Raw genomic sequence first — 72,089 nt, 5'->3', positions numbered from 1 at the left:
ATGGTTTCAGGGTCATTGTTAGGTGCATTTTTGGTAGTGGTGGAAGGTGTTTTGCACGGACTAGAGTGCTGAGATAAGGAGGAAGGTAATTCATCAGAGTTATTTAGGTTATTCCCATCACCCTCCCTAGGAACTGGGACAGTGTTAGCCGGCTTTGGAGAGACAGTAATAGGTAAGGAAAGGATAGGTTGTAAAGAAATATCGGTTTGAAAAGGTTGAAATTCCTTGTAACTAATAGGCTGTAAAGAAATATCGGTTTGAACAGGCTGAAATTCCTTGTAACTCTCCCCCTGAATTTCTGTTCCTGAAAAATAAGGTTGGTTTTCAAAAAATGTAACATCAAAGGAGACATAGGTCTTTTTTGTGGAAGGTGAGTAACACTTGTAACCCTTCTGACTCGAAGAATAGCCCAAGAACACACACTTTATGGACCTAGGATCTAATTTCCCTCTGTTGTGGATATGAACAAAGGCTGTACACCCAAACACCCGAGGAGAAAGACTTGAGTTTAAATGTTTAAAATGGGGATACAGCTGAAACAGAACCTTAGTAGGAATTTTGAAATCTAAGGTCTTGCTTGGCATTCTATTGATGAGGTAAGTGGCTGTAAGAAGAGCTTCCCCCCAAAGATACTTAGGAGTATTAGCAGCAAACATAAGAGACCTAGTAATCTCTAGAAGATGTCTATTTTTCCTTTCTGCTATCCCGTTTTGTTGAGGCGTGTTGACACAAGAAGTAAGGTGAACAATGCCTTTTTCCTTAAAGAAATACCCAAGGGTTTTATTCAAATACTCACTCCCATTGTCACTCCTTAGAATTTTGATTTTTGTGTCAAATTGGGTTTCAACTTTTTGATAAAAACTTTTAAAGAGAGACTCAACCTCAGATTTTTCTCTCATTAAGAAACCCATGTTGTCCTAGAGTAATCATCTATAAAAGACACAAACCACTTATACCCAGAAATACTTTTGACAGGAGAAGGGCCCCAAATGTCACTATGGATGATGGAAAAAGGTGTTGTTGGTTCAAATTTGGCTGGAATATATGGTTTTCTGGTGTGTTTGGCCATTTGACAAATTTCACAGGAAAACAAAGACGTATCTTTATTAATGAATAAGTTCGGTAACATTTTGGAAAGATATAAAAAATTAGGATGACCTAATCTAGAGTGCCATAACATAATTTTATTGGTATTGAGATCAGAAGATAAAATTGGTTTCCTAAGAGCACTAGATAAGGCATGATTATGAGATGCTTTACCTCCAAGGGTGTACAATCCTTTGCCCAGCCTAGCACTGCCAATCACCCTCTTCGAGCCCTGTGCCTGAAAAATGCAACCACCAGTACCAAACACAACATTACAACCAAAATCTTTAATTAATTTGCTGACTGACAACAGATTGCATGCAAGTCTAGGAACATAGAGGACATTATGAAGTAGTAGATTTTTGTTTAATGTAACAGAACCACTCCCTTTGACTGTAGTGAGAGAACCATCTGCTATTTTGATAGAAGCTGGTAAGCTGCTTTCACTATAAGATATCAATATTTCCTGTCATATGATCTGATGCACCCGAGTCTATTATCCATTGTACCGAGGAAGCATATGGATTATTTCCATCAGTAGTAGTATAAGTCACATTTGTAGGCTTGGCTGTCATACTGCTCAAAATCTGCTGCAGTTCCTCTATTTGTTTCTTGCTAAAACTGCTTGAGGAATCATCTTGAGAGGCAATATGAGGCTCCTTTTGAAACCTGGATCGTGTGTGCTGCCAATCGGCTGGTTTTCCGTGCAGCTTCCAACATTGATCTATCATATGGCTTGGCTTCTTAAAATGTTCACACCAAAGGCGATTTTTCCTCAGTTGCTTTGAAAATTTGAAAACTGAAATCTGAAAATCAGATTGAGAGGGGCTGGTCTGGGAAGTGATTTCGGATGCTGAGGGATCCGGATTAGCCATGAAAAAAAATAGAGTTGAATAGGAATTGATTTAAAGAGAAGCGGAAATCGGATTGATCGCTCTAATAACCTAATACCATGTAGTAAACAAACTGTAGAAAATAGACAAGTCTGTTATTTTTATTCTTGTGTACATTCAGTAGAACATATTACATATTTATATACAAATTATGCCTCTAAACTAGGAAACTCTAAGAAAGAAAACTAATCCTAGGAGATGTAATCCCTTGAAATAAGGGATTGAAAAAACAGAAAATAATTACATAATCTCTTAACTTAAGGGATTGACAACTCATTTCTATAATTCCTACATTTTGCTCATGCTTAAAGTCTGGTAGTGTATTTTCTAGGATGCTTATATTCGTAAAAATAGTATCCTTGCTTTCAAATATCAGTAATACCTGAATCGTTTCCGTGACAATTTATGAGAAGCAGGTCAGACATACGTGGCTTCTAGAAAACCCATGAAGGGGCATGGCGGAGAGATGATTCAATTGGGCCTTCCAATTGCTGATGCACCTCTAGATGATGAAACGACCTCCTGGACTTGCAAAGGCATGTTTCATGCCTTCTCCTTGATTCCTCTCCCAACCCACTCAACTCATAAATGCGGTTTTATTTTTAGTTTTTCAAGGAAAATATTTTAATCTCTTTCTACGTTGATTGACATTTAGTAGATCGGAGAATAGAAGCCATTCCTTCCTTGCTGCAAGATGCTATTGAACGTTTGGTTGACTTGCAAGTTATTACTTCAAAGCCAGACTCTTGCATCATTGAGGTTGGTAAAAGATGGTGCTGCTGGTTGTTTTGTATACAATGTGCTAATCTTTGAGCCAAATGTCACGGTCTTTCTCTTCCAGGGGGATCATTCACCGCCTTGTATGTGTCCACCTTGGTTCGAAACCCGACTTTCATGTTGTTCTTGACTGAGTGCGACATTACTTTTGGAAGGGTTATTGGAATCAATCATCCGGGGGACTTCAAAGGCTCTCTAAACCTTTCTCTTGCTCCTGGGTAAATGTTTTACTGTGCTCTGAAAATGGTGATTGTTTAGAATTGAATGATATCCATCTTTGATTCTTTTCTGCGTTACTTCAGAAAATTTAGCTATTAAGTTTGTCCTAAAATGGTAATAATGCGTTGGGTAAATGTTTTACTGTGCTCTGAAGTTGAGTTGTTCAACTCTTCATAAGTATCCGTACTGGACACACATTCAGACATGAGTATGGGCATAAGATCCTGTAAAGATCCTTTAAAGACAAATACATTGAAAAACCTTCTAAAATTTGAACTTATTTGTGTTAGACAAATACCTATATCTGACACACTCACTCAAGTCCGAGTATCATAGGATTGCCTTCTTTTGTAGCACTTATTTGTTGAGTTCAATTGGATTGTCTTCACGTTTCATACTACTGCTTGTGAATTTCATAACTTCGGTGCAGATCGCTCCTCATGATGGAAGGAAAGTCACTTGATTTCGCCAAACATGCACTTCCTTCTGTCCGAAAGCAGCGCGTGCTTGTTGCATTTACCAATTATCAACCGAAGAAATCCATGGCTGACAACCAGAGACCTCCTTCACCTTCAGTTTGTCAGTCTTCACAATGGGGTACACCATCTAGTCGATCGCCCAACCATTTTCGCCATTCCTCCAGCCCCAAGCATTATGCAGCAATGCCAACAACTGGTGTACTGCCAATGACAGGAATTCAGCCACAAATTCCTCCGCCAAATGTTGTCCAACCATTATTTGTGCCTGCACCAGTTACCCCTGCTATTCCATTTCCTGCTCCAGTTCCCATCCCGCCTGGTTCGACTGGGTGGTCTGCTGCTGCTGCTCAAAGGCACTTTCCACCTCATCTATTCATTCCTGGAACCGGAGTTTTCCTACCTCCACCTGGCTCGCATTCTCCGCCTCAACAGTTGTCGGTTATTGCTACCGAGCTCAACGTTCCACTGGAGACAACTTACCCTCCTGGAAACAATAATGGTTCGGGGAAACCCATTAATCATGCAACTTCACCCAGAGAAAAGGAGGATAGAAAATCTTCAAATCAAGACTGCAATGGAAGCTTAATGAAACCAGCAATGGAAGGGCTGTGATGAAGGAAGAACACCAATGTAATGACAACAGTGTTGAGCAAACCTGCTGCCGCAGTTGAGAGACAGAGACAGAGAGATGGGTTTCTTGAAGGAAAGGTGGTAGGCTGCAAACTGCAATGAGTTAAGCAAATGTAAAGATCGGCAACTTCGGAAACATTTTTTGACATTTCATACCAGCAAGGGAGGAAAGAACTTCTCAGTTCTCTCTGTAATCCTTCTATGTTATTTTTATTGGTTTTCTTTCGTCATTTTATCACCTGAACTCTTAAGAGTTGTTGGGAAACTCTATTTCTTAATTTTGTTCTTAGTATCTAGTTCACAGGGTCTCTCATCCAGATTTGTGTTTTGTAGGGTGTGTAATTTTGGATATCAGATATTATTTGATCTGAAACTTCGGATAAAAAAATCAGATATTTGAATATTTGAATTGGATATTCAAATATCTGAATCTAAAAATAAAACTTTATTTAATAAAAAAAATCAAATTTAATTACCTCTACTATTATATTTATATATTAAAATATTTAAGAATGGGGTCAAACCTGGTGGAGAAAGAAAATGATATACATTAAACATAGGAACGGTGCAACCTAGTGCTGAAAATAATGACAGCATAACTGAATCGTTAGCATTGATTGAAAATAAACAAATAAAAAAATTAAAATTTTATCCGAAAAGATAATACGTGCACGAAAACATTCTTTAGAAAATTATTTATCTTTGGAAAAATAACAATAAACGCGGTAAAGTAATAATTGTTGAAAAAAATTATTATTTTTTTTATTTCAGTTTCTTTAGAAAACATTTTGCAGGAAAAATTCTTACGGATTTTGTCCAAAAAGATAATATGCACATGGTACGTATCGAAAACACGTAATTTTCACGACCACGAATTGAATCAAACCGAGTTATACCAATCGACGGCGATGCGCATGTGCAAGGGAGTTATCTTGCCACATTAAATATGAGAAGGAAAGGATAGTCATTTAAATACTTTCCCAAAGGTATATCCCTTCCCAATGTGAGATATGTCTTTTAGATTTCAATAGCATTACTAACATTCTCTTATTAATGCGTAAGAAATATCTTTTTCTTTAAATAATTTAAAAACATGTGAAGAGCAATAGTGAGATTAGTCGTTTAAACACTAGTGGACGTACCTTGAACTAGTGCATAGTGACAATGAGTAATTCTTTTCTTAACTAAGTGAACAACTTTTGAACTTGTTAAGATAGGGGTAAACTTATGACACTTGACTAACTCATTTATCCATCAATGTTCGCGATAAATCAATAATATATATATGTAGCCCACCTATCCTTAGGATTCTAATAAGTGTACTTGAAATATGTTCCAATGGTTTTATTGAAAGTGACTAATCCTTTTTACTTATGTAGCTTATTTTATCATGTTTATCTCAACATAAACCATCTGAATGCGAGCTATGAAATAATTAAGAGTTTTTATAACAACTCTACCTTAAAAATAAATAAGGTGAATTTCTTAAAGTTTATTTAAATAAACCACCCAAACTCTAGGATAAGAAATCATTAAGAATAAATACTCATCCTCTTTAATCAGTGAATTCAACAAGTCCTTCTCAAACTGGATCTCCCAAACTCTTGGGATTGAATTCATTAAGAGTTTCAGAAAACTAATATTCTCTAGCGGTAAGTTCATTTAGTTCTTCGCGATAGGATCATCCTCTCATCACTAGGTTATGAACTTATCAAGAGTATATATTCAATAAAAAAAATAGGTAAATTCACCAAGTCTTTCTCACTAAGACCACCCAAATCCTGAGCTATGAATTTATTAAGAGCAAAGATAACTCAACCTTGTGCATGTACATGTTTCGTCATAAGGATAGGTGATTATATACATTATGAGTCTTTTCATGGTTTCGTTTACACATTGAAATTAGATAACTAAGTTGGGTGTCCATTATGTATTCCTCAACCAACATACTTTAGGCCTACCCCTTCGACTAATCTTAAACAAATTTCTGGCTTAACCCTTTGGTTAATGGATTAACAAGGTTCATCTCTGACTTCACATACTCTAAAGAGAGTACTTCATTCCTTATTAAGTATCTTATTGATTCATGTCTTATACGAATGTGTCTCTTATTACCATTGTAAGCTTGGTTATATGCCACACATATTGTAGCTTGTGAATTACACAATAAGGACAACGGAAGAATCTATTTTCCCCGTAAAAGAATTTCTGCTAACAAATTCCTAAGCCATTCTACTTCATTGCCCAACTAGGTAGAGAACAATAAATTATGACTTTATCGTAGAACAAGTAATGCACGTTTGCTTAGCAAATTACCACGAGATTGCTGCTCCACCTAGTGTGAAGACATAACCACTCGTCGAGCTTACTTTGTAATACCTTGAATCCCAGGTTTGTAGTTTCAGGTTAACTCGAGTGAGTTTAAATAGGTCCATTAGCATTGTAGGAAATCATGTACCAAATGGGCTTTGGATTGGGCTTGGTTTGAGCCCAATAAGATATAAAAAAAGGCATTTTAATTTTGTAACAAGTGATAAAGGATTAAAAGAGTGAATAATCCCTCATTTGAAACAAATGCTAAAAATCTTTAATTTTGGGTGATGTAATCGGCAATGAGAATCACCAAAATAGGTTATTCAACTCCCCCACCTTTTCCCACACTTCTTTGTTTCTTACTCTCTTCTCTATCTTCTTCCTCACTAAGATACCTTAAAAAGGTTGAAGCTTTGTGACTTCTTAAGCCTTACCCAACAACATCAAAGTAAGAACCTTAATCTCCTCCTTCGAAGATTTATTTCAAGTTTTCATTTGCAAGTTTTGGTTAGGGTAACCAAATATGGGTTTTGTGGGGGTTTAATAGAATCTTAGCTGTCCAACCCATTTTTGAAGGATTTCAGTATAAGGAAACTATTTTTAATACCCTTATAATCTCTTAAACATATTAGTAATCCATATGTTTGATTCTTGTCTAGTGAGAGAAGTTGGAGAAAGCTACAAGTGCAAGCAAAAGGAAAAACTAACTCTTGGTTGAGCTTGGGTGTTTCTAGCAACCTAGAAACTCAAGGTAAACTTCTAACTTAACTCTACTACAATGTAGATCACTATGTGTGTTTGTTAGCTTGTATGAGTCATGAAGCATGTTCATGGTAGATTTTAGTATTCAATGTTTTCAGCTTGTTTATGGACCCATTATGACCCCTCTTAATGTACATAAAACTTTAATTATATTTGGGAATCTCAATAGGGCTTTTGGGTGAGTTGGTGAGTCATTTTCGTGCCCAAACAAGACATTTTTTTGTTCAAGTATCAATACTAGAAGAACAATACCAATATTGTTCATTAGTCAGCATCAAATAAGAGTGTTTTGGGAAGGTAAGTTTTGATACTCATCCAAAGAGTATCAATAATCTAGGTCGAGTTTCATACTCACTGGGTAGTATCGATACTAGGAACACTTAGCAGATTCTAATGGGCAATTTTGGTATCGATACACATCGAAGTATTGATACTAGGGATAGAGTATCGATACTTCAGTAGGGGTATCGATACTAAGGCATTTTTTAAAACATCGAAGTAAAATTTGGTATCGGTACTTAAGATAGTATTGATACCATAGTCTAGAAGCATCAATACTCAAGTAAGAGTATCAATACTACCCCTTCCATTTCAGTTCTCAATAGTCAGTCGATATCGATACCTAGAGGTTAATATTCATACTTAAGGGTCAGTACTGATACTAAAGGGCTTAGTATCGGTAAGAAACCCAAGGGTTTTAAGGGATAGATTTGAGGGAATCAATACTACCAGAACACCATGAAATAAAACTACAAGTGAGAATAGAAATAAATGCATAACAGTTAGAAACAATAATAGATATGATCACATAAAACTAGCCTTGTTTGATACTAAAGACATAATCATGACACCCGAGTTACTTTAGCATATAACAATCGTACAGTTTGGATATATCCCACCTAGTGCCAAGGCACTTCAATTGCCATCTGAGCACAAATATCTCAAGACTCGATGGATTAAGTTGGTCGGCTATATGTTTTTGATGCAATTCTATATCTCACCCTCGATACTACCTATGAAGGCTAGAGGGGTGTGTGCTCTCAGATGCAGAACCCTCAACCACACTATAAAGCCTACTTCAGCATTGCATGTTAGCACTTTTTATGTCTTCATACCTATGCCAATAGGATGCGCATTTAGTGAATGCATGTAGTACAATACAATTATTAGTGTGGTACTGAGCTCATAAGCTCAACGTTTGAAATGTGTTTTTAGGTGCAGGTTCTTAGGAGACTGTCCGGGGAGCGTTATCGTCATCAGATATTTAGATCAGTCGAGGCTTTCACAGTACGTTTTGATTTGTATTAGAGGGCATGTACTATTATATACCTATTTTTGTATTCAGTCGTAACTCTATTTTGCATTAAATTCAGTATTGTTATTATTTTGGATATTTAGGAGTTCCTCCGTATTTGTAAACTTAGATTTATCTCATTTTATTTTATATTACTATAGATGACTTTTTATATAATGGTTTATAATTGTTTTTAAAAGAAGAATTTTTGGTTAGCCACTTTGGTGGTCCGGTGTGACATTGTAATCCATCAATATTCGAGTTGGACTGGATTATAGTGTTACATTTACTGGAATCAAAATGTCAGATTTAGTTGTTCATAAGACCTGTCGGTTAGAGTCAGTCATCGTCTATATGTGTACATGCCTCTAGAGAATCAAGAGTACTATAATGAATAGAATGATGATAATAACCTCAGTTTCTTTCTAATTTTAGAAAACCCATGGTAGTCAATCCAACATATAGCCAGAATAATAGAGATGAGAGACACACCTGGTTAGTAGTTGATACTGGTGACGAGTTAATCCCAGATACAGATTAATATGATGTACTAACAGATACTCATGTAACGCCCTGAATCCTAGGTTAGTAGTTTCGGGTTAATCTGAATGGGCCTTATAATAAATTCCTTAGCATTGTAGGAAGCTATGACCCAAGTTTGAGTGGATTTGGGCTTGGTTGAGCCAAACATGAATAAAAAGAGGTGTTTTTAATTGGCGACTAAAACTTGAAGGACCAAAAGAGAGATTTACACATTTCTATTTAGAAAGGGAAAATCCCATTTGTGAGGGTTGATCTCACATCTAGGCTGTAACACCTACAACTTGTATAATTATACCTATACATATTATAGATGTCACTTGAAGTTCTCAAAATACTTTCCAATTCAAAATTGATTTAAAATTTATTTTCAATAAAAAGATAATTGATAATATAAAAATATCATATCACATCAAAACTATCACATACTCTTTAAAACATATATTAGTATGTATTTATGTTATCCATACTGAAATTAGAGTAAAACATTTTAGTTTAGTTATTACAAACCATTTCCAAAATAGTTTAACAGATGAACTAAGACATTTATAGTATATGTAACACCCCCAGACCCGTACCTGACCCGAATACGAGTTTGAGGTGTCACATTGACTTTTCAAACTTTGACTCTTAACAAAATTCAAAGAAAATTTAAAATTTTCATTAAAGAAAAAGCGGTTTATTTATATAAATTGACCACAGTAACCAAAATCGATCAGAGCATATTTAACTCAATCAATTAGTGCATGCCAACTATATTCAAAATAACCAAACACATTTAAATCATCTATTTTCTGATCTGAAATTTTGTAAGGGAGATGTTGACCTGTCTTGCTCTTCTTCGCTTCTCTTCTCGCTTCTGTAACCTACGTGTGAAACACTCACATGCTAAGTCTATGACTTAGTGAGGCATAAACAAACTGACTATAGCATATCATAACTAATTTCTATTATGCACATTTCATGTAATGCATCCAAACATAATATATATATATATATATATATATATATATATATATATATATATATATATATATATCATTTCCTTTTTACCTATTATTATTATTACTCCTGTTTAATATATATTATACTGATTGCATTTTGTATATCATATACATACATATTGTTGAAATACCCATATCATCATATAATTCTGGTAACATATTTCCTAACACAAAACATATAAAGCGTATGTAATAAAATTTCTCATTATCTTTTTAATAGTCTTATTTTCGTTCTTTATCTTTTAGTCATATGTTCTTGTACCTATTCTTCTTAACCAAGCTATATACACATCACCATCATATCACATATATCATTTCACCATAAAGATTACAAACAAAGCACATAATATCATACAAGGCTCTTTTATATCATATTCTTTATTAGCCCATATACACATGTGAGAACTATAGATATGTGAGTCTATAGAGGTTGTGCACTAATGCTGTCACCACAGCTCGTATAAATGCACCGAAGTGCCACATAGAATTGCACCTAAATGCCGCGTAGAAATGCACCGAAGTGCATATAAGATGTCCCTAAGGACCACGTAGAAAATTCCTTTAGATCCATATACATATTCCAAGGACCATGTATATGTCTCAAAAGACCTCATAGATGTTCCAAAGGATACATATATGTCCCGAAGGACCGCGTAGACCCTCGACTCTTGGCATGCCAACTATACCCCTAGCTCTCATGACACATATCATGGGCATTATCTTTTATATCCTTTTTCATATTCATGTAAACATATCACATATTCATATAAACTTGTAGCTTCATTCACATATACATTTAATCACGTAGTTTATGTAAATTCTCATATCATTTCGTATTCATGTATCACATGGCATATAACACTTCTCCTGTGTTCCTATAAAAATATCATATCCTATGACTTATATCTTTTCGTATAATTTATGCTTTAATCTCTTATATTCACCTGATTCAATATCATTTAACTTGTTTCACTTTCTCATATCACATATACTTTCTCTTTCATTTATCTAATGTCTTGTATCATATCTTGTAATCGTGTAAACATGTCTCTTTAATGTAATTTACATAGTAATGCCCTATATTTATATCATATAATGATTTAACCTAAGTCATCCTTTATAAAGATTATAATACATGTTCAAATAGTCTCATTCTATCCTATAAATAATTTCTATTTATCTTATCTCATTTCCCCTTTCACTTACATAATTCATCTATATATACTAATTTAATATATTTAATTAGTTCAATTTCCCATTACTTCATACATATAGTCTTTCATAAAGCTTTGTAGCTCTTCACTTTATAATTCATAAACCATAGTTTCCTTTAACTATATAAATCTTCCCTATATAACTTATGTATCCTTATTTATGCATATGCCCTCGAATTTATATTATCCTCATAGAGTCTTCTAACCTTTCTCGTGTAATCACCTATACCATATAATATGACTTATACTTGATTATCTTATGCTCACTCGTTCATTTCACTCCTTATATCTCTATCATATAATTTATTTCTTGTTCTTCCATTATTACATTTTAGTGTTTTACACAAATCCTATAGCATATACAAATCACATCAATATCTTTAGTTATGCATACATACAATTAATGTAAAATATATAATCACATATAACACATATAATAATAACAACCACATAATCTTATTAATGACTTCATGCATATTATTCTAGGAAATAGACTCATCACAAGTCCTATTTCCATTAAACAATACATGTCACTATTATGCACACACCTGGCCTCACTAGTCAATTCCAATCTCTTATCTTTCCCCTTAATCGATCTTACTTGTCAATGATTCCGGAACTTGTTTAGGATCTGAATCTACATAATTATACATTTTAAGGAAATTATCAGATACCTACACCTTGTAATCTAATACTAACAACTTAAACGAACTTAATAAACTAATATTCACTTTTTCCTTCAGGGGTGTACCGATGCACTAGGTGCATTGGTACCACAAATAGCTTCAAAATATTGATGCATCGATGCACCCCTTACTGCATCGATGCACCTTCAAAATTTGTCTTGGTAAATCGGTGCACACTCATAGTGCATCTATACATTCCTGGCATTCGATGTTTCTTCTTTAAAGAGTGCATCGGTACACTTTGAATGTGTACCGATACACCTTTCCCATAAATTACTCTTTAGGCACGATAATTCACTCTTTCATCTTCAAAACTTCATGGTTCATCCTCTTTTATAATCCTAACTTACATATACATGCTTAGATTCATTTTTATTCATTTATCTTGTCTTTAACCTTAATATCTTCTCCTCTTGATTAACTTCAAAAATCATACCAAATTTTCAACATGTTTTAAAACTCATTCTATCACTTCACATCTCTTAATTCAACCCTTGACAAGTCAAATTCAACTTTAAAATCTATTAACTCCTTATATTTCAAAAATTCACTTAAAAACTCATTTTTCTTAATTTCTCATAACTTGTTAATCTTTGAGTTTTAAGCCTCCTAAAGCTTTTCTTAATCTTTCTTAATATCCCAAGAATCAAAACAAGCTTTAAAACGAAAGAATTAACCAACTGAAGAACCACTTACCTTATACCAGGCTTCACGGTGGAGAGGAGGAAGAAGAAGACTGAAGAATGCTCTAGAGAAATTATCTCCTTCCCACGTGCTTATTTCCTTTTATAAAGGGAAATAAAAATCTTTCCTAAAAAATAACCATAATACCCTTATTACTTTCAAACTTTGTTATTAAATCCAACATCAATACTTTTCATCTAAATCCCTAAACTTTCAATCTTTTCTGAGATTGATCACTAAATTACCAAAAATTCTATTTTGGTCATTAACCCGAATTTTGGGATTTTACAGTATATGCCACTAACTAAGTCAAAATCACATCATAGGATGTCTTACTGATATGGAAATATACTCCTTGATGCTTGATATTGCTCCAAACTCTTTATTCTACTACTGGCTTTTTACCTACGCATGAAAATCATCACACGTTAAGTATATACTTAGTGAGGCAATTTAAAACAATAAACAGTGCAATACAAATCATGCATGAAACTTAATATCATTTTCAAAAGCTAAAATCAAAACAACATAATATAATAAAAATCATTTTTATCATCAACTATTGCTCACAATTCTCAATCTATGAGGAACCCGGTATAGGAGTCAAATATTGCACAAAAGTGATGAGGTCGAGCATCGCTCACCTAATAATCCAATGTAGTGTTGAGGTCGGGTTTTACCCACCTAACTTGTACTATGTATCTTTATTTACACTATAATACTACTTAATTTTGTAGCACCTAGACTCTATGGCATGTCATTAATACCACTAAACCTCAATAGCATACATAGGCATATAGTCATGAATTAAATCATCCATGGAAACGTATAACCATGTAATAAACATTAGGGCAGTTTATACCCGAAATAACATCCATGTCAAAATCTCATGCTGATAAAACAATGACGACTTGTCGCAAATCTTCCTTATGATGTATATAAAATTTATGTACATGATGTATAAAACATCTATGTACCATGTCATGCATGTATTGCACTCACCTCTACACTTTATAAATCCCAAAATATTTGCCTCACTACGGTCCACAATAACTCTTTTATACTTGATTTGCTTCAATCACGGTCTGTACAAAATTACAAATTCATAACAATACTTATGTTAGTATTGTACTAACATAACACATCCCCAAACAAAATCTATAATATACTTGAAACTCATTTTCTACCAAAATACTTAACACTTAATAATTCCTTTTTAAACTTCCAAAATGTCATATTTCACATCTAAACACTCATTTCACTCCCAAACTAGTAATTTCCAGTATAGTATATCAATTATTAAACAATTATAAAACCATTCACAATTTTTCCAAAAATACCAAATTGGTCCCCTAACTTTTCCAAAATTACATAATGGTCCCTAAATTTTTCTAAGGCTTGTAGAATACTTCTTACATCATTTCCAGCCATTATATAATTTTCCATCCCTTATATAATTTTTCCATAATTTCCTCACTCAATAACCTCATGGTCGAATACTTTAAACTTAAAAACTAAGTTTTCATGATTTTGCTCAATTTTGATTCAATTCAAGCATGAAATCAACTTCCAATCAACCTTACAACATCTCTACAATTAAATCCCTAATCAAATCTCATCAAAACACCAAGTTCTTCAATTTCTTCATTTGACTGAAATTTATAGAATCATATCTAGGAAGTTTAAACATGTTTTAATCATAATTCATGTTTGGAAATGAATCTACAACCTCAAAAACATCAATATTCATCATCAATTTCTTGAACCTTAACATTAATATAAACCCTAAGATTTGGGATCTTTGAAATTAAGCAATTTAAGCAAGCATAATTGGTAACAAAAGATAGAGTTTTTCGACTAGATCACTTTCCTATTTCATGGCATAATTTGAAATCCAAAGGAAATGGCTTAAAAATGGGAAATAAATATTTTCCCTTACCTTGGTATAGCTCACGGCAATGGAGAGAAAAATGAACAACTTTGGCATTAAATTTAGATATTTTCATGCTATGTCTATCTTAAATTTCACTTTAATGAATTTTAAATTATTAAACTAGAAAATTACAAATTCACCCTTAATAAAACTTCATAATTACCATTAAACCAAGACACCTAACCTTATCATCTTCCAAAATAAGACACCTCAACCTTATCATATCCCATATGTCACAGATGAACAAATAAAATCTTAGTTTACCGATTTGCCCTTGTCTTTTTCTAAAAATCACAATCTTACCACTTTAAATCCAACGATCCAAATTAAACATGTAATTAAACCCTTAAATCTAAATATTTATATTATTTTCCAACATTTAGTAATGTGAAAATAATATTTTTCGGTCTAAGGTATCATCCTTTAGATTTTCCTTAATTTTCTATTCGATCCGATTTACTGAATTTTCCCTCAACTTCCTTATTCTATAATATTTATTACACGTCTCGGATTAAAATTCTGATTCCCACTAAAACGTTATTCTTGAGATAAACTATTTATTTACGACACCCAAAATGTAAACTTTTAAAAATTACCATTTTGGTCCCTGAATTTTCCAAAGTTTATACTTTGGTTACCAAACTTTCAAAATTTCCATTTTGGTCACTATTTAAATTTTGGGGTATTTCAACTGTCCCCCTAAATAAAATTCATCCCCAAATTTTAATACGTACCTGATATGAAAAGGTGTGGATACTACTTCTTCATATACTCATCTCTTTCCCAAATATCGTCCTCGACTTTATGATTTTGCCAAAGTACTTTGACTAGAAGAATCGTCTTTCTAGGCAATTCTTTGATTTCCCGAGCCAAAATCCATACTGGTTCTTCTTCATAAGTCAAATCTGGTCGGATCTCAATTTCCTCCGATGCAATAACATGTGAAGGATCTGATCGATACTTCCTAAGCATCGATACATAAAAAATATTGTGTACTTTGTCCAACTCCGGAGGTAATGCTAACTGGTAAACCACTGGTCCAACACGCTTTAAGATCTCATAAGGTCCAATGAATCTTGGACTTAGTTTTCCTTTGCGTCCAACACACAAATCTTTTCCCAATGTGATACTTTAAGAAAAACTTTATCACCTTCCTTAAATTCAATATCTTTTCGCTTCAAGTCTGCATAAGACTTCCGCCGATCAGATGACATCTTGAGATTATCTTGAATTATCTTTACTTTATCTTCAACCTCTTTCAACAAATCTGGGCCAACAAGATTTCGATCTTTTAACTCGAACCAATTCAATGGTGTTCGACATTTTCTCCCATATAAAGCTTCATACGGAGCCATCTTGATACTCGTTTGATAGTTGTTGTTGTAGGCAAATTCTGCCAAAGGCAAATACTTTTCCCATGACCCCTTGAACTCAATCACACATGCTCTCAGCATATCTTCCAATATTTGAATAGTACGCTCTGATTGACCATCCGACTGTGGATGAAATGCCGTACTGAAATTCAATCGAGTACCCAAAGTTTTATGCAAAGAATTCAAAAATCTTGAAGTGAACCTTGGATCCTTGTCTGATATGATTGATACTGGCACTCCATGTAGCCGAACTATCTCCTTGATATACAACTTTGTATATTTATCCAAAGCGTAATCCTTTCACACCAGAATGAAATGTGTTAATTTAGTTAACCGATCAACTATCACCCAAATGAAATCCTTCTTATTTGATGTCAAAGGTAACCCTGTAATAAAATCCATAGTGACTCTCTCCCACTTCCACTCTAGAATATAAATCAGTTGTAATAATCCCAAAGGCACTTGATGTTCATCTTTCACTTGTTGACACGTCAGACAAGTAGCAACAAACTCAGAAATGGCTCTTTTTATACCAGACCACCAAAATCGACTCTTTACATCCTGATAGATCTTGCTCCCGCCTGGATGCATAGTCAGTGGCTAAAATGTGCCTTAGAAAGAATATCTTTCTTTAACTTATCATCTTGTGGAACGTAGATTCTTCCTCGGTAATACAGACAACCATCAGACTTGACTTTAAAATATTTAGTCTCTCCATCAGTGAAATCTTTTCTAATCATCTACCATATTTCTTTTGTAGCTCTATTATCCGATCCAAAAGCATCGATTTTATTTTTAATTCAGCCAAAAGTGTGCCATTTTCTTTCAATAATAGTCACACATCCATAGCTCGCAAAGCTACAAAAGTTTTCCGACTAACTGTATCTCTTACAACATTTGCTTTCCCTAGATGATAATCAATGATCAGATCATAATCCTTTAAAAGCTCTATCAATCTTCTTTGTCTCAAGTTTAGCTCTTTTTGAGTCATCAAATACTTCAAACTCTTATGATCTGTGTAGATGCGACATCGTTCACCATACAAATAATGATGCCAAATCTTTAGAGCAAATACTACCGCTGCTAACTCAAGATCATGAGTGGGATAATTCTTCTCGTGCGTCTTTAATTGTCGAGAATGATAGGCTACCACCTTACCTTCTTGCATAAGTACACAACCCAAACCATTATGAGATGCATCACTATACACCACATACTCTTTTCCAGATTTCGGTTGTACCAGTACTGGAGCTTCCGTTAAAATCTTCTTTAGAGCTTCAAAACTCTCTTGACATTTTTCAATCCAAGCAAATGAAACATCCTTTCTCAATAGTTTGGTCAAAGGAGAAGCAATCATCGAAAAGTTTTTCACAAACCTTCTATAATAACCAGCAAGTCCCAAAAAACTTTGGACCTCTGTAGCATTCTTTGGATCCACTCTTATGCCTTATGCTGAGACAACATGATCAAGAAAAGCAACTTCTGACAGTCAAAACTCACACTTTGACAGTTTGGCATATAACTTTTTATCCTTTAGTAACTTGAGCACAGTACGAAGATGAGCATCATGTTCTATCTTTGTCTACGAGTATACCAGAATGTCATCAATAAAGACCACCAAAAACTGATCCAAAAAAGGTTGAAATACTCGATTCATCAAATCCATGAATACTGCCAGAATATTTGTCAAACCAAACGGCATTACTATGAACTCGTAGTGTCCATACTGTGTTCTGAAAGCTGTCTTTGGAATATCTTCCTCTTTAATCTTTAATTGGTGATATACCGATCAAAGATCAATCTTAGAGAAAATTGTTGCTCCGTTAAGCTAATCAAACAATTCATCAATCTTCAGAAGAGGATACTTGTTCTTGATAGTCACCTTGTTCAACTATCTATAATCTATGCACAAACGCATTGATCCATCTTTCTTTTTCAAGAACAACATCGGTGCACCCCAAGGTGAAATACTTGGTCTTATGAATCCTCTATCTAACAACTCTTGCAATTGTGCCTTTAATTCCCTTAGTTCTGTAGGGTCCATTCGATAAGGAGCCATCGAAATAGGCGTTGTACCTAGAAATACATCAATCCCAAACTCCACCTCTCTATCTGGAGGTAATCCAGGTAGCTCATCCGGAAACACCTCTAGATACTCTCGTACAGTTAGAATGTCTTCCAATTTAACTTCAGTATCTTTTGTATCCACCAAATTTGCTAAAACTGTTGGACACCCTTGTTACAACAATTTCATAACAGTAAAAGCAAAAATTGCATTGGATAAGGGATTTACCCTTTGTCCAAAAAAATATTATCTCTGAACCCATTGTATCTTTTAAAAACAATCTCTTCAAACGTCAATCTACCCAACCATAATAAGAGGATAGCCAATCCATACCTAAGATTATCCCGAATTCCTTAAAAGGCAACTCTAACAAGTTTGCAGGAAATTCTACGCCTTGTATCTTTATCGGACATTTATTACAAATCCGACTAATTTTCGCACTATGGCCCAATGGATTGATTGCCACAATATCACTAGAAACAGGTTCTAAAGAGATACTTCTATCTCTAACCAGTTTTGCAATAATATACGAGTAAGTAGAACCGGGATCAATCAATACAAAAATAGGTTTATCAAAGAGATAAAAGGTACCTGATATAATCTCAGGAGCATCTCTGTCATCATTAGTCTTGATGTGATAAACTCTTGTTGTAGTTCTGCCTTCAAGATTAGATGCCACCCCAAACGTTCCTGGTTTGCTACCCTTTTTACTTCCACCTTGTTGCGGTGGTGTTACTGACTGATATGGATAAAGTTATGGACATTTATTTCTATAATGTCCAACTTGTTTACAATGATAACATTTCCCTTCCATGAGTCGATATTGACCGTAATGATTCTTTCCACAAAACTCACATTCTAGTTTTGGAAAAAATCCCGAACCTTTAGTATCTGCTGAAGCTGCATAGGTCTGCTTGGACTTCCCTCCAGCAAATCCTTTTCTGCCCATAGTTGCTGAAGAAACATAACTTTTCTGCTGTTGACCCTTGTTGCATTTCGAAAATGGTGCAGAGTAGGAATTTTCAAACCTTTTATTTGTCTGTTCTTTCTTTGTTTCTAGATCATCAAAGTCAACTTTTTCCATAGCTTTAGCCTTGTTGAATGCTTCTTGAAAAGAAGTAAAATAATGAGAAACCAAAATTCTCTTATACTGAGAATCCAATCCAGAAACAAATCTATCGATTCTAGATTTCTCAGTCAGAATAAACTCCGAAGCAAATCAACTCAACTTGTGAAACTCACATTCATACTCATAAACTGTTCTATCTAACTGCTTCAAGTTCAGAAAACTGTTGCATCATCTCATTGATAAACATGTCCTCAATATACTTTTCCTTGAATTCCCTTAAAAAGAATTCCCATGTGATCTACTCAGTGGAAACTCATGCAACAACTGTATTCTACCACACACTGGCTTACTCCATCACTGGAGACACAACCCCCTTCCAACTTTCCTTGATCATCACAAGGAATCCGACTCAACATATTCTTGACATCATTTAACCAGAAGTTAGCAGCCATCAGATCTGTATCTGAATCACCCCGAAATTCAGGTGCTCTCATCTTCCTCAATTCTTTTGGAATCGACACTGGGGTTCAACGATTAATAATATTGTCCAAATCTTGTAAGAACAACCCTCTATTTTAAACAGGCATATCCTGTTGATTCAGATTAGTCGGCTCTATATTTGGCTGAGCATTAGGTGGATTCTGGTTCACCTCATTACTCCCACTCTGTGCAGAAGTAACATGCTCGCCTGCCCTACTCAATTCATGATGATCTGACATCTGAACACCATCAAAATCATCTTACATTAGTAAAGAGTAACTTTAATCACTAATGAGCATCATCAAAGTATGTATATAACCATCAGTAAACTTTTGACATCCTGGTGGCATGTATACATTCTTAATAAAATTTTCGACTCATTTCATGTCCAGAAACGGCTAAACCGAAAGCTCTGATACCAATAAATGTCACACCTAAAACCCATATAATTATATCTATACATATTATAGATGTCACTTGAATTTCTCAAAATATTTTCCAATTCAAAACTGATTTAAAATTTATTTTCTATAAAAAGATAATTGATAATATAAAAATATCATATCACATCAAAACTATTACATATAATTTAAAACATATATTAGTATGTATTTATGCTATCCATACTGAAAATAGAGTAAAACATTTTAGTTTAGTTATTAGAAATCATTTCCAAAATAGTTCAACAGAGCAACTAAGACATTTATAGTACATGCCACTAACTAAGTCAAAATCACATCATAGAATGTCTTACTGATATGGAAATATACTCCTCGATGCTTGATATTGCTCCGAACTCTTTATTCTACTACTGGCTTTTTACCTACGTATGAAAATCATCACACGCTAAATATATACTTAGTGAGGCAATTTAAAACAATAAACAATGCAATACAAATCATGCCTGAAATTTAATATCATTTTCAAATGCTAAAATCAAAACAACATAATATAATAAAAATCATTTTTATCATCAACTATTGCCCACAATTCTTAATCTATGAGGAACTCGGTATAGGAGTCAAATATTGCACAAAAGTGTTGAGGTCGAGCATCTCTTACTTAATAATGCACCGTAGTGCTGAGGTCGGGTTTTACCCACCTGAGTTGTACTATGTATCTTTATTTACACTATAGTACTACTTAATTCTACAGCAGCTAGACTCTATGGCATGCCATTAATACCACTGAACCTAAATAACATACTTGGACCTATAGTCATGAATTAAATCATCCATGGAAACATATAACCATGTAATACACATTAGGGCAGTTCATACCCGAAATAACATCCATGTCAAAATCTCATGCTGATAAAACAAGGTCGACTTGTCGCAAGTCTTCCTTATGATATATAAAACATCTATGCACATAATGTATAAAACATCTATGTACCATGTCATGCATGTATTGCACTCACCTCGACACTTTATAAATCCCAAAATATTTGCCTCACTACAGTCCACAATAACTCTTTTATACTTGATTTGCTTCAATCACGATCTGTACAAAATTACAAATTCATAACAATACTTATTTTAGTATTGTACTAACATAACACACCCCCAAACAAAATCCATAATATACTTGAAACTCATTTTCTACCAAAATACTTGACACTTAATAATTCCTTTTTAAACTTCCAAAATGTCATATTTCACATCTAAACACTCATTTCACCCCCAAAACAGTAATTTCCAGCATAGTATATCAATTATTAAACAATTATATAACCATTCACAACTTTTCCAAAATTATTGAATTAGTCTCCCAACTTTTCAAAAATTACATAATGGTTCCCAAATTTTTATAAGTCTTGTAGAATACTTCCTACATCATTTCCGGCCCTTATATAATTTTTTCATAATTTTCCTCACTCAATAACCTCATGGCCAAATACTTTAAACTTAAAAACTAAGTTTTCATGATTTTGCTCAATTTTGATTCAATTCAAGCATGAAATCAAGTTCCAATCAACCATACAACATCTCTGCAATTAAAGACCTAATTAAATCTCATCAAAACACCAAGTTCTTTAATTTCTTCATTTGATCGAAATTTATAGAATCATATCTAGGAAGTTTGAACATGTTTTAATCATAAATCATGATTGGAAATGAATCTACAACCTCAAAAACATCAATATTCATCATCAATTTCTTGAACCTTGACATGAAATAAACCCTAAGATTTGGGATCTTTGAAATTAAGCAAGTTTAGCAAGCATAATTGGTACCAAAAGATAGCATTTTTTGACTAGATCACTTTCTTATTTCACGGTATAACTTGAAATCCAAAAGAATTGGCTTAAAAATGGGAAATAAATATTTTTCCCTTACCTTGGTATAGCTCACGGCAATGGAGAGAAATTTGAACAACTTTGGCATGAAATTTAGATATTTTTCATGCTAAGTCTATCTTAAATTTCACTTTAATGAATTTTAAATTCATTAAAATAGGAAATTACCAATTACCCTTAATGAAACTTTATAATTACCATTAAACCAAGACACCTAACCTTATCATCTTCCAAAATAAGACACCTCAACCTTATCATATCCCATAAGTCAGAGAAGAACAAATAAAATCTTAGTTTACCGATTTGCCCTTGTTTTGTTTCCAAAAATCTCAATTTTTCAACTTTAAATCCAATGGTACAAATTAAACATGGAATTAAACCCTTAAATCTAAAGATTAATATTATTTTCCAACATTTACTAATGTGAAAATAATATTTTTCACTCTAAGGTATCATCCTTTATATTTTCCTTAATTTTCTATTCGATCGGATTTACTGAATTTTCTCTCAACTTCCTTGTTCTATAACTTTTATTACACATCTCGGATTAAAATTCTAAATCCCACTAAAACGTTGTTCTTGAGATAAAATATTTATTTAAGAGGCCTAAAATGTAAACTTTTAAAAATTACCATTTTGGTCCATAAATTTTTCCAAAGTTTATACTTTGGTCATTAAACTTTCAAAATTTCCATTTTGGTCACTATTTAAATTTTAGGGTATTCCATAGGTACTTTTATCCTTTAACTCATCATCATATCTCTTATTCTTTTCCCAAAGCCTTCATCTTCTTCCTTAGTAAGCTAGACAAAAGTGATAACTTGGTGGCCTTGTAATCCTATTTTCTCATTTTAATGGTAAAAATCATGACCTCCATCTCCAAAGCTTCAATTTAAGCCTTCAATCTCCTCATTTCACCTTAGTAGCCAAATATGGGTTTTGTGGGGGGGTTAAGAGAACATTAGCCATTTAGCTAATTTTTTTAAGGATTTCAGTCTTAGGAAGTGGTTTTGATACCATTCTAAGCTCCCAAACACATTAATAATACATGTGTTTAATTCTTGTCTAGTGAAATATACTATAAAAGCTCCAAGTGCAAAGAAAAGAATAAGCTCACCATTGGTTGAGTTGAAGGAGCTCTTAGAAGCTTAGGACTCAAGGTAACTCACTTCTAACTCAACTCTACCATATGTAGGTCACTAGGTGAGTTTGTTAGATTCCATGAGTCATGAAGCATGTTCATGGTATATTTAAGTGTTTGGGTATTTTCATCATTTTACGAACTTATTATGACCCTTATTATCAGACATAACACTCTAATAACATTTAATAAATTTAGTAGTACATTTGGGAGTGTTGGATAGGTTTTTTCATCGCCAAAAAAGGGTATTCTGGGCATGCGTATCAGTACTAGAAGTAGTGCCAATATTTGACCATAGTTAGTTCCATTAAAGTATAGAGGCTTGGCGATCGATTGGGAGTCCTCCATATAGAATGAGCCGTAAGTGGAAGTCATCTTTTTGGTTAAATAAAAAATAGATATAGCACTTCTAAAATCTTTACAAGGTTGTTAAACCGTTGATTGTGACCCGTTCTGATACCAATTATTGACTTTTACGATCAATTAAAAACCGCCAACAGGGGTGAATTTGCCTTTAAAAATAATTGGTGTGAAAGCAATAAAAGATAAGAATTAGACGCAAGATCTATAGTGGTTCGACTTTTTCAATCAAAGTTTACATCCACTACCTTAGCTCCACTCTAAGGATTTCAACAAATTCACTAATTTGTTATGTCACAACCTAATGAATGAATGAATAAATAAAATAAATTATAAATTAATTCAGTTGAATTAGAGGCTAAATTGCAAGTTTTGGAAGCTCACAACCAGTTTTGAAAGTTTTAGAAGTTCAGGGGCTAAAACTAAAATTTGTCCCTTTTTGGTCAGTAGAAAAAAATCTGTAAATGTGAGGTCGAAGGGTCTCAAACCCCTAACCCGCTAACCATCCATGCCCTAGTCATTTAAGGTATGGTACTATTTATTATATATTTAAATAAATAAATATATATATATATATTGGTTAACAATCAGGTTATTAGAACCAAAAATCCCTAATTTTTCTAACCCCGAACCCTAGCCCCGCTTGCCTTCTTTTTTCACCCCGATTCTCCACCGTCTGACCATCGTTTAACCAGCCACCACCATCATTATGTTCACCGTCGACCAGAGATCAAAACCCCTCTTATTCCTCACCAAGATTGGTCGTTGATCGTTGAGATTTAAGCCTAATAAGTTTGTCAAAAACTTTCCCCACTGTTCGAATTTCCTTCGATTTCGACCGATCCAACGACCGCCTCGCCTCACTATCGCCACCAACTTGTTCCTCGACCTATTCCGCTTAAAACTCGTCCTATGGGTCACGTCAATATCTCTAGTTTCACCGATCGCCGGTGTGGGTAAGCATTTCAACCATTTTTTTATTTCCGATGGATTTTGGCTGATGTTGTGTTGATTATGGCTTGATAATGGTGTTTAGCTACTTGTGGAGTAATTGACCGACCGTCCCAAGCTCTTCTTTTCTGCCACGCGCAGCCATATACATGTGGACCAGCCATTATCGGCCATCTCGATCTGAACCGGGTCTATTTGACCCGATCGAGTCAACCCGAACCGAGTCAACCCGTTGACTTTGACCAAAAAGTCAATTTTTTTAAAAGTCACATTTTACGTTTTTCGACGTCCTAAGTCCGAATCTGAAGTCCATTTTGGAAAATTCGTAATTGGTAAGTTGTTTTTCAGTGTTTTATCTTCATATTCAATTTGGTTTTTCGATTAAGTTCAGATTTTAACGTAAATTTGTTTGCTATGTATCCAAGAAATTATTAGACGTTAGATTCAAGTTCAAGAGTGATCGGATGGAGTTTAAATGTTCGATGGTGGAGCACATAAATTGAGGTAATACTTTACTACCTCTTTGCACATTTTATAGAACATATTGATAATGAATAAATGCATGGAAGTATATGATTGGTCTATTATGCATGTTTGGTTATGGATGGACTCGAACCGAATACGGTTTAAGTGATAAATTGGCTAAAACTAGATTGAATTACATAAAGGAATAATAAGACTGATAAGAAATGATTTCAAGTAGAGTGTTTAGTCTGAAGAGCAAATAACCTCAGAATCTCTAAATTCTATTTATCATCGCTAAAAGCTTTAATATTGAAATTACCTAAGTATAAAATTATGAAATTACCCCTATGAGGTAAAAATGGCACGGACTGACTTGAAAGCGAAAGTATTTTGAGAATTCATATTGTAATTCAATAAATCATTATTTCATCTGTTAAATTCTTGATTTTCTCGGATAGTCACTGATAATCAGATTCTAACATTCGAGAAGGTACAAGACCTATAATTGTCGATTTATCAGCAAGCACCTAAAGACTAAAATATTGGAAGTACTATTCATCTTTGAATTATTTTAAAAAATTAATTAAATAGAAAGACTAAACGGAAGGAAATAATTGGAATACCCTTGAATTATAATTTTACCAAAATGCCCTTACATTGCTAAAAGACCAAGATTACCCCTGAAAGCAAAAAATAATATTGAACGGATATATCTGACCAAATTACTAGAAAAATGTACATATGTTAGATTGATCAATATTACTGAAATGTCTTCAAGCTGCGACATAACAAAAATAACCTCCAATGTTCAAATGACCAAATACCCTGAACTCTAAATTAACCAAAATACCTTGAAGTCTAAGATGATTGAATTAACCTCGATTATTGAAGCGGCCCATTTTTCTAACGACTTAAAATAAGTGGATATTATTGCAATTCATGAATAAATTAAACATCACCGAAATATATGTTCATCATGTGAAGATTTGGTCGATGTTGATTATAAAGGAGGTTTGTTCAATTAGTGCAGTTAGTACTAGGGAGAGAATACATGTCCGTCTTCTTAAGATCTATTCAATGATGATTCAGAAGATGATTAGTTTGGCTGCTGATGTTAGTATTAAAGTGTGAATATCATTGAAGTGCATCAGTTTGATTGGTTGGCGGGTATGACAGTGCTAGGATTTGTTCAGTTCGAGTTTACTCAATATCATAATAAATCGACATGAATCTTAATTACTATGAATCATTACTTTACCCTTATTGAGTTAAATTACTGATAATCCTCCAAGAATCAAAATATCAGAAATGCCCTATTTTTTGGAATGATGGAATCACTCTTGACATGCTTAAAATCTTAAGTAACTCTGATACAAAAGATTATGAGTACATTCCTAACTACTTGGTGCCTCTAAAAAATACCCAAATAATATATGATTTTGATTCTGAAATCCTATCAATTTACAAAAGTTTCATGATTCCCTACTTGATAAATACCAAATACCTCCGAAGAAATATTGGATCTTCTAGTGTGTTCCTTATGTGACATGTAAATGCTTTGCCTATTTTAAAACATGATTTTCTGAAATTTCAGATTTACTGATGTTTTAATTTACTTTTAATGAACTACAACTACATGATATGTGTTCTCTAATCTCCTTTTCATTTGAAAATATAATCATTCCTAATTAATAGATTATAGGATTTACTATATACTACTTGAACTATTTTATTAGGACATTATCTAGGTAGGCTGAAGTATGGAGGTTCTTCTCTGATCAAGATGGTAATTCCTTACGGACCTATAGTGACCTTGGGTAGGTTTTAAGGTCCTAAAGCACTACCTTGGGTAAATCATGGGACTGCATATGGTGTACGGGTGGATGATAGTTATGTGGTTTATTTCATTGTCACTCATACGAGATTTTACTAGATCACAATCTTGATATTACAATTTAGTGTTAAATTTGATTTCTACTCGTATTGTATGGGTAGAATTCTGGAGTATGGAGGTTCATCTCTGATCAAGCTGGTAATTCCTTACGGACCTAAGGAGACCATTGGGTAGGCCCATAGGCCCCAATGTACTCCCTTAGGGTGGATCTTTTGTTGTGTACTTAGGGTAAGTCCTTATAGATGCAGTTTTGGGGAACTGTGTAAAGGTGTTCGGTTGGAGGGTTTTACTATGGTTTTAAAAATATTTTTAAAATTGTTACTATTTTAAAAAGATATGTACCATTTCATTGGTTTTGATTGGAATACGTTAGACATCCTATTCTGATCTTAGGTTCATCTCTGATCAACCTGGTAATTTCTTACGGACCTAATGAAATCATTGGGTAGGCCTATAAGCCCCAAGGTACTCTCTTAGGGTGGCTCCTTTGATGTGTGCTTAGGGTAAGTCCTTATGGATGTAGTTATGGGGAACTGCACAAACGTGTTCTGTTGGAGGGTTTTACTATAGTTTTAAAAATATGTTTTAATATGTTATTATTTAAAAAGATTTGTACCTTTTCACTGGTTTTGGTTGGAACACACTAGGCATCCTATTCCGATCTCCTGAACTTGGTCCTCTGAATGTTTCCTCTTAACTGAAATCATTATGTCATTTACTCGAATAAATATCAATGGAACCACAATTCATCCCAAAAACCTATAGACGTCTGAATTGATAAGGAAATTTTTATGTTTGTCAATTATCTGCATGTCCTTCAACATCACTTGGTAGTTCTTTGTTACTGAGCTTTCCAAAGCTTATTTTTTTACTCGTCATTTCAGGTTAAAAAGAATTGAACCAGTGTAGCAATCGACATCATTATAGGAGTTCCACCGGCGTTACTTGCGAAGTACGGTGCATGTGATTAGTGGCATGTAGATTGTATTTTGTTTTTATATCTGAGTCTGAAACCTGTTTTTATTTATGGATATTGTTAAATTCTACTTTTAAAATATAAATTGTTTTGTGATTTTAAGCGCTTTAACAAATATTTTAAAATTTTCAAGATTTTTACTATGGGTCGCTCCGGTGGCCCTAATGTGACACCTCGGATCAGTCGGGACACCCATATCGGTCTGTGAGTGTTACATGTTCTTTTTTTTCTAGGCTCAAGAGTAACCTTTACAATTCACTAGTTTTTCAAGGCTAAACTATAATCACTCCCTTTTTATAATGGATAAGAAATATAAACAATAGACCTTACAAGGTATGTGTTTACAAAGATTTAAGCTCACAATAATAAAAACAAAAGATATTCAATTAAGCTTTATATACTTATGTACAAGAGAAAAAAAGAAGGAAATATGAATGAAAACTCTTTTCTCTTGATCTCTAAGCTTGGATAGATGTAGTAACCTTCTTCGAGTGTCCTTGGAGTGTTTTTATTGTGTAGAATGAGTTGTTAGTCGTTTATGACCGTTGGGGATAAGTTATAGCCATTGGGAAGCTTTCAAAACATACAATGAAGGCCATTCCAAACTCTTACAAAGTTTCCAAACTATGAACAGTACCCCGTGTATGAACAGTGTCATAAAGAGTGTCAAATAGTGATTGAATAATGTTTTCATATTTAAAAAGTTTTAAAACACTTTAAACATGTTTTATTTAACTCAAAAACATTTCATATATATAAAGCAATTAAGAACACATATTTTTCAAGTTATTTTGGACTTTGAATTATCTTCAAAATATTTGACTAAGTCTATAATCAATTTTACAAATATTTGTTATATCTAAATATAAGTTCAACAGAATTCACATAAAAACTTATAGAAAAAAATTGACATAAAAATAAGGCTTAAGAGTCACCTTTCCCTCTATAGTAGACCTAATTTATCATTTTCGCCCCTATCATATTTTCACATCAATTTAGCTCTCAAAGTTATTTAATTGCATCATTATATATTTATCCCTAACTTAAAACCCTAAATTATAAATCCTAAAATAGGGTTTAGGATTAGGTCTTATGGTTTAAAGGTTATGAAGTTTGGATTTAAGGTTTAAAATATATAATTTAGGATTTAAGTTAGGGGTAGAGTATAAAATGATGCAATTAAGCAACTTCGAGGGCTAAACTGATGTAAAAATACGATAGAAGCGAAAATTATAAATTGAGTCTACTACAGAAGTAAAAGTTACCCTTTTGCCTAAAAAAATGAAACAAAAATCCACTTCATTGTCAAAAATTTCTTCGTGTTGACAAATACATGAACACTCGTTTGTACAATAATTACATATTTGGAGATAAAATTGAGAAATCTGATGAAATCTCCAAGATAACATTATTATTTACATACTCTGCAAAAAATATCTCTTTTGTTTCCCCCCCCCCCCTCCTGATTAATGCAAGCTTTTTCTATACGGCAGAATAGAGCAGTTTAGAGATGTTCCAATCGTGCAAAACGTTTCCATCAACATCATAGAACACAATCATGACGTCATTCTCGTTCATCTCCACCGACATGAAACCTTGCCCATCGTACAGGAACTTGGCGGTGCTTTCAATATCGTCTTCGGGTTTAAGGTCACCTCTCCATGCTTTCGACCCTCCTCCACTCGTTAAGTATTGGATGGGACTGCGTTTCCAAACACACCATTTCATTCAAATTTAAACAAATCAATTTGGAATTAATTAGGAAAAGTTTACCCATCAATGCTTGCGATGTGCTCCAAACAGTGGTCATGCCCATTCATGTAAACATCAACATTGTTTTCCTGAAATATTTAGATCAATTTAAATCGATTCGATTTTTTAAAAAATTAAGGATTAAATTACCTTAAGTAGTGAAAGTAAGAACTTGATGAGGTCGGTAGTGTCGCCATGGTGGCCAAGACTTTTAATGGCATGGTGGCCAACAACAAACTTCCATTTTGCAGTTGAGTTTCCCAGTTCAGCTTTCAAATCCTTGAGGAGAGTTGCCAGGTATGTTTTGCGAGGTTCTACACCTTCCCAATCATATGTATGCTCTTCCGGCTCCATAAAGTATTTGTCCACGAACGGAGTGGTGTCCACGAAGAAGATATCTACTATTTCTGGAAACATTATTTTTATATCACTTGTCTATTCTAAGGTCGTAAATGAGTCAATCTCGAGTATTATTGAATTTCACTTTTCTCAAAAGTTTTGAAGCACTTAACTCAATAGTCAGTGAGTTTAAAATTATTAAGCTTTGACTCGAGTTTGAAATCAAAAGTTGAAACTTAATTCGAGCTTGAAAAAATTTAAACTCAAAACATTTATAAACTTAGATCGATTCAAACTTAAACGTAAGATCCAATCTGAATCTTAATTACATGGAAATATTATTTTTGCATTTTTTTAAAATATAAAATACAAATATTAATATTGTTAAAAATTTAATTTAAAAATTAAAAAGTTAATATATTATTTTTTCGAGATAAGTATCAAATAACTAGTTTCTATTCATTAAGAACTTAAGTCAAATTCGAACTAAAATCTACTCGAGTCGAGTGTCGATTGAAATTTGATCAAATCGAACTAAGTAATTTATGATATGTGAACTCTTATTTACGGCCCTAACTATCGTTGACTATTTAATCAATTGTACTAATTCGTTTACCTGTCTTGACAACAAATGATCTCATGCAAAGCCATCGTTTGTCGACACTGGGTAGAACAGGGCCGAGTTGTGCCTCAACATTGCCTCTATAATCATGATTTCCTAAAACTGCACATTGGAAACCCTAGATTAGAGGGTGATACATGCACCACATGCCCTAAAGCTAAGGATGATGAATTTACTATACCACTTGGCCCTATCACACGAGGCCGGACCAAACTTCTTAAAGACAAGCTTCAAATCGCAGTTCAAGCATTCATCCGGAAGGGTCTAATAGCAGCAGATTTGCAACAACTTTTTGAAGGGGATCCATTTGTTATCCGGTCGACATGTCTTCTGGAGATACAACCTTCTGTCTCTTATCTTTCCAACGGTTCTTGAATCGCATCAATCCGATATCGGGAACTCAAGATATGGTCATTTTACTGAAGACGGTGCATGCAGGAAATCCTATACGGGATTAATACGTTATTTTGTAAATATTACGAATTTTCAATATTTATATTGATTATTTGTAATATAATTTAATATAGGATGATTAATTATCTTTTAGGATCATATTTATTATTTTATTAGGAATTAAGGTTGGGTTAAAACAATATTTTTAGTTATTATTATTTTATTAGGAATTAGAGTTAAAACATGTTTAGTTTATTAATATTTTATTCTTTAGTTATTTAGGACCTTTAGAATTCAACCTCTATATAAAGGAGGCTTCATTCAACTTTGTAAATCAGATTTCTTTGATCAATAATACAACAAGAGTTTGTTTTTGCAAGTGCTGATTGCCTTGTGCCTTCGAAGCTTCTTCTCCTGGAGTTCTTTCAAGTTCTTGTGAGGGAGATTAATCTTCACACTCCAATTTGCCTTTTCATCGCGACTAGGAGGGTTGGTTAGAGCCATATTATCGTGTTTGCCTTTTCATTGCGACTAGGAGGGCTCGATAGGACATTATCCATCGATTTTCCACATCCATCCACGCCATCAATCATCTTTACCGTTCACTTTCATAAGGGAGATCTTTGATTTCTTGGTTATTTTCTCTATTCTTAATTCCTTTATCTTTTGTTTATCTTATTTTAATCTTGTTTCTTTTCTTGTTTCTAGCACTAAAAGAAACCCTAAAGAATCCTAGCTATTGCCACCACCTTCCTCATTTATTCCTTATTGTTCTTCATCGAGTCTAGAGCTTTTCTAGGTTTGATTCTTCACAAGAGCAACGTTCATCAATCCGCCACCACTTCCCTATCAATTGATATCAGATTTGGGTCGATTCTTGGAGAGAAACAAGCAATCTTGCTTGTTCTTGCACACAAAACCGTCAAGGTACCCCAACGGAGCTAGTTCACAAACGATTCAGCGTTTCAGGTTCTTTTTATTTAATTTTAATTTAGATTTAAATCCTTATTGTTAGTTTGCTATTTTCTTTTCAAAAAAGCAAAAAAAAACAAAAAAAGCCAAAAAAACAAAAAAAAACCCAAAAAAGTCAAAATTTCAAAAAAATTGCAAACGAAGGTATTTAGGGCTGATTTTATCCATATATTATATTCATTCTAAGAGTAATCCCCAGTAAAAATTTCACCCCAATCGGAGTTCATTGGAGCCTTCAAATACATCATTCAAGTTTCATCGGCAGATTCGGTTTAGAATCTTGTCGAATTTCTTGAAAATTTTTGCAGGAGGAATTTCGTGGTGAAAATTTCCATATTGAAACTTCATATATTGGAGATAATTCACACAAAATATCAGAATTTTTTCAGATCAAGAACAACTTCGAAAAAAGTGATCAAGAAAAACAGATTGTTTGAAGACTCACCGTTCAACAGAGTCTACTGGATACTACTGAAGGTATTTGGTCCTGAAATTTTACAGGTGGTTTCTTGACGTATCGAAAGACATTCAAGAAATGTTTCAGAATTTTTGGACATCGGTAACCCCCTAAAAAACGTTTCTCAAGTTGATCCAGCGTTTTCTAGGTTTTCTTTTTCTTTGACTCTTAGTGCTTTAGGTTCTTTTGTTTTTCCTTGTTATTGTTCTTTTGCATTATCTAACACATTATCTTCTTTGTGTTAGTAGGACTAAAGAGTTTGCATACTTCTTCCTTCTTTGCATTCTCGTTCTCTTGGAGTCTAACCTTTGTTTGGCCTCTTAGAGCTTTTAGGTTTTTCTTATCGCCTTTGCTAGTAATCAAACTCCGATACGAACTGTGAAAGACTACTTGGTAAAGTGAGTTTTAAAGAGTACAAGATCGGCTTACTTGCCTCTCGTTGTGTTACTTTCTTGGAGTGACTTGTGAGGTTTCTTGCTTTGTTGAATTTATTTTATTTTATTCTACTTTAAAATCTTCTTTTGAGTGTTATAATTGTAAGATGGGCGACAATAACAATGAGACACTTACGGCTATCTTACCCGCACTTGAACGACTCACAACTCAATTTGATCAACTTAACAATGCCTTGAGAGAACGGCAAGAACTACAACTGGATCAACCAAACCAGAATCCAAGGCCAAACAATGCTGAACTTTTGGCCCCCAGGCGAGCACAACCACGTTTTCAAACACCCGAACTCTTTGCAAAACCAAAGTTCACTATCCCGTCTTTTAAAGGAGACTACGACCCAGACAAGTACATCGATTGGGAAGGAAAAGTTGATCTCTTGTTCGCATACCATGACTGCCCCCAAGCTGAACAAGTTCCCCTCATCACCTTGGAATTCGAAGGATATGCTCACACTTGGTGGATGCAAACAAGGAAAAAGATCGACAACTACCAAATTCAACCAATCACGTCTTGGACCGAACTCAAACATACCATGAGGAACCAATTTCTACCGACACATTATACACGAGAAGTTAAACAACGACTACACCGACTTCGACAAGGTAGAAGTTCAGTTGAAGATTACTACAAGGAGATGCAGTCCTTACTCAATAGGGCTAACATAACTGAAGAAGAAGAGGACACCATGTCAAGATTCGTCGTTGGCTTAAACTCAAACATCACTGATCTTCTTGATCTCCATGGGTACGAAAACATCGAAGATACACTAAAGAAAGCAATGACAATCGAAGCACAAATACAAAGGAGATTCCGATTCAGAGAACATTACCAAGGTACTTCATTCTCTTACCAAGGTAATACTTCAAATCCTTCCTCATCTTCTACTCCATCTTCTCAAAAAAAGTCGAGAGATGACAAACTCGACAAAGAAAAACAACGACCAGCGAAGAATGAGACACTTCCAGCCCCTAAAGACGACACCCGAGCAAGAGACATCAAGTGTTTTAAATGCTTAGGAAGAGGCCATATCAGCCGCAATTGTCCAAATACGAGGACCTTAACCATACTAGGTGATGGATCTTACAATTCTGACTCTGATGACGACCTCGCCGACATTCCAGCACATGCTGAAGCCAAAGAAGACAGTGATGACTATGGAAGTGATGAGTACAATGGCACAATATTGGTGATCCGTCATACATTAAACATTCAAGCATCCGACGAGTCTAACATACAGCGTTCCAACATCTTCCACACACGCTGCCTAATCAAGGAACAACCATTCTCCATCATCATTGATAATGGTAGTTGTGTCACCGTCATTAGCTCCAATGTTGTTGAATCACTCAAACTTCCTTGCCAACGACATCCGAAACCTTATTGCTTACAATGGCTTAATGAGAGTACCGAGATGAAGGTGGTTAAACAATGCCTCGTTAATATCAAGATGGGAAAGTATTGTGACGACTTATGGTGTGATGTAATTCCGATGCAAGCATCCCACATTCTCTTAGGACGACCTTGGCAATACGACAATGACGTCACATATTATGGTCGAAAGAACATTTACACAATTCCAATAAAAGGTAAACCGTTCCGACTTAACCCCCTACCCCCCAAAGAGATTCTCATAGATCAACAACGAATTCTCAAGGAAATAGGGAATTTGAAACAAAAGGCAAAAGAGGTCACAACCGATAAAAGGCAAACAAATTACCCACGGGTGGTGAGTGAACCTCAATGTGAAAATAAAAGAGTGTCTCAAAACATTTATGCGAGTGCAAAAGACATAAGAGATACCCTTTTTCAAAATAGGCCGTGCATTCTAGTCCGTTTCAAGGACTCCATTTTATCAACTATCACTAACATCATAGATTTGCCTAGTGTGTTTTCTTCTCTATTACAGGAGTTTCAAGATGTCTTAAGCAACCCACCGGATGGTTTACCACCTACAAGAGGAATCGAACATCAAATCGAATTCATCCCTGGATCAACCATACCAAACCGCCCCGCTTACCGATGCAATCCTGAGGAAACGAAGGAATTGGAACGACAAATAGATTCATTATTACAAAAAGGACACATCCGTGAGAGTCTTAGTCCTTGTGCAGTTCCCGTCATTCTAGTTCCAAAGAAAGATGGCACATTCCGAATGTGTGTAGATTGTCGACCTATCAATCGGATAACAATCAAGTATAGGCATCCTATTCCACGCCTAGATGATATGTTGGATGAACTACATGGTGCAAGTATCTTCACCAAAATTAACTTGAAGAGTGGTTACCATCAAATTCGAATGAAAGAAGGTGACGAATGGAAAATAGCATTCAAGACAAAGTTCGGCTTGTATGAATGGCTTGTTATGCCCTTTGGACTCACAAACGCTCCAAGCACCTTCATGAGATTAATGAATCACGTTCTTAAGGAGTTTATAGGTAAATTTGTTGTCGTTTACTTTGATGACATTCTTATATACTCATCTTCTTTTGATTCTCATGTCATTCACGTTCGAATGGTTCTCGAAGTTCTTCAACGAGAACATTTATATGCTAACATGGATAAGCGTGTGTTTTGCAGTGATAAGCTTATGTTTTTAGGCTTTATAGTTAGTGTACAGGGTATTCATGTAGATAAAGAAAAGGTCAAGGCAATTCAAGAATGGTCCAAGCCTACTTCCATCACCGAGGTAAGATCTTTTCATGGTTTGGCAAGTTTTTACCGTCGCTTTGTCAAAGATTTCTCAACCATTGCTGCACCATTAACCGAGATCATCAAAAAGTCAGTTGAATTCAAATGGCGACCACTATAACAAAAAGCTTTTGAACTTCTTAAAGATAAGTTATGTTCTACCCCTATTCTTCGTCTTCCCAATTTTTCTAACACCTTTGAGCTAGAATGTGATGCTTCAGGCATAGGCATTGGTGCCGTCCTCATGCAAGAAAGACAACCTATCGCTTACTTTAGTGAGAAGTTAAAAGGTGCACAATTGAACTACTCTATCTACGACAAGGAACTTCTTGCACTCGTCCGAGCACTCGAAGTGTGGCAACACTATCTTCTCCCTAAAGAGTTTGTCATTCACACGGACCATGAATCACTCAAATGGTTAAATGGACAAGGTAAGTTAAACAAACGACATGCTCGATGGGTTGGGTTCATTGAATCTTTTCCTTACATCATCAAATACAAACAAGGGAAAGATAACATCGTAGCTGATGCATTATCCCAACAATACACACTTATCACTCGAATGCATGCTACTGTTCTGGGTTTTGCACATATCAAAGAACTTTATCCTAACGATCCAGATTTTTCTGAGATTTATAAACAATGTGTAAAAGGTGCTTTTAACAAGTTTTATCTTGTAGACGTCTTTCTTTTTCGCATGAACATGTTGTATATACCACAAAGCTCTTTGCGTGAATTCTTGGTTCACGAGTCACATTTCGGAGGACTTATGGGACACTTCGGTATTCACAAAACACTTGATATGGTCATGGAACACTTCTTTTGGCCGCACATGCTTAAAACAGTGGAAAAGATTTGTGCATCATGCATCACGTGCAAACAAGCAAAGTCAAAGGTAAATCCTAATGGTTTGTATACGCCTTTACCAATTTCTTCTTCTCCTTGGATCGATTTATCGATGGATTTTATACTTGGCTTACCCCGCACTAAAAAAGGACGAGATAGTATTTTTCTGGTTGTGGACAGTTTCTCAAAGATGGCACACTTCATTCCTTGCCATAAAACGGACGATGCCACACATATTGCTAATTTATTCTTTCGAGAAATAGTCCGCCTTCATGGCATTCCTCGCACCATTGTGTCCGATCGTGACACTAAGTTCATAAGCCACTTTTGGAAGGTTGCCAGTTTAGATGGTGAAAAGAAGGATGCCCTTGTCAAAGACATTCACGCCAAAGCCAAACTCAAGATGGAGAAAACCTATGAGGCAATCGCAAACCGAGTTAACAAGGGCCGACGACATGTCACCTTTGAACCAGGAGATTGGGTATGGGTTCACATGAGAAAAGAAAGGTTCCCGACACAAAGGAAATCCAAGCTAGACCCACGAGGCGATGGCCCAATCCAATTTCTTGAACGAATCAATGACAACGCCTACCGCATTGATCTTCCCGATGAGTATAACGTGAGTGCATCCTTTAATGTTTCTGACTTATCTCCTTTTGATATTTCAGATTCGAGGACGAATCCTTTTAAGGAAGGGGGAGATGATACATGCACCACATGCCCTAAAGCTCAGGATGATGAATTTACTATACCACTTGGCCCTATCACATGAGGCCGGACCAAACTTCTTAAAGACAAGCTTCAAATCGTAGTTCAAGCATTCATCCGGAAGGGTCTAATAGCAGCAGATTTGTAACAACTTTTTGAAGGGGATCCAGTTGTTATCCAGTCGACATATCTTCTGGAGATACAACCTTCTGTCTCTTATCTTTCCAACGGTTCTTGAATCGTATCAATCCGATATCGGGAACTCAAGATATGGTCATTTTACTGAAGACGGTGCATGCAGGAAATCCTATACGGGATTAATACGTTATTTTGTAAATATTACGAATTTTCAATATTTATATTGATTATTTGTAATATAATTTAATATAGGATGATTAATTATCTTTTAGGATCAGATTTATTATTTTATTAGGAATTAAGGTTGGGTTAAAACAATATTTTTAGTTATTATTATTTTATTAGGAATTAGAGTTAAAACATGTTTAGTTTATTAATATTTTATTCTTTAGTTATTTAGGCCCTTTAGAATTCAGCCCCTATATAAAGGAGGCTTCATTCAACTTTGTAAATCAGATTTCTTTGATCAATAATACAACAAGAGTTTGTTTTTGCAAGTGCTGATTGCCTTGTGCCTTCGAAGCTTCTTCTCCTGGAGTTCTTTCAAGTTCTTGTGAGGGAGATTAATCTTCACACTCCAATTTGCCTTTTCATCGCGACTAGGAGGGTTGGTTAGAGCCATATTATCGTGTTTGTCTTTTCATTGCGACTAGGAGGGCTCGATAGGACATTATCCATCGATTTTCCACATCCATCCACGCCATCAATCATCTTTACCGTTCACTTTCATAAGGGAGATCTTTGATTTCTTGGTTATTTTCTCTATTCTTAATTCCTTTATCTTTTGTTTATCTTATTTTAATCTTGTTTCTTTTCTTGTTTCTAGCACTAAAAGAAACCCTAAAGAATCTCAGCTATTGCCACCACCTTCCTCATTCATTCCTTATTGTTCTTCATCGAGTCTAGAGCTTTTATAAGTTTGATTCTTCAACAAGAGCAACGTTCATCAATCCGCCACCGCTTCCCTATCAGAGGGGAAATAGAAGGAATATTGAATTTTGATTTAAAGACTTACCGCTATACCACTGCTTCTGCAAGCTCTTGGCAGTGTAAATATTAGTGAAAGATTCTCTAAATGCTGAATCATACACGTTTGTTAAGCCATTATCGTAGAAATTATCCCCGTTGAGATTACGAAATCTATATCTACTTTCTCTCCAATCCTTCCCATCTGTTCAGTTCAATCAAATGAATTCCTCATGAGAATTTCTAAACCATTGCATTGATCGAATCTCTTTAAAGAAACGAAAATTAGACCTGAAAAGAGACTTCAGATTGATTGTAAAATCCTCTTCTCCCCCGATCTCCAATAACCAGGAAGCTAAGCGACCCATCCGTTTTGACGGGGTGTTCGAGCGTCGTAAGCTTGGCGTAGCTTGGGACCAAGAAGGCGCAAAACGCCACCGTTAAACAACAGGAAAGGTCGAGCATTGCTTTGGCTGGGAAACCGGACGCCATGGCCGCCGCCGTTGGTACCACCATGGCTGTTGGAAAAGGATTTCAGAGAGGCTTTTCAAAAGGAAAGAATTTGTGAATTATCGGGATAAAAATTTATTTATTTTATTAAAAAATTAAAAAGTTAAAACTGCGATGGAGAAATTGGTTAAGGTGATGCCATTTATATAGTTTAGTGTTTGCTGAGATTGTAAGTGGCTAGCCGTTTTAAAAAGAATTTTACCGTTTGCTGAGAATTTGTAGAGAAGCAGGTGCTCTCATTTTTAACCCATAACATCGGATATATTTATATTATTTTATATTTATCTCAGATTTATTAAAAAAAATTATACTCATGCCTGTATACTTCAAATGAAGTATAATGAAATAGATATATATCATTAAACTTATAAACTTCTACTCAAACCCAACAAAACCGAATCACTTTCCTCGTCAACGCAAATCTAACATTTAATTTTCCTTTATTTAAATTAACTATCAATTATCTTTAAGTTAATTAGTTTTAATTTCTTTTTCATCATGTTCTGAATGGTTTTATGTTTAGTTGTCTACTTATCTTGTAATTTATCATATTATGTTAGTGTAAAGTTTATTTTCTTATTTGTTGATTGTTCGAGTATAGATCTGGTGGGGACCATCTCAATCGAGTGGTGTATGACTCTTCACGTTGCATGCTTGGGTTTGTTAAGGCTCCCCTCTCTTTTCTGTTAGCTGCTTCTCATGCTTTCTTTCTCTCTCGAAACTTCTCTCTTGCAATTTCCTTGTTTTCAGTTTCAATATAAATATCCAGCTTTTGTATTATGCTATACATGCATTAATTGTTTTCAATAAAATGATTCTCAGATATTCTCTTTCCCTTCTTGCTTATCATTTGTTTTTCATTCAAGAAGGTAGCTTAATTGCTATCTTAACATGGTATCAGTTGTTTAATCCTAGAGTTCGTTATCCACTGGCTGTGCTTTGCGGTTTGTGTTGTTTGAGCTTTCTGTGATGCTGCTCCTGCGTTGATGGGCAGTTTGCTACAGCTGCAGAATGCTTGGCTTGAGTTTCCTCTTTAGTTGAAGAGCAAGCTAGTGGTCTGTTTTTTTTTTCTTGATTTGAACTCAGGTTTGATATGAAATCCTTGTGTTTCTTTAATTCGTCTCAGCTATTACAAGATGTTGTTAAACTTTCTGAGCATACCTATCCTTTTTGGAAGCACCAAATAACGTTAATTTTTTATGGTTATGGCTTGTTTAAATTCATCTCCGATGATAGTGCTCCTCCAAGTGAGTCTATTACAACCGAATCAGGTCAGATTGAGGAGAATCCAACGTTTGTTGTGTATCGCCAACAAGATAAGCTTCTTGTTTTTTGACTTTTAATCACTATAAGCACAGATGTTCTTCCACATCTCACTGGTCTCTCGTCTTCTGCCACTATTTGGAGCGCTATCTCACGCTTGTTTGGTGCTCGATCTAATGCTAAGATCTCGTCTCTAAGGCATAGCCTTCACTCTAAACGGAAAGGTGGTCTAACCATTAGTGAATACCTTGCGAAAGTTAAATCTATTTGTGAACTCTTAAATGCAACAAGGAGTGTCGTCACCAACACTACAAGAAAATATACCTTTAATGACACACAAACGATGACACACGCTAATTTATGACTTGCAAAAAATGTATCATAAAAAAATGCCATGTTTTTTTAAAATATGAACGATTTATGACTTACAATAATGTGTATCATATTTAATAGTCATAATCAAAAAATTTTGTAAAAACAAGGAGTACAGTTTTAATTGTGTGTTATCTGTAAAAGTCATATTTTAATTTTTCCCCATAATTTTCATCTTTCCCGCTTCTTCTCCCTCGATAGTTCACGCCACATGCTTTTCTCTTTTTCTCCTTTTCTCTTTTTCCCTTTTTCTCTTTGCAACCTCCCACTGGTTTGGCCTTCACCACAACGCAGAGACGAGGGGGTCAAAATTCAAGGGTTTCTACAGGTATTCCTTGTTCTCTATTCCACTATTCAATTGTAAACCACTTTATTTCATCCCAAATCACTCGCTTGCTAACGGGGAAAAAGAAAAAAGAAAGAAAAATCGCCAAGCTCGGTTTCCCTATTTCCATGGAGATCTAGGGTTTCCAATTGTTTCCCAGCTAAAAATCGAATTACCTTGTTCACATTTTCAATTACTTACTATAATTAAGTTTCTGAGCTCATATATGTTGGTTGTATTCTTTTAAAGTTCATTACATTTGATCTGCGCGGAGGCTTTGTTGAAGCTGCGTTTGGTTATGCGAATAAAAGAAGATGGAATTAGTTGTTGTTGGAGACGTAGTGTGTTTGGATCCGGAGCTATTGCAGCTCCTGGTGATGTCTCCTTTTGTTCTCAAATCCAATCCCGAATTCACGCAAAAGCTTTTCGAGCAGTGGCTTTCGCTCCCCGATGCTTACAAGCTGGTACTTTTGTTTATCTAGTTTCGAGCAGTGGATGTAATCAATCCATATTTTTATACTTTTCATCCATATATATTTTTATACTTATTGACTCACGAGCTCATTTCGTGAAAAATATCGCAAGGTTCCTTCACTAGAGTTCCTGACTTTCCCTGATTTTTTCTTTCTTTCTAGAATCATTGCTGCATAAGGTAATTTCATACTCTAACCATCATTTCTATGTTCAAATTCTATTTAATTTTAATTTTCGGAGCCGTCTGATTTATTTTCCATGAAAATGATGGGAAAATTAGTATTTATGATTTCTTTAATTTAATTTGTTCAGTTCTAGTCATTTATCTCACCGTATTTGTTGTCTTAGCATCTAAGAAGAGGTTTTAGCACATATCTATGATTTGTATATTTTTATTGTGATTTGGTTGCTGTTTGGTTTCAGTTTTTCTTGATGTAGATCCAGCAGCTGTAATTTTGATTTTAGCTCCCCTTCTTTTCGAAGACCTCGAAAACATAGTGCACTAGGTTGCGGTTGATAATTTTCTTTTTATTGTGTGATGGGTCAAAATATAAATAATGAGAGATGTAACTCATTTAGAGAAAGTCTCTTCTTCTGGAGAGTGTTTATGGAATGACCTCAATTCTATATTTCAAATAGCTGGGAAGATCCCCTTGTCTTGTCAGTTATCATATGTTTGCTCTCTATTAGTTTACTAAATAGCTTTCAAATATTTGTTGACGCTGTTGCCTTGCTCATTTTGTCTTGTTCATGTTAGGAGTGCATTACTACTTGATAGTTAACGCTTTAGTTTTGACTTGTTCTTTCATAAGTTTGTTTTTGCTTGTACACATGTATGTGTTTTGTGTGTGAAATACTGATGTGATGTTGTCATCTCTTCTGCTCAGGCAACATGAGACCCATTTTCTATGGAAACTTTGAGTATGATGCATGCCAGTCTGATTTGGAACGTCTCTTTAGAAAATTTGGGAGAGTTGAAAGAGTAGATATGAAGTCCGGTGAGTATTGTTCTCGTTATTGGCAATTGGTTCCATGTGAGAATCGTGAGCATCATTTCCTGCTCTTTTTTCTAAAGTATTTTTCTCATGCTATTGGTGCTATTTAGCTGGATGCGTTAATTATAAAGGTGTCAGAACTCGAAAGTATTTTGACCTTAAAAGGTTGCTTTCTTATTAATTATATCACAGTTAAAATCTATTTCACATGGTTTTAGTTTCAATGTGTAAACGAAACCAAGCTGTTTTTTTGTGCTGAACTTGAATTTTGCAAGTATAATCTTGGTACTCTATTAAAAAACTAGCTTAATTTGAATGCTTAACAGAAGGATAACACGCATTAATTGTAAATGCTTGTAAAAATTAGAATATAGAGCAATATGTATGCACATTTCGCGGTGAGATAAAGTTCCTGCTGTAATGAAATAAAAGTATCCTACTTCCAGAGCATTAAGGTGTTGGTCCCTATCATGATGGCTGCACAGTAGAATGACCTCATAGTACACGACTCAGCATCATCAATCATAATTCATTGAGTTTTACTGGGGGTCCAGGATGTTTAAGGAAAACTATTTAAAAAAAATAAGCCCCCATACTCAACATTTTCTTTGGCGTAGGATTTTCTTGGGATCTAATGGAGGAGCTCCTCAGAGTTCTGTTTCATGCATGTGACGAGCTTCCTCTTCTTTCTTTCAACAAGAGTCACTCTAATCCACAATGTCATGGATCATCCTTCATCCATCATTTTCCTCAGGGCATTTTTTCATTTCATTCCTCATGACTTTTTCCCAGCCCTCAAATTCAGACATGTTTCAAGGTAGAAACATTAATGACCTCATGGTAGAGGCTGTAGAAAATATGGAGAAGGAACACTAATTCCTTGACCTACATGAGATCCATTTTTGGATTCTTGTTCCTTGACATCACTTAGATCATCACACAAGGCCTGTTACTACTTTCACTGGTCTTAGTTTATAGATTGTTGGGAGCTGACCAAAATGTAATCCTAGGGCATCATTTTAGGTGGTTTGTTTCTTGTTGGAGAGTAAACGCCAACTGAGATCTCAAATACCTCACTCATGTATTTATGCATTTTGGAGAGCTTAAACAAAATTATTATTTATCTATAGTCTAATAGTATGTTCCAACTCAGAACATTTTATATACTGTTGAAACATCCATTCTAAAACATATTTGGTTGTGCTTGGAAATATTGTACTTGGCACTTTAACTTTGTTTTTTTCTCTTAAAATGCTTTCTGGCTAAGATACAATTACATTTTCTCTTGACAGTGATCAGGTTGTCTTGGCAGTACATTAGTTGTTATGAAGAAATTATCAAAATTCCTTCCGGTATGTGTTGGTGTTATTCGTTTGAAGTTACAAATTTCTATCATGAGATTGTGTTTGTCACCATTTCTTTTAGTTTTATATGATATTCATATTTTGTCTTCATTTTTAACTCGTAATAGCTAATGACAATGGCATGTGCATGGTATTTTCATACACAGTTGTTTGTGCTTGAGCTAAATGTTAATGTGTATAAAGTGTGAGATGTAATTATTACAATAAGTAGCTAATGAGATAAGAAAGAATATTAAGTTGACTAGTTTGACATTCTGGTCAATGTTCCTCAATTTTATCCTATGTAATATTAGCTTATGCTTTTAAAACTGGAATAGGATTGTTAACTTGAAAATCTAGTATTCTTAGTCATAGTAAGAACTTTGGTTTGCTTATCAACTGTTAAGTGAGTTTGTCTGGAGTATGGAGGGATGACCTTAAAATTTTCATGAATATGGTCATATAAATTTATGAAATTTATCTGGGTGATGAATAAACAAGCTTCCTGTCGAAGCAGAAGTTTATTCCTTTTCTTATCTACTTTTGTTTAACTGGCTCAAATTTTGATTGTTAACATTTTCGTATTCCTTTATTTTTACCTAAAGCAAAATGATGAAACAAATGCTATTATGAGTTTGCTACAGTTAATTTTGTTCTTTATAGTGACAATTAGTGCTGGTCTTTTGAAGATAGGCCATGCAGTGAAGTGATTGAATTCTAGAATTTCTTTTTCTTTATTTGCCATCTGTGAATCTCACTGTATAAAGAAGCAAGTTTAATTTAGCTGTGCTTAGTTATGAAGAATAGAACCATGTTTGATTGTGCAGGTAATCGGTTGGTCAATGTGTTTTTAGTAATCTAGTTTGCTCATTTCTTTTTTTAGGACATTCTATAACTGAAAATTTATGCTTCATGTAGCAGTTTTATTTGGATTTATTTGTAAAACCCCATTAGTACTGAGAAATTGGATGGATGTGGGACCTGAGATCAATTCTTATATTTGTATATGAAAAAATTGCAATTCTTTTGAATGATTTGAGAATCTGCTGCTTATTTTTATAAAGACATTTACTAGATCTGTGTGTCTTATTTCTAGGTGATTATTCTTGCATATACATGGTGTATTTGTATCAGATTATTGCTTCTTGGGATATATGATTCTTAATCCCTTTGTTCTTATCTTTTCAACCAAGGTTGATTATTTTCCATTTTTTTATTGCATATATATGATTCTCCACTGGAATATCTAAACACTGCCTCTCTTTCCCCAAAAAAGGATTATCAAACAAACAGGTATCCTTAATCGTATCCCTGCAACTAGGGGAAGTTAATGTCTGCAAGCATTAAGAAAGACTCTTGGAACCTTCAGGTTTTTCTTTTCTAAATAACTTCACGTTGTATTGCAGATTGATTCCTGGAGTTCTTCAGCTACCTGCGAACTCAAACTTGATGGCTGATGAAATACAACTAGAATCAAGAAGACTCAACTCCATTAGAATTGAGAATACAAAGTTGTTGAAAAATCTGATAGAGTTTCAAAAAGTAAGCTGTCACTTGGTTTGTTGAAACATGAGTGCATGTTTGTGCATAAATATACTGGACCAAGGAAGGTGTTTTCAGAAGTTTAATGTGCATATTAGGAATGTGTTTGTTCTATATATTGCAACTAGTTTTAACTGTTACAATTATTTTTAATTATTTATTGTATGCATGCCCAGATGGCGAGGGCATATTAGTAGAACTTTATTATGCCGTGATATTTTGTATCGACATATGATTACAATATTTTTGATAACTTAATGTGAATATATTGTATGCAAATGGATTCCTTATATATAATATGATATATATATATATATATTTAGTATTATGAGGCATTAAATGTGATTTAGTTTGATTATTTGTCAATCTACAATATATATATAATTTACGAAATACAATCATGACACACGAATGTGTATCATCATTTTTTATGATGTGTTCTTCAATGACACGCAATGTAAGTCATACATGCGTGTCATATATTTATGACACACAAATGTGTGTCATCTTAATTTATGACGGGGGCTTCAATGACGCTCAATGAACGTCATAAATGTGCGTCATAAATGTGTGTCATAAATGCGCGTCATAAATTTATGACGCACAGTTGCGCGTTATCTTAAATTCATGTCGGTGGCTTTAACGACAAGCAAATGTGTGTCATCTGCACCCATAGATGACGCGCAATGCGCGTCATTAAAGGGGTTTTTTCTACCAGTGCAAGCAAGATCATGTGAGTGTTGCCTTGGTTGGGTTGTCTATGGAGTTTGAATCTATCATTGCGATAGCCTCTTGTGAGTTGGTATTCTTGGAGGTGCTCACTAAAATTCTTATTGATTGTTGTTGTGTGTTGTGAGTACTAATAAATTATACGTAAATGATGTGCAAGTATACACAATCGCAACAAGTAATAAAGTGATGAGTGAGTATCGTCTCCATAGGGATTGGTGAAAATTATGACTTTGACCACAACACTACACTAATTTATCTAACTATAGAAATGATATATATACACTGATGATGCTTTGGCAATAAAAATGTGAAAGTGAATGAAATGATGGTGAGGGAGTGTGATTGAGTGAATAATGCCGTTACAAAAGAGCAGTTTATAATGATGAATATGATGAAAATGACAATGCAATGTAAAATGGTAAAAATAGCAAATAAATGGAATAGCTTGATAATCCTGACACGGAAAACAACTTCGGGAAGAATGGTGGGGGTCACTTAAGGAGCTAAAAACTTATTTTTCTAGTTGATTTAGTCTTCTAATGTTTTACTTCTTCGACGGAGTTTGCTAAAGGTGTTCTTGCTATCTCTAGTCATAAGAACTTAACAGAATAGAATGTCACAGTATCTCCTCTCAATCTCAACTATGACAACCTACACTATTGATGACGCACTACCCCTCTTAGTCGTTGAAATCCTAGCTTAGTCTCTCTCAAGTACTAAGAGATTAGGTTATAGTGATTAACTATATCTCATTTCTTATGTTAATCCTTCCTAAGTTTCTCTCAAAACACTTAAAAATTAGTGACTAGATTTATGTCAAACATCCAGTCTTTATCTAAGAAATGGACACTCTCATGCCTCCTACAATCTTAGAAGATGAAGCAATCATGAACAAAACAAGTAAAAAAACAAAAGATAAACATTCATCAACCATTAAAATATAGTTTCAAGCATCCATCGAATGAACTCCACCAAATATATCTTAGTTCATGGTGGGGTTCGAACAAACCATAGAGTATATTCAACCTTACAACCCCAATAAAGTTTCAAGCTTTAACAATGGAGCAAAGGTTGGAGAAGAAAACACTAGGTGTGCACGACCAACGCTTCCCTCGAACCACCCCGAACGGCTATAGCGCGAGCTCCTATCGGATGCTACGCCACTCCCTCGAGCTTCACCAATGGAGGAACACCAATAAAAATGGAGAAAGAGGAACAATAATGGAGGTAGAGAAAATGGAGAAGATGATGATTTTTTCAATTTTTTCCCAGAATTCTCTATCTTGTGAGGCGTCCTTATAAATAAAATATCTAAGGGTATTCAATTTTGCACTCAAAATACCCATCATACCCCTAAATTTATTCCTTGTGTGTGAATTTTATCTCTATAGGTAGTAGTGGACCCCATTTAAATGATTATCAGTAGCAGACATGTGGTTTGACAACTGTCCTATTGTAAAAATATTTCTCTTTATTTTTCTGTGCCATAAATGCCAAGGCATTGTAGTCTACTTAAGCAACATGCGATGTCGCGACATTCTTCTCAGTTCGCCCTATGCTCATTGTTTTCTGCACATCACTAAATAACCACACATTTCCCATCATATAGCACCTTAACAAAGTAAAAAATAACACAACCACCACAAATGCATCTACATGCAACTATATGAATATAAAATGACTTATGTGAACCGTTAGAAAAATAATAACTTAAGTGAAACAAACCTTAAAAGTAGCATTTTTACGAAGTTATCAATTGTAAAGCTCATCAAAAATTATTTCTTAGTGAAGACTCTCAGTCAACCTAGCTGTTCGTTCGAGTGATAAGGATAATGGGGTTGAGAGTATCAAGGAGGTTTTGGATGTCAACTCATATGAGAAACAAGTATCTAAAGGTCAAGTTCAAGGTCAAGGTCGTGGTTGGAACAACTTCAACCGGCCACAGTGTCAGTTGTATGGAAAATTTGGGCATGTTGTTCAAAAAATGCTATCACAGGTTTGATAGAGATTTTAATGGAGTTGTAGGGAATACTAATCGGAGTGGTGAAGAATGAAAGCATTCATCTAATTCCTTTGTTCGATCATTACAACTCTCTGCGAACATGTTTACCTACACGATGAACCCTATAGTATCTCATATGCCTGCTTTTATGAATCATCCACCTGCTTCATCAATGTTTCCTAGTATTTCTTCTTTTAACTCGACACCAATGTATCTTGGTTACCCTATAGCTGCCACTCCTACACCGAATCAACTTACAGTTGTTCCTGCTAATGATCATTCCTTTAGCTCGGGTGGGGGACAAAACCCTTTTGTCTCAGCCTCACCAACAGCCTTTGTTGCAACTATGCCTTTGTCTGCTCAGCCTAGTGCTCCAAACCCTTTATAGTATCCTGACACAGGCGCAACTCATCACGTTGTCAATGATTTTTCTACCTTCAACTCAAGTACTATGTACACAAGTAAAAACACTCATCTTATAGGTAATGGTGCAGGCGTTCCAATTACTCACATTGGCCATAGGAGTTTGCCTACAAACAACAAGCCATTATTATTGAAAAATATGTTGCATATACCTTCTATAAAGAAGAACTTATTATTGGTTTCTTATATTACTCAGGATAATATTTGTCGAGTTTCATCTGTTTGAATGTCTTGTGAAGGATGCTTGGAAACGGAGTGTGTTGTTGAGAGAGAGGCTCACGGGTGAAGGATTGCATCAACTCTTTCCACCAGCTAAGGAGTAATCTTCTTCTTTACAGTTAAATAATGTGATCAAGGCTAAGGATCTTTTAGACCTATGGCACAAGCGTTTAGGGCATTCGTCTATTCATTTAGTGAAGTCTGTAATGGGGTTGTGGATGGTTCTAGTACCAATGAGTTGTCTCGTGTTTGTAGTGTTTGCTTGCAAAGTAAAGATCTTTTTTGTAAATCCTTAACTAAATACATGTAGCCTTTTCATCTTGTTGTCTCTGATGTGTGGGGACTTGCACCAGTTTCTTCAATGGATGGTTATGTCTACTATGTTTCGTTCATTGGCGTGTTTAGTATGTATATATGGGTTTATTTACTAAAAAGGAAGTTGGACGTTATGCAATGTTTCCTCAACTTTTATAAGCTAGTTGAAGTTTAGTTTGGGGTCAAGATTAGAATTGTGTAGAGTGATGGTGGTGGAGAGTATCAAGCTCTTAAAGGATGATTTATTGGCAATGGGGTTCAACATCAGCTCTCTTGTCCGAGTACATCTGAACAAAATGAGAAAGCTGAGAGGAAGCATCAACATATTGTAGAAATGGGGCTTTCTTTGCTAGCACAGGCGTGCTTACCTTTGAAATTATGGAGCTATATGTTCAAATCAGCAGTTTATCTGATAAACCATTTGCCAACTGACGTTTTAAAAGGCAAATCACCCTTTGAAGTTTTTCATCAACAATTTCCAGATTACTCGGTACTAAAAGTGTTTGGTTGTGCATGTTTTCCACTGTTATAACCTTTTAACCAGCATAAGCTTGAGTATCGATCAAGACAACATGTGTTTCTCGACTATAATTTCTCACACAATGGGTTTCAGTGTTTGGACGAAAATGGTAGGGTATTTATCTCCAGACACGTGATCTTTGATGAGAAGATATTTCCTTATGAAACCTGCAAATTGTGTAATAAAAGTCATGATGCGGATCTTGTCTCAAGTGGAGTTTTACCAGTTGTGACTTCTTTTCCTTCAACTGAAATATTGGGTACTTTATAACACAGTGAAATATTTGTCATAGGTTCCAGTCCACATCTTGAAGTTCCCGTTGCAACCAAAGGAGGGGCGTTTTTCCCGAAAAATCACCGGTGACCAGTATATTTACTGATCTAACACCGGTCAGATTATATTTCCCGATCTAACACCCCTAGCAGTAAAGTGCGCTCTCTGCCTCGCGTTATATGCTGATTTGGCGCCACGTGGGTATAACACGCCCCCTGTACCGCAGATTATATGGTTATAAATACCCTTCACTCCCGATTAAGTTTCTCACATCTCCTCACATCTCTCCTCTCAACTTATAAATTAATACAACAATTCCGTCAACGAGTAATAATTCTGGTAATTTTCTCATATTTGATTTAGAAGTTCGTGCGATTTTTCGTTATAAATTTCTTTTATTATACTTATTGTTTATTATGATTATTTGAAAAAATATTATACTAATTATTTTTAATTAATTTTTGTGTTTGTAAAATTGAAAAGCAAGAGCATACGTCAAAATAATTTTGCGGTGCAGGTAATAATATAAAATTATATTATTTAAATTATTTACGTTGATGTGTAAAAATTTATTGTGTTATATTTTCATTCATATATAATTTATTTAATCATGTTTGTTTCAGTTTTTTTTTGCAGATATAATATTGCCGCACTTTTAAACTCAAAGAATGGCGCGACTTTCAGCTATTGTTTATTATGATGGTGAAATTCGAGAAGATGAAACCGGCGTTGTTTTTGTATCAAATGAGCGTGTTAAAATATCATTCAAGAGAAACATAACTCTTAAGGAGCTGATAACCAAGATTTCGAGAAAGATTCATGTTGGAAGTAGTAGAAGAATGTCGTCGTTGTAGTACAGATTTCCAATATCATTGTTGCCATTAACTTATATAACGTTCGAACTTTCGAACAATGATGATTTTCAAATGATGGTTGGAGCTCAAAGTAATTATTCAGACGCTGCTATTGAGATGTATGCACATTTTGTTCAAGTGCGTGTTGTTCGGAGTCAATCATTAAGCTCCCACTATGGGCTGGATGAACAAGTTGATCAATTTGACAACCCGACTACAATAATGTATAATGATTCTAATACCATAATGGGGAGACATTCATCCACAACTCTTTACGATATGTACCGAGGTGGGTCCACGAACAATCCGTATGGCAACACCGCGTCTAGTTCAAGGGGAAGGCATTCATCTGCAAATTTCTTTGACCATATGGAGATGCCATCGACGCAACCATCTATGCGGTTTCCATTTAACACGATGGCTTCAAGCTCTAGGGAGAGGCATTCAACTGCGAGCTTTTTCGATCTCAATGTCGATATGCCTTCCAGTTCAAGGGGAAGGTGTGCAAGTAGTAGGTTCTTTGACCTAAATATGGAGAGCATAGAGGAATCATCATCTCCACCAGAAGAACCGCTTCGTGAGCCTGGTGCGGATGGTGCTGAGACTGGATTATTCATTCACCCAGAATCACCGCAATTCAACTCCGATGATGATGAAGTTCCAGGAAATGTGGCACAAACTGACCCTCCTGCACACATGTATGAAGCTGATTATGGTGCAATGTACGAACCAAAATTTGCGGATATGCCTCATCTCAGTGACTATGGATATTACTCATCAATAAATAATGGTGAGTTATATTTAGGCATGGAGTTTTCAAGCAAAGAAGAAGCGATTATGGCTATAAAAAATTACAATATCCTTAATTATGTTCAGTTTAGAGTCAATCGATCGACGATCGAAAAATATGTATGCTATTGTGCCCGACGCGAAAATAGATACAATTGGATGGTTCGCGTATCAAAAATGAAGAGGAAAAACAACATATGGGAACTAACAGTATACAACGGTCCTCACACATGTTGTGTTGGAGGGGTCAACCAAGATCATCCCAACTTGGACTCTGAAATGATATGCCAAGCCATTATGCCCATGGTAAAAACAAGCTCTCATATAACTATTACAATGTTGATTTTAGCTATACAATCGCAGTATGGGTACACTGTCTCCTATAAAAAAAGCTTGGTTGGCAAAACAAAATGTCATTATCAAACTTCATGGCGAATGGGATGCATCTTACAACAAACTTCCAGGTTGGTTTAGGCTAGTACGGACGTTGAATCCTGGGACAATTGTGGACCTTGAAAGCTCCTATGCATACCATAATGATCGATTTCTTCGCGATCGAAGCCAATTCTACCGGGTTTTTTGGAGTTACCCATAGTGCGTTAATGCTGCCAAATACTGCAAGCCTGTGGCCCAGATCGACAGGACTTTCTTGTATGGAAAATACAAGCAAGTTTTATTATTGGCCGTTGTCCAAGATGGCAATCGCAACATTCTTTCAGTTGCTTTTGCTCTTGTCGAATGAGAAGATACATATTATTGGGCTTTTTTCCTCTGAAATTTACGTGTACATGTTATCACGAGGGAAAACATCTGTGCATGGGTAAGTGAAACTGATGTAGTTTGTTTTCTTTCAATCATTTTAATTTTGAAAAGAAAGCAAGTTAGTAAGTTATACATTTTTTTGTCAGGTTACGAACTACTTTCTCGAACGTTTGAATCAATGCTTCAAGATTTGTGAGCGAAGAACGAGGAAGGATACCATTACATCAGCCTCATCGATAAAGAAATATGGACGAACGCATATGATGGTGGATATCGATATGGACACATGACGACCAACTTGGCTGAGGCATTCAATTCAACCTTAAAGGGTGCACGTCACTTACCTGTAGCGGCTTTGGTAAAAACTACATATTTTCGTTTGGAGGCGCTTTTTGCGAAGCTCGGTAGACAAACTCAAACCTGGATGCAAGGTGGTTATGTCTATCACCCTAGATTAGTTGCAGATCTACAGAAAAAAATTGTTGCATCAAATGGAATGTCTGTAACAAGCTTCTCAAGAAGGCATGAAATATTTTGTGTCACAGAGTTGCCGCGACCTCTTCAAGGGATTGAAGTTGTGTCGTTAAGAGTAAATCTAAGGGACAGAACGTGCGACTGCGGGTTTTTTCAAGCTCTGAAGTATCCATGCTCTCATGTGATAACAACTTGCTCGCATACACGTCATTACTATAACCATTTTGTGGATCTCGTATACCTACTATATGAAGTTTTTAAGGTATACGAATTTGAGTTTCTCCCATAGGTAATGACAAAGACCCTGATATTGTACCAAATCCGAGTTTATTGAGGGAGTGTGGTCGTCTAAAATCCAATCGAATTCATTGCGATATGGATATTCGATAAAGATCTAGACAAGACAGAATATGTGGGCATTGTAGAAACCCAGGACACACTAGAAAAACATGTCCACTTCTGTTGTCATCAAGTAACAATTGATGAGGAAATGATGTATTTGTTTATCAAATAATAATTCTTGTACTTTAATTTGCATTTACTTCAAGTTAATGTCATTCGATAATCGTTGATAAAGATTAAAAAAACGAACACAATCATTAAATTTTATCAAACTAATAACAATTTGGTATTTGAATATAATTTTAAATACAACAAACTTACAATAAGAATTAAATGGTAAATGATAACAAAATTACAATAACTGATATTAAATGGTAATAAACAAAATTAACTGAAATACATTAAAAAAAAGTCCAACAAATTTAACAAAATAGAGTAAGTATTAAATGAGAAATAATAAAAAATTACAACTTAACAAAATAAAGTAAATACAAATATAAAAAAAATCTATCGATGCCTGTGACGCGAATGTGTTCCGCAGGGCGGTGGTTGTCGGTCTCGATGAGGATTTCTTCGTATCACTGGTTTTGACTCCTCGCTGTCATCATCATCACCATCTTCATCATCGTCGTTGCCATCATTTTCGTCCTGAGCATGTACATTAGGTTGATGAGGTGCTGATGACGATGAAGCACCTCCATAGAATAAGGACCCTGGAGGTGTATGACTAACTATCCCACTGGCCTGCGAAATCTGGGAAAACTCATAAAACCCAGACATCGCTGAGTGTGAAAACTGTACAGGAGGTGTCTGTGCTGCGGCCATGGGTGATGAGGCTGAACTCGCCAGATATCCAGTATATGAACCCCAAGTTGGATCTACAAACATAGACTCATAATAGCCTTCAGGAGGGGTCATCTGTGACGGTGGCAGCAGTGAGGTCATAAAACCAGGTGAAGGCGACGGCAGCGACATCTGGTAATAGAAAGACGGTGGCATCATATATGGATGTGGCATCATAAACGGCTGCGGTGGCTTCTGTGAAGGTCCTGCTAGTGCAGCTGAGGATGAACCGGAAGTACATGCTCTCCGTCCACGAGTCGGGGGACGATGGTGCTGTGTCGGTGAATATCTCTGTTGACGTCGCGAAAAGGTCTGCCCTCGTACATCCTCAGGAAGCAGAAACGGTTTCCCGTTACTGTTGAACCACTCATAATAACCGTCAATAACCATCAAGAGGTCAAGTAAAATGGGCTCTCTACGGGGAAGGCGCCGATGTCGATCCTCCCACAACACGACCCACTAATGATGCCTCACCAGTCAATTTGTATATGTCTTGCCGCGTCTATCTAAGCTATGTAACTCATCCATATTGCGAGGTGCTTCCAGAATTAGTTGAAAACAACCAAACTGCCGGAGCACGTGATCAGTAGAGTGTCACTCGAAGGTCGCATAACAGATCAGAGGGACCATCGACATCCAAACATCTGATGGGCCCCTCAACTCAGGTGGGATCATCGCCCTCACATCATCAGTACAATATGGCACGCATTCAAACTAAAACAAATATTATATATTTTTTTATCAAAATAATAATATAATTATATAACTATAATCTAAAATCGATTTTTAAACATTAAAATTCATACATGTGTGTCAACCTTCTGATCGATTAGCACCCTAATTTTTTTTAAATCATCAGGTAGCTTCTGATGATTTTTCCTATCAGTAGACCACCTATTCAAGGAAAAAATATTATTATACGCTGTATAAAATTATTAATAAACAAAATCAGTTTTATAATTACCTTAGAAGTAGTGGAAATACGAATGGGTTCTTCACAATGGGACATAAAAAGGGCAATCGATACCATGCCCAAGACTGCAGCAGCAGGAGATATCATCCGATAGCATTACGCCTGTAGTCAGTGGCTCCACACATCTCCCTGTGCATCAAAGCCAAAAATGTCGAGCCCCAACTGAATGATCCGACCAGACGAAAGTCGCTAAGATGTCGCAACCACATGCGGTGAACTAGGTTGCGCGATTTGTCCAGCATCAGCAACCCTCCTATCAACTGCAGTATGAATGCCCGTGCATACATCTTAACTTCATCCTCAAAGGCGTCTGCGCTCAACTCCCGAAAATTGGCATCTAATTAATTTAACAATATCCTACATCCGATAAAACTTTCCGAGACACGTCCTACATTATCCCGGCACAAAGTATTCTAGGAACCTTGCGAGATTCCTGATATCACATCTCCATCCACCGAAAGCCCTATGTGCATAGCAACATCCTCAAGTGTAATCGTGCACTCTTCGCACGGAAGATGGAATGTGTGGGTCTCCGGCCTCCGCCGCTCTACTAAGGCAGAAATAAGGTCTGGTTATATCTTACAGTGACCCTGATATCTACCTATGTAACAAAATCCAGCCTCTACTAAATACGGCAAGACACGGCTAGGTATCACTTGTTTAAGATTCCTAATAAAAGGATTTAATACACGGTCCTTCTCCTAAAATTAAATAATTACACAAATTAATTCTTAATCTAATAATTATGCATTAAATAAATCAACAAATTATTACAAATAATTTAAATTAAATTAAAACGTTAAAATGTTACTGTATTAGCAAAGTGTCGAGATATATGATTTCCATCCAAGCGAAGTAGATCGCCTTCCATTATATATCTGCAAAAAAATATTAGTAAAATATTAAATAAAGTAAAATGTTTAAATAAATTAAATACATAATATTAAAAATATTATAAAATATACCTTAAACATAGAGAGTATTTGAGAGAATTTGAGAGAATATGGTGTGATGAAAGTAATAGAGGATTGGGGTATTTATAGGGAGGAATGGGGAGTAATTAAAGGTATAGCGCGCCCCCTGTACCACGATATACCACACGTGTCAGATAAACAGATATAGCGCAGATCAGGGGGTGCGCTATACCCACGTGTAAGTCATGTTAGCATATAGCGTTGTACAAGGGGCGCACTATACCCCACGTGGTGCCAAATCAGCATATAGCGCTGGACAAGGAGCACGCTTTACTGCTACGAGTATTAAATCGAGAAATATAATCTAACTGGTGTTAGATCGATAAATATCGCCGATAATTTTTCGGAAAAAACGCCAAATGCAGGTGCGGTACAATGATACCTATATTTGACCAAAATTGTCCTATGACGTCTTGTGAAAGGATTCACATTGTTGGAGACAATGTTGTCTAGGAGAATGTGCATAAGTTGCCCTAGTTTGCGTGAAAATGGGCTAGGCGTTGCACTTGACCTTGTGCCTAATATTCAAAGGAATGAACTTCGGCTAATGACCAAGAGTTACAACCTACATACCCTTCACCTGACGTGCCTACATGTATGTACTTGTGATGACGTGACTGAATCTAGTTCAAGTAATTTTGGAGATGTGGTTCACATGGTGTGGAACAAACTACAGATGTAATTAATGAGGAAACAGTGACCAATACTCATCCTATTATAACCAGAGGTAAACATGGTATTGTGAAGCCCAACCTTTATCAAGTTGCGTGTATTGATAGAGAACCTAGAAATATTAAAGAAACAATGCAAAGCCCTGACTGGCAACAGGCTGCCTAAGCTGAAAATGAGGCGTTGATGAAAAATGAAACATGATCTCTTGTTCCTTTACCAGAAAATAGGAAGGTTGTGAACTGTAAGTGGACCTTCAAAATTAAGAGAAATGCAAATGGCTCTGTGTCGAGATACAAAACCTGACCGGTAGCAAAAGGTTTTCTTCAACAAACAGGGATCGATTATCATGAGGTGTTCAGCCCTGTGATCGAACTTGCAACAGTCAGAGTCATTATTTCTCTTGCTTTGTTGAAAGGCTAACGACTCAGGCAAATTGACATCAACAATGCCTTTATAAATGGTGTTTTAACACAGCCACCTGGTTTTGAAAAAGGCAATGACAATCTTGTTTGCAAGCAGCATAAAGCAATTTACGGTCTCAAACAGGCTCCTCGAGCGTGGTTTGATCGTCTTAAGCGATTTTTAGAAGCGGAACGTTTTGTGCTTGCCAAGTCTGATTGCTCTCTTTTGTTCGAACAACTGTCGGGAAAGTTGTATATCTCTTGGTTTATGTCGATGATATCATTCTCACTGGGAATATTGAGAATGAGGTTCAATTGGTGGTGGACATACTAAATAAGGAGTTTGCTTTGAAGGATCTTGGTTTGCTTAATTTTTTTCCTTGGAGTCGAAGTCTGTTACGAGTCCGGTGGTATAGTCTTGAGTCAGCAGAAATATATTCGAGAACTTTTGCAAAAGAGTGGCTTTGAAGGTGCTCGAGGACTTCCCACACCTATGGTGGGAAATTGCAAATTATCTATCAAAGAATGCCATCCTTTTGAAAATGTTGCTCAGTTTCGGAGTATCGTTGGTGTGTTACAGTTTGTTGTGATTATTCGGCCAGATATAGCCTTTGTGGTTAATCGCGTGTCAGTTCATACAAAGTCCTCTTGATGTTCATTTTTAGGCTGTAAAACGAATTCTTCGTTATTTACAGGGAATAATCGACGTTGGTCTGTGTTTTTCAGCTTCTTCTCGCCTATCATTAATCAATTTTGCTGATGCAAATTGGGGTTCTGTTGTTGATGATAGACGTTCACGTTTGGTTATTGCATCTACTTTGGTGGAAATCTTGTTTCATGGAGTTCTCGTAAACAGAAGTTGATCGCTCGCTCCACTGTTGAAGAAGAGTATCGAAGTCTCGCCTGTGTTGCTGCTGAAAGTGATGAATGTTGTCCCTCATGGTAGACCCACTCTGTGGTATGATAATTTAGGTGCAGTGACTGTTTGTGTTAATCCAGTTCTTCATTCAAAGTTCAAACATGTGGAGTTTGACTTATTTTTCGTTCGAGAAATGGTTGCTGTCGGCGAGTTGCAAGTACTTGAGGTACCAACTTGTGAACAAGTTGCGGACGTTTTGACAAAACCTCTGTCCGCTCCTTTGTTCTTCAAGCGTCGACAAAAGCTGTTGCTTACATAGCTAAAGCAGAAGAGTTTTACAAACCTGGAAGCCAGAGGGAATGTTGAAGGTTAAATTCTCTTGAAAGCTTGTGTTGTTGTTGGAGTATAGATTTGGTGAGGACCATCTCACTTGAGTGGTGTATGACGTTTCTCTTCTCTCTATCTTCACGTTGCATGCATGGGTTTATTAAGGGTTTGTTAAGGCTCTCCTCTCTCTTTTCTGTTGGCTGTTTCTCACGCTTTCTTTCTCTCTCGAAACTTCTCTCTTGCAATTTCCTTGTGTTTAGTTTCAATATAAATATCCAGCTTTTGTATTATGCTATACATGGATTAATTGTTTTCAATAAAATGATTCTTGCACTACAAAAAAAATGGGGGATTGCTCGGGGAATTTCGAGGGAATTTTAGACAGAATTTAAGTTTATTAACGGAATTTTCGAGAGAAGAGAGATGTCAGTAAAATACCGATCGGAAACTAATATTTTCGATGTAATAAAGTAAGTCGTCAGAATATTACTGACAAAAATTCGTCAGTATATTATTGACAAAAAATTTAAAATTCATTGGAATGTTATTTATGAATAAAATATTATATTTTATGTTTCCAACGAATATATGTTTTCCGTCGGAATATTTAAAATTTTGAAAAGAAAATCTGAATTTTTAATTTCCGATGGATTATATGTTTTCCGTCAGAAATTTAAATCTTAATTTTTTTTTTTAAAAAAAAAGAGGGAAAATTTATCGGGATTCTACCCGAAAAAAATACATTCCCTCCAAAAACATATTATAAATCCATATTTTTATTTAATTAATTAAAAGACTGAAAATTAATAATAATATAATTAAAATAATTACATTAATTAAAAAAATTAGATAATAATAATAATAATGGCTGATTCCACGAGATAACGTTCTCGATTTTTTTTCACGAGATAATGCTTTGGACATATTATTTGCTGAGATAGGGTTAATTCTACAGTGATCAAGGAGGTCGCCATGCACTCCGGGCGACCAAGGAGGTCGCCATGCACGCCCGACGTCCTTATAGGTCGCCATGCACGCCCGGCGTCCAACGTTCCTCGCGTGATTCTGTTGCTCTGCCCGGTTGCTGCTCTGCTTTGGTGCTATGCAGGGGGCATGGGATAGGTTTCCAAGCTTTGTTCACGTGGTCTGCTCTCGTTGCGCCTCTGCTCGCATGCAGCGTGAATTCAGCTGCATTATTGCAGCACTTATTGCTGCATTATTGCAGCCCTTATTGTTGCATTATTGCAGCCCTTATTGCTGCATTATTGTAGCCCTTAAGCTCACGTGAATGGCCCATGCAAAGGTGAATAATTGAAGCAAACAGGGTGGTTGTATTATATATTAGATGGGGTTAATGAGTGAAACATAAAAGAAAGAAAGGGAGAAGAGAGCAAGGGAAAAGAGGAAGAAGAAGAAAGGGAGAGCACAACATCGAGGTAAGCTTTATAATTATTTAAATTAGTTTATTATTTTAAATTATTAGTTTGTTATTTTATGGTTTAAGGGTTTACAACATTTTAGTTAATTAGTTAGTTAGTTTAAGGTAAAACAAAATTTTAATTAATTAGTTTGCTTGATGGTTATATTATTGTTAGTTTAAGTTATATCATACATAAATACAAAATTATTTAATTAGTTTGTTTGATGGTTATATATTAAAAAAATAATTAATTAGTGTGTTAGTTAGTCTAATTTTTAATTAGTTTGTAGTTAGTTAAATAGTTAAGTTATATTTTGGTTGTTGAATTTATATTATATAAAAAAATTAGTTAATTAGTTTAAGTTATATAAAAGAATAATTATTTAAATTAGTTTATTGTTATAAATTATTAGTTAATTAGTTTATTATTATAAATTAGGGTAAAACAAAAAAATTAGTTAATTAGTTTGTTAGTTTAAGTTATATTATTGTTAGTTTAAGTTATATCGTATAGAAAGAAAAAATTATTTAATTAGTATGTTTGATAGTTACATATTAATAAAAATAATTAGTTAGTTTTTTAGTCGCTAGTTATATATAAAAAAAATATGTAAATAGTTTGTGTTAGTTAAATAGTTAAGTTATATTTGTTTGTTGAATTTATATTATATAAAAAAAGTAGTTAATTAGTTTTTTAGTAGTAAATTATAATTAAAAATCATTTATTAGTTTAAGTTATATTAAAGAATAGTTTATTAGTTAACGTTATATTAAAGAATAGTTAAAGTTATATTAAAGAATAATTTCTTAGTTGTTTAAGGGAAAATTTACGTTTAACTTATATTTTAAAAAGTTTAGTTTGTTAGTTTATTAGTTTAATATATTATAAGTTATTATATTAAATTTTTTTGTTGTGTTGTAAAATAGTTAGTTAGTTAGTTAGATTATATTAGTTATATTAAATGAATTTTTAAATACTGTTGTTTACTTTTTTAACAGATTCATTCCAATGGCTGACCAAATTCCACTGCTGAGACTTGACAATGAACATATTTCAAGTCATTTGGGAATAATGGTGAATAAAATATTTGTTTAATGAATTATAATTAATAAATATTTGAATATTATTTTATGATGATTGTGATAATTTTTTTGCATTATTTAATTGTAGGAGGACGAGCAGCGAGTCCTTCGTCTTCGGCTACATAAAGTGTCCAAGACACACCCATTGATAGAAGAAAACTTGCAAGAGGCTGGATTTTGGTATGTAACATTTGTGCGAGATTACAAGTTGGTCCCAGGTTTGATCAGTGCGTTGATTGAACGTTGGAGACCAGAAACGAACACGTTTCATTTGTCGTGTGGCGAATGCACGATAACTTTGGAGGATGTGGCAATGCAACTCAGGGTCCAAACTAATGGGATGCCGGTGGTAATGTCACATGAGTTTAATAATGTGGAACAACTTTGTAACTTGTTTCTTGGGAAAGCTCCCATACCACCAGAGTATAGAGGGTGACGGGTGAGGTTGTCATGGTTGAAGAATGAATTTCAACTTCAACCAAATAGTACAGAGCACGAAATTATATATGCAACACGAGGATATATATTACAGTTGATTGGGGGAATTTTGATGCCTGATAAATCCGGTAGTTATGTTCACACTCAGTATCTTCTTTTTTTAACAAATTTTGAGAATTGTACGCAATATAGCTGGGGTTAGGCAATATTGGCGCTCTTATATCGTGAGATGTGCAAGGCGTCATTAGTCGTGAATGATAATAATACAGCAGAAATCGATGGATGTCTATTGCTGCTACAATCATGGGCTTGGCATAGACTTCCATTTTTGACACCGATTAGTCGGACTGCGGTTGACTTTCCACTTGCCGGAAGGTAATATGAATCCTTTATTTTAATATAAAATATTTATTAGAAAATATTTATTTTGATTAAAATTATTGAACAAAATGTCTCTATTTTTGTTTTGATTGATATACAGATGGAGACATAAAATTGAAGGCACGAGGTTGGTGCACAACAACATTAAAGAGTTCAGGCTGAAGATCAATATTAAGGCCAAAAAGGAGGTATGTATAATCTGTATTTTTTAATTATTATTTAAATTAACTATATTATTTGATTTTAAATCAATTTCATTGTTTTTGTAATTTTACAGTTTAATTGGAGACCATACATGAATGAAGAATTATTTCCGTTGATACCGCACGATATTTTAGATGGGTGTCAATATTGGTGTCCTGTTACAACATTGATCAATTTTGCTTTTGTTGAGATCCAATTTAGGGATAGAGTGTTGAGGCAATTCCACTTCCACCAACCTATTCCGCGGAGTCCATGGGATCATGACCTCCTCCAAAACTTAGATGGTCGCCGTTCGATGAATTGGGTTGAGACGTATGACGACCTGCACAGATTTTATGGTCGTCGTAAAGAAGGCGTTAATTAGGTTTAGAAGCATGCAACCTACATTAATGCTTGGAATAATAGGGCTTCATTCATGCCAACTCTTGTTGCCATTCAAGATGACGACTTTAATTTTTAGACTTTGGCTTACGTTGCTTATTTTTGGGATAATGGAAAGCTGTTCCTCACAATAATGGTAGAGATTCGACAATTTTTTAGGTTTAAGAAAAGATTTGGTAAAGTTGAATACTCTCTACCGAGTGGGAGTGGGAGTTCATCTCTACAACCTGAAGCGGAAATGACCGATGTGGATAATAGCGCACCACAACCGTTCGGCGATGCGGGATCGTTGCATCATGCAGTTGATGATTCTACTATCCCGGCATACATACCAGAGTTTGTGCAGAGGCACTCATCTATTCTCCTACGTTTTCGTCGACATATGACTTTGAACACATGGCAGTTCAAATGCCCCCAATGAATGAGGAGGATGGGTACAATACTCCTGAGCAACCACAACGGCCACAACGTATCAGACGTCCACCCCGACATTATCATTCAACAACACCCCGGCATCGACAACAATTGTAAACTCGTTTGCTATTTATTACAAATTACATATTAAAATTATACTAGTTTTTTAACCTTAACAATGATTTTTAGTATCAAATCATTACTAGTATCATTAGTATCAAATAATTAAATATTTAGTAATTTGACTATTTTAAATCATTAGTATCAAATAATTAAATATTAATAATAAATCATTATTAATAATAATTAGTAAATCATTAGTATCAAATTATTAAATATTTAAAAATCATTAATAAATTCGATTATGTATAAATTTAAACTCGAGTAGTCCACACTTGTACACTCATTTGTTATTATTCTATAATTATTAGTAATAATTATTAAATCCTTAGTATTAAATCATTATTATAAAATCATTACTAAATAATTACTAAATAATTACTATTAAATCATTATTATCATTATTATTATTAAATCATTATTATCATTATTATTAAATCATTATTATAATGATTATTACTAAATCATTATTATAATGATTATTATGAAATCATTACTAAATCATCAAATCATTAAATATTTAAATCATTATTATAATGATTATTATCAAATCATTACTATAATGATTATTATCAAATCATTAAATATTAAATTCATTATTAAATCATTATTTAAATTATTATTAAATTATTTTTATGGTTAATTGAACCACACGTCCATTTAAATTTGTTCAAGTCATCGAATTATAAATGTCATATCAATTAGGTCCTTCTATTTAAAAACTCCGGTCGAATATTTTATCGACAAAAATTACATAAATTCAACTTAAATGTGAATATATAATAATTTATCACCCTATTAGTAAATCATTATTATTATAATTTTATTATTATTAATAATTACTAATCATTACTATCAAATCATTAAATATTAATAATAATTTCATTATTACTAATCATTACTATCAAATCATTAAATATTAATAATAATTTCATTATTACTAATCATAACTATTAAATCATTAAAAATTAATAATAATTTCATTATTACTGATCATTACTATCAAATAATTAAATATTAATAATAGATGGGTGCCTCAGACTGCACAAACTCTGGTATGTATACCGGGACAATATTAGTTATGTAACGAAAATGGCGTTAATTGAACCACACATAATCCTGATAAATACATAGAAATACATATATGATTACTAATGATGAGGCCTATATCTTGGTAAATTAGGACAATTGTTTTTTGAATGGCCTTCACCCCTACATAATCCGCATATCTTTTCTTGACCTCTCTCTCTAGCATGGAAATCCATACTGGTATGAATTCGAGTGGACTCAGGTCGACCCTTTGGACTTCTGCTAAGCATTGGATTTGGTAGCCATTCATCATGATCCTTTTTGGGCCAATATGATTCATTCGGGATCTATCTGAACGCATAGCTGTAGACATTTAATATCCTACATAGGTGGAAGCATTCATCAACATAAGTGTATGCGCTTACACCAGCATACATGCATGCAACGACTACATGAGCACATGGATATTTTCATGCCTGAAAACGACCACAATCACACCATTTGTGTCGTAAATCAACTCTAAATGTTTGGTCTTCTCCTCCGACGTTATGACATATGCACAACACGACAAAAGTATGACCAACTCGGTCAAAATTATGAATAACCATTGATGTTGCCAATCGCTCATTTGCTTCCATTGATTCCACCACTGTAGGAGCCCAAGTTTTACCTCTATTTATGATACTCTCAATTTCCTTGCCTTTGTCCGACCAAACTTTAGCCAATATAAAGTACGTCTCTTTCACTACACTCGTTATTGGGAGATGGCGTGTACCTTTTAGTACCGAATTAATGGCCTCAGCAAGGTTTGTGGTCATATGGTTGTATCTCCGACCTTCATCGTATGCTTGCGACCATTTTTCCCGTGGTATTTTTGAAGCCCACTTCCAAACACGCTGATCATCGTAAAATACCTTCAAATTCTCCAATCTATTATCAAAATTTGGTCGATGTAGTTCGTATCATGTTCCATAATATATTGTGTTAAACCGCAATTAAAAAAACCACGTAAAAAATACAGAAATATTGTAAATAAAACTTACCCATGCTGACTATCTTGCTACGAATATGTGCGTTATGAAATTGGTCGATACTATTCTTACCAATATGACGGATACAAAATGTCGGATATGCATACGCAGGTATCCAACGACTTCCTGGTCGTTCAATTACCGCCAAAATACCCGTTCCTCTATCAGATATCAAGCAAACTCCATCTTCACGAACGACATATTGACGTAGATTGGTCAGAAAGAAACCCCAAACCTCTGTTGTCTCTCCCTCAACAATGGTGAATGCAATTGGGAATATATTTCACTCACCATCTTGAGCAACTGCCATCAAAAGTACATGCCTATATTGATCATACAGCCACGTACCATCTACTTGGATCATACGTTTGCAAAATGGAAATCCTTGAATACATGGCTTGAATGCCCAAAATAGTCTATGAAATATTTTCTTCCCTGGCTGAAGTTGACCTTCTTCGTCATATGCGGGCATGGTTTGAGACTTCACTATGGTTCCTGGGATAAATCGCTTCATTGCTTATAGCAAATGTGGTAGCTCATTGTACGATGTATCCCAATCTCCCTACGTCAGCTTCATTGCCTTCATCTTCGCATTCCACAACTTGCCATATTTTACTTGATATCCAAATTGGCTTCGAATAGATGCAGCTAACACTGAATAAGATATCCTTGGATCCTTTTCAACCATCGCGTTCACGTATTCACATATTACATCGGAGTCCAATAGTCGGTGGTCTTGTTCGATGGAGTTTCGCAAACATGTGTGCAGACCATTGTACCTCGTGATGACCCAAACATCGTGCCTTTGATTTTTCGACACTATGATCTTCCACTTGCACTCTGGGCCATATTTTACACACTTCGCGTATAGAGTTTTCTGGTTGGACTCTACAACATGGACATCAACATGGCATTTGATGCAGTACTCTTTAATCGCCAGCGTAGCTTCATTTTTTCCTCTGAATTGCACCCCAACTGAAAATTCACCAGAATTATCAAATGATTCAGTCATTTGGTACGGAGGTAAATGTGGCATGTCTAGGAATTCAAGTGCCCTCATCGCATCATAGTCTATCTCGTACATATGAGGAGTAGCTTCATACGGTGTTGGAACTTCATCAATTGCATCTCCACTAAAAATATTTTCATCGTCGCCCAAAACAAGTTCTTCGGTTTCTTCATCTTCGCTTGAATCATCATGAATTTCTCCCCATCGATTTTCAGCGTCAATATCAACAACCAATTCCGATATGTTTCTCTTCTCATACTCTACTGCTGCAGATGTCCCCCGACTTCATTTACACTTTCCAATAGTGCCATAAAACTGTTCAGGAACCTGTATGCCGTCTCCTCAAACTGACTATATAAAGCCATTTCAGATGAATTTTGAGCCACACCTCTTGATGACCCAGGAACATCACATATGTTACGCACATCAACAAATAACTCAATAACTACTATATTGGTTGACTCATGTAATCCAACCATGGTTCCAATATCATCATCTTCTTTAAGTGGAACTGCAACATATCTGACTGGGTTGGGGTATATCATAAACCTATACCTCAAACCATCAACTTCAGCTCGAATTTTTCTTTCTATCTTATGCTTCATTTCTATAAATGTGATGTCTTTTTTTAACATCATATTTATTGGTTTTTCAGACTGAAAAACTACTACGATTATAATGGACAATCGTGAAAACATTGTTGCTCATTTTCTCTACAAATAAAAAAATAAATTAATTTAGATTAAAAAATTAGATAAGATAATTTCATAAAACATTAAATCATTAAATATAATATAATATACTATTATATTAATGATCAAATAAAACTGGTTATTTAACTTGATTGATTGATTACTAATATTACTAATAATGATTTAATAATTATTATTAATCTAATGATTTGATATTTAATGATTTAATAATAATATGATTTAGTCATGATTACTAATAATTATTTATTATAAATACTTAATGATTTAGATTTGATACTAATCATTTAGTAATTATTACTAATAATCATGATTAGTTTGATAATATTTTTTATTTTTTAAAAATATCAAACAAATTTGTTAGGCAAAATATCGTGATAATGCGTTGGCCGGATTATTTCATTCAATTAATTTTTACTCCTTACTAATTTACACATACAATATAAATTAAACAAAATATTTTTTAAAACAACACTAAAAATTTTTAAACACAATATTTTTTTAAACGGAAATTATCTCGTACAAATTAGTTTATATAATCTAATATAAACTTACTAACTAACTAATTTACACATACACAACAACAAAAAATGGACAACCAAAAATAATAAATTACTCACGTATTTATGCATTCTTTCTTTCTTTTCTTTTCCTTCTTTGTTTCTTTCTTCGAATCAATTTGTATGTGGGCAAATGTTGTGGAATAATGCCCTGTATGTGTAAACCGTTTAATTTATTTAAACAACAATAGCTCCCACAAATTAATTTTATATAATCTAATATATTATAATATAACTTAAACTAATAAACTATTTCTTTATTATAATATAACTTAGTTAAAATAACAAACTAATTAAGCACTAATTATTTTTTTTATAATATAACTTCAACTTCAAAGAACAACCTAATATACGTTTAAAGACACTAACAAATTAATTAATATTTTTTTATATTTAATAACTTAAACTAATTAACTAATTAACTAATTTTTTATATAATATAATATATAACTTAAACTAACAAACTAATATAATATAACTTAAACGAATAAACTAATAATTTATACTAACAAACTAATTAACTAGATTTTAGTTTTACCCTAAACCCTAAACTAACAAACTAATAATTTCATATAATAAACTAAATTAAACAATATAAAATTACCTCACGAACTATGTTTGATCTTTTATCTTCTTTTATTCTTCTTCATTTTCTTTCTCTCAGCAAATTTTATATGTGCTTATGCTCCTGGTTCTAGTTCTGCTTCTGCTTCTACCCTAAACCCCATATCCTCTTTATAAAGTAAAAAAGTGTTGAACAGAGTCATTAAATTTGAATGTTGAAGAAAATAATATTAGCATTGAATCATATAACTATTGAGCATTGAAAGGCTGCAATTGAACATCAATATTTGCTGCATTTAGCAGCTAAATTAACGCTGTAATAATGTAGCTATGGATGCAACGCATGCAACTACGGATGTAGGAATCTCCCAGTTTTGGATGCAACGCATGCATGAGGGATAGGGTTAAAGCTTGGTCACGATGCAGGAATCTCCCAGCTATGGATGCAACGAATGCATGAGGGATAGGGTTAAAGCTTGGTTGTGGTGCAGGTGCAGGAATCTCCCAGTGCTTGGTCGCCGGGACTCCATGGCGACCTACCATGTCACCGGGACTCCATGGCGACCTACACCCCACGTGCATGTCCCATGCACAGCTCCCGCTCCCACATGCCCATGTACCCACATGCCCATGCAGAGATCTCCCACATGCATCGCTCCTTGGTCGCCCCGAGTGCATGGCGACCTCCTTGGTCGCCCGGAGTGTATGAAAATATCCTTGTGCACTGTAGAATTAACCCTATCTCAACAAATAATATGTCCAAAGGATTATCTCGTGCAAAAAATATTTCGAGAACATTATCTTGTGGAATCAGCCAATATCCAAGGTTTATTATTTGTTGGTTTAATTCGGATAGGTTGATTCCACGAGATAATGTTCTCGAAATTTTTTTTTCATGAGATAATGCTTTGGACATATTATTTGCTGAGATAGGATTAATTCTACAGTGACCAAGGAGGTCGCCATACACTCCGGGTGACCAAGGAGGTCGCCATGCACTCGGGGCGACCAAGGAGCGATGCATGTGGGAGATCTCTGCATGGGCATATGGGTGCATGGGCATGTAGGAGCGGGAGCTGTGCATAGGCCATGCACGTGGGTTGTAGGTCGCCATGGAGTCCCGGCGACCAAGCTCTATGAGATTCCTGCACCTGCACCACAACCAAGCTTTAATCCTATTCCTCATGCATGCGTTGCATCCATAGTTGGGAGATTCCTGCATCGTGACCAAGCTTTAACCCTATCCCTCATGCATGCGTTGCATCCATAGCTGGGAGATTCCTGCATCCGTAGCTGTATGCGTTGCATCCATAGCTGCATTATTGCAGCGTTAATTTAGCTGCTAAATATAGCAAATATTGATGTTCAATTACAGCCTTTCAATGCTCAATAGTTATACGATTCAATGCTAATATTATTTTCTTCAACAGTTAAATTTAATGACTCTGTCCAACGCTTTTTTGCTTTATATAAAGGATATGGGGTTTAGGGTAGAAGCAGAAGGAGAACCAGGAGCATAAGCATAAGCACATATAAACTTTGCTGAGAGAAAGAAAAGGAAGAAGAAGAAAAGAAGATAAAGGATCAAACATAGTTCGTGAGGTAATTTTTATTGTTTAATTTAGTTTATTATATGAAATTATTAGTTTGTTAGTTTAGGGTTTAGGGTAAAACTAAAATCTAGTTAATTAGTTTGTTAGTATAAATTATTAGTTTATTAGTTTAAGTTATATTATATTAGTTTGTTAGTTTAAGTTATATATTTTATTATATAAAAAATTAGTTTATTAGTTTATTACTTTAAGTTATTAAATATAAAAAATATTAATTAATTTGTTAGTGTCTTTAAACGTATATTAGGTTGTTCTTTGAAGTTGAAGTTATATTATAAAAAAAATTAATTAGTGCTTAATTAGTTTGTTATTTTAACTAAGTTATATTATAATAAAGAAATAGTTTATTAGTTTAAGTTATATTATAATATATTAGATTATATAAAATTAATTTGTGGGAGCTATTGTTGTTTAAATAAATTAAACGGTTTACACATACAGGGTATTATTCCACAACATTTGCCCACGTATAGATTGATTCGAAGAAAGAAACAAAGAAGGAAAAGAAAGGAAAGGAAGAAGGCATAAATACGTGAGTAATTTATTATTTTTTGTTGTCCATTTTTTTTGTTGTGTATGTGTAAATTAGTTAGTTAGTAAGTTTATATTATATAAACTAATTTGTGCGAGATAATTTCCGTTTAAAAAATATTGTGTTTAAAAATATTTAGTGTTGTTTTAAAAAAATATTTTGTTTAATTTATATTGTATGTGTAAATTAGTAAGGAGTAAAAATTAATTGAATGAAATAATCCAGCCAACGCATTATCACGATATTCTGCCTAACAAATTTTTTTGATATTTTTTAAAAATAAAAAATATTATCAAACTAATCATGATTATTAGTAATAATTACTAAATGATTAGTATCAAATCTAAATCATTAAGTATTTATAATAAATAATTATTAATAATCATGACTAAATCATATTATTATTAAATCATTAGATTAATAATAATTATTAAATCATTATTAGTAATATTAGTAATCAATCAATCAAGTTAAATAATAAATTTTATTTGATCATTAATAATATAATAATATATTATATTATATTTAATGATTTAATGTTTTATGAAATTTTCTTATCTAATTTTTTAATCTAAATTAATTTATTTTTTTTATTTGTAGAGAAAATGAGCAACAACTTTTTCACGATTGTCCATTATAATAGACAGATTATGGAAAATGAGGTCGGAGTAGTTTTTCAGTCTGAAAAACCAATAAATATGATGTTCAAAAAAGACATCACATTTATAGAAAATGAGCATAAGATAGAAAGAAAAATTCGAGCTGCAGTTGATGGTTTGAGGTATAGGTTTATGATATTCCCCAACCCAGTCAAATATGTTGCAGTTCCACTTGAAGAAGATGATGATATTGGAACCATGATTGGATTACATGAGTCGACCAATATAGCAGTTATTGAGTTATTTGTTTATGTGCGTAACATATGTGATGTTCCTGGGTCATCAAGAGGTGTGGCTCAAAATCCATCTGAAATGGCTTTATATAGTGAGTTTGAGGAGCCGACATACAGGTTCCCGAACAGTTTTATGGCACTATTGGAAAGTGTAAATGAAGTCGGGGGGAAATCTGCAATAGCAGAGTATGAGACGAGAAACATACTGGAATTGGTTGTTGATATTGACGATAAAAATCGATGGGGAGAAATTCATGATGATTCAAGCGAAGATGAAGAAATCGAAGAACCTGTTTTGGGCGGCGATGAAAATATTTTTGGTGGAGGTGCAATTGATGAAGTTTCGGCACCGTATGAAGCTACTCCTCACATGTACGATATAGACTATGATGCGATGAGGGTACCTGAATTCCCAGACATGCAACATTTACCTCCGTACCAAATGATTGAAGCATTTGATAATTCTGGTGAATTTTCAGTTGGGGTGCAATTCAGAGGAAAAAATGAAGCTACGCTGGCGATTAAAGAGTACTGCATCAAATGCCATGTTGATGTCCATGTTATAGAGTCCAACCAGAAAACCCTATACGTGAAGTGTGTAAAATATGGCCCAGAGTGCAAGTGGAAGATCAGGGTGTTGGAAAATCAAAGGCATGATGTTTGGGTCATCACGAGGTACAATGGTCTGCACACATGTTTGCAAAACTCCATCGAACAAGACCACCGACTATTGGACTCCGATGTAATATGTGAATACGTGAAGGTGATGATTGAAAAGGATCCAAGGATATCTTGTTCAGTGTTAGCTGCATCTATTCGAAGCCAATTTGCATATCAAGTAAAATATGGCAAGGTGTGGAATGCGAAGATGAAGGCAATGAAGCTGACGTATGGAGATTGGGATACATCGTACAATGAGCTACCACATTTGCTATAAGCAATGAAGCGATTTATCCCAGGAACCATAGTGAAGTCTCAAACCATGCCCGCATATGACGAAGAAGGTCAACTTCTGCCAGGGAAGAAAATATTTCATAGACTATTTTGGGCATTCAAGCCATGTATTGAAGGATTTCCATTTTGCAAACGTATGATCCAAGTAGATGGTACGTGGATGTATGGTCAATATAGGCATGTACTTTTGATGGCAGTTGCTCAAGATGGTGAGCGAAATATCTTCCCAATTGCATTCGCCATTGTTGAGGGAGAGACAACAGAGGCTTGGGATTTCTTTCTGACCAATCTACGTCAATATGTCATTCGTGAAGATGGAGTTTTCTTGATATCCGATAGAGAAACGGGTATTTTGGCTGCAATTGAACGACCAGGAAGTCGTTGGATACCTCCGTATGCATATCTGACATTTTATATCCGTCATATTGGCAATAATAGTATCGACTAGTTTCATAACGCACATATTTGTAGCGAGATAGTCAGCATGGGTAAGTTTTATTTACAATATTTGTGCATTTTTTACGTAGTTTTTTTAATTACGGTTTAACACAATATATTATGGAACAGGATACGAACTACGTCGACCAAATTTTGACAAGATATTGGAGAATTTGAAGTTATTTTACGATGATCAGCGTGTTTGGAAGTGGGCTTCAAAAATACCGCGGGAAAAATGGTCGCAAGCATACGATGAAGGTCGGAGATACAGACATATGACCACAAACCTTGCTGAGGCCATTAATTTGGTACTAAAAGGTACACGCCATCTCCCAATAGCGAGTGTGGTGAAAGAGACGTACTTTAGATTGGCTAAAGTTTGGTCGGACAAAGGCAAGGAAATTGAGAGTCTCATAAATAGAGGTAAAACTTGGGCTCCTACAGTGGTGGAATCAATGGAAGCAAATGAGTGATTGGCAATATCAATGGTTGTTCATAACTTCGACCGAGTTGGTCATACTTTTATCGTGTCGTGCATACGTCGTAACGTCAGAGGAGAAGACCAAACATTTAGAGTTGATTTACGATACAAATGGTATGATTGTGGTCGTTTTCAGGCATGGAAATATCCATGTGCTCATGCAGTCGCTGCATGTATGTATGCTGGTGCAAGCGCATACACTTATGTTGATGAATGCTTCCACCTACGTAGGATATTATATGTCTACAGCTATGCGTTCAGACAGATCCCGAATGAATCATATTGGCCCAAAAAGGATCATGATGAATGGCTACCAAATCCAATGCTTCGCAGAAG

The 72,089-nt window shown here is 34.8% G+C and overlaps 2 pseudogenes; one reads left to right on the top strand and one right to left on the bottom strand.

The window, feature by feature from the left end:
* Nucleotides 1–4,456, top strand: part of LOC120143870 — a 10,878-nt pseudogene extending 6,422 nt beyond the window's left edge.
* A 24,598-nt stretch (nucleotides 4,457–29,054) lies between these two features.
* LOC120143771 lies at nucleotides 29,055–38,479 on the bottom strand (annotated as a pseudogene).
* Nucleotides 38,480–72,089: the final 33,610 nt, after the last annotated feature.

This window comes from Hibiscus syriacus, unplaced genomic scaffold, assembly GCF_006381635.1.
Source record: "Hibiscus syriacus cultivar Baekdansim isolate YM2019G1 unplaced genomic scaffold, ASM638163v2 tig00110864_pilon, whole genome shotgun sequence".
Lineage (NCBI taxonomy): Eukaryota > Viridiplantae > Streptophyta > Magnoliopsida > Malvales > Malvaceae > Hibiscus > Hibiscus syriacus.
Note: the sequence above shows the minus strand (reverse complement) of the source record. Positions and strands in the feature narration are given on the sequence as shown.